Source organism: Papaver somniferum, chromosome 6, assembly GCF_003573695.1.
Source record: "Papaver somniferum cultivar HN1 chromosome 6, ASM357369v1, whole genome shotgun sequence".
In the NCBI taxonomy this organism is placed as follows: domain Eukaryota; kingdom Viridiplantae; phylum Streptophyta; class Magnoliopsida; order Ranunculales; family Papaveraceae; genus Papaver; species Papaver somniferum.
The window spans coordinates 136,342,590-136,414,678 of record NC_039363.1 but is presented as its reverse complement, the minus strand read 5'-3'; the positions used below and the strand labels follow the sequence as shown (position 1 = coordinate 136,414,678).

The 72,089-nt window shown below is 37.6% G+C and overlaps 4 protein-coding genes across 4 annotated transcripts; 2 read left to right on the top strand and 2 right to left on the bottom strand.

The window, feature by feature from the left end:
• Nucleotides 1-35,765: 35,765 nt before the first annotated feature.
• On the top strand, nucleotides 35,766-38,086 carry LOC113289447 (serine carboxypeptidase II-3-like). The gene is made up of 8 exons (XM_026538696.1): nucleotides 35,766-36,182; nucleotides 36,291-36,398; nucleotides 36,468-36,742; nucleotides 36,831-37,073; nucleotides 37,150-37,268; nucleotides 37,417-37,512; nucleotides 37,595-37,700; nucleotides 37,785-38,086. Exons 1-8 carry the CDS (start codon nucleotides 35,795-35,797, stop codon nucleotides 37,929-37,931), a joined length of 1,482 nt encoding a protein of 493 aa, XP_026394481.1. The 5' UTR covers nucleotides 35,766-35,794; the 3' UTR covers nucleotides 37,932-38,086.
• Nucleotides 38,087-38,493: 407 nt separating this feature from the next.
• On the top strand, nucleotides 38,494-40,971 carry LOC113289444 (serine carboxypeptidase II-3-like). Its single transcript, XM_026538694.1, has 8 exons — nucleotides 38,494-38,911; nucleotides 39,004-39,111; nucleotides 39,226-39,500; nucleotides 39,607-39,846; nucleotides 39,941-40,059; nucleotides 40,173-40,268; nucleotides 40,358-40,463; nucleotides 40,563-40,971. Exons 1-8 carry the CDS (start codon nucleotides 38,524-38,526, stop codon nucleotides 40,707-40,709), a joined length of 1,479 nt encoding a protein of 492 aa, XP_026394479.1. The 5' UTR covers nucleotides 38,494-38,523; the 3' UTR covers nucleotides 40,710-40,971.
• Nucleotides 40,972-41,233: 262 nt separating this feature from the next.
• On the bottom strand, nucleotides 41,234-42,759 carry LOC113289446 (IMPACT family member in pol 5'region-like). The gene is made up of 5 exons (XM_026538695.1): nucleotides 42,370-42,759; nucleotides 42,115-42,272; nucleotides 41,899-42,004; nucleotides 41,689-41,742; nucleotides 41,234-41,588 (listed from the first exon to the last, which is right to left on the bottom strand). Exons 1-5 carry the CDS (start codon nucleotides 42,616-42,618, stop codon nucleotides 41,418-41,420), a joined length of 738 nt encoding a protein of 245 aa, XP_026394480.1. The 5' UTR covers nucleotides 42,619-42,759; the 3' UTR covers nucleotides 41,234-41,417.
• A 90-nt stretch (nucleotides 42,760-42,849) lies between these two features.
• On the bottom strand, nucleotides 42,850-49,302 carry LOC113289443 (ubiquitin carboxyl-terminal hydrolase 17-like). Its single transcript, XM_026538693.1, has 11 exons — nucleotides 48,604-49,302; nucleotides 46,368-47,640; nucleotides 46,182-46,270; nucleotides 45,915-46,000; nucleotides 45,663-45,825; nucleotides 45,432-45,552; nucleotides 45,137-45,294; nucleotides 44,306-44,390; nucleotides 44,006-44,218; nucleotides 43,802-43,863; nucleotides 42,850-43,703 (listed from the first exon to the last, which is right to left on the bottom strand). The coding sequence occupies exons 1-11, from the start codon at nucleotides 48,963-48,965 to the stop codon at nucleotides 43,325-43,327; spliced, it is 2,991 nt and encodes a 996-aa protein (XP_026394478.1). The 5' UTR covers nucleotides 48,966-49,302; the 3' UTR covers nucleotides 42,850-43,324.
• Nucleotides 49,303-72,089: the final 22,787 nt, after the last annotated feature.

Sequence of the window (72,089 nt, the reverse complement as noted above, 5' to 3'; positions counted from 1 at the left end):
ATTTGAAACTTTTTATCCTTATTCTTAATTGATGATTCTTTACGATTTTTTATTTTTCTATGTCTAAGAGTTTTGTTCAACTGTTGTATAAACAATGACAGAGTACACTTAAGGATATTCTCATCTTTTTCATCAATCTGTTCAGGATTTAGAGATTTGTCCTTAGTATTTCTTTTCGAAATGTAATGACCGTCTCTTTTACTGAGTTCCAGATCAAATATTCTTAACTTTCCAACTAAAGTATTTCTGGAAAGAGTTTGAAGGTTATTTCCTTACATGATGGCATGTTTCTTAGATTCGTATCTTGCTGGTAAAGATCGAAGAATTTTCATTACAATGTCCATTTTGGGAATGGTCTTCCATAATGCAAAACAAGCATTAACAATTTCAGACACTTTTTGATTGAACTCATCAAACAATTCTTCACCAGACATACAAATATTTTCCCTATCAGAATTTATGTTTTGAATCCTAGCTTCTTTCTCTGAGGAATCTCATTCAAATATGGTTTCTAGGATATACCAAGCATCTTTAGACTTAGTGCATAAAATCACATGGTGCTGAAGATATGGGCTTATGGCGTGGATAATAGCGTTTAACCCGTCAGAATTATGCTTTGCAACATTTATCTCGGTTTCAATATATTGTCCTAATGGCTTTGCAATAGTGGTTCCGTCTACAACAACTGTTGGCGCATTGTATCCAATAACTACAATTTTCCATATCTCAAAGTTAGGGGCTTGTATAAAGGAACACATAACAATTTTCCACCATAACTAATTTGTGCCATCGAATGCTGGTGGTACGTTTATCGAGATTGCACTCTTGTCCATATAGTCATATTACTTCAAACACAAACTTGTTAGGTTTTAAACGTGTTTGCCTGCTCTGATACCAATTGAAAACGCAGGGGTACCAAAATACACCACCAACTTTTTCTTAGGAAACATGTATGGAAAAACTTAAATATAATTCCAAAAGTTCAACTTAATGAATCTCAATCAAAGAATAATATTCAGAGTTATATATCTTTCTCTCACAATCATAAAGTTTACAGAGACTAGTCCGTGAACCTGATTCTCGTGTGAGAGTACTTGGGTGATACCAAAGATCAATTTGCCAAGTAATAAATCAAGTCGTATCCAACAAACAAGGATGGATACATTTACTTTGATTGACTAACGCACAACATGTAGTATTTCAATTATAAAGATGAACAATATAATGCGGAAAAAGAAATAACACAGACACCAGAAATTTTTTAACGAGGAAACCGAAAATGTAGAAAAACCTCGGGACCTAGTCCAGATTGAATACCAAACTGTATTAAGCCGCTACAGACACTAGACTACTACCATATAACTTCAGACTAGAATGTAGTTGAGACCTAATTAAACCCTCAAAGCAATTCAGTTACAATCGCGCTCCTTACGCCTCTTGAATCCCAACAGGACTCCGCGCAAATGATTCCCTTAGCTGACATCACACCAACTAAGAGTTTCTTTAACTCAATTGAAGACTTTAAACCAATATTCCTCCCATAGATAAGCCTATATGTGTGATTTCCTTTTCGATCGTAGATCAAGGTGATTGGAAATCGATAGCAATAGACAAAGTCTAGCTAACCTCAACATTCAGACTTATGTTACTCGAAGTGCAGCCTAGATAATTATTCACCTCACAAGTATTAAACTTTTGGAATCAACAAAGTCTGAGATGAAGATAACTTTGATAATTTTTGTCTATCTTGATTGATGGAGCAAGCTCAACAATTGAATCAAGATCATGATACTCGATCTATCAAGATAAACAATAGCTAGACGTGGCTTCACGAATTCCTATGAAGTCTTTGTAGTCGCTAAACCCTAGAAGAGTTTTAGGAAGAGGACGACTCTAGTTTTGCAACTATGACACACCAATAAAAGTAATGTCGGGATTCAAAGATCCCAGTTTCTTTAGGTTCCTCTTTTATAGACATTCAAAGCATATGTTACTTTAGGTTTAAGCTAAGATAACTTTGGAACCAGGCAAACAATATCCACCGTTAGATGAATTTTTAAATATGATTTACATAACAAGATATACACTCTGGTTAGGATGAATCGTAACCGAACCATGTACAAGACCACGTTCATGAAACTATCCAATTGAACTATAAGCTTGCGCATATTCATATAAGACTTAAGACTTAACTCGAGTTACACTAATGTGATCAAATATGCCTATGGTGTTTTTAGAGATTATTCAAATGCTAATTATCTAGGAGACATAATTTATGTGCATATGAATTTAATCTACATGCTAAGTAGGTGTACACGGTACAAACACTTAACCTGTTCGTGAACAGTTATGTCATGGTACGTGTACTGGTATGTATACCTTAAGACATAACCGAGTTCTGGAGTTCACAAAGCTTTTTCGGTATACACACTGGTATGGATACCATTAAAACATAACCGAGTTCCAGAGTTCACAGAACTTTTCCGGTACGTGTACCGATATGAATACCAAACCGGTTCCGGGACCAACAAATCTTTTTTAGTACGCATACTGGTTTGCGTACCGATCAGGGTTTCACGAGTTCACAAACTTTTTAAGGTGTGCATACTAATATGCGTACCAAAAATATATTTGTCGACATAGCTACTCTATTACGTGTACTGAGTACATGTACTAAAGTTTCAGACTTGTAACAATTTTCCCAATTTATGAGATTGATATGTATATTGTCTTAAATCTGAAAATTAATAGTAGTTTTATATTTCTCTCTAAATCAATTCGAAACATTCCCAAATAACATCAATGACACATATCACTGTTCCAGGCTATTTTTGAAGGGCTATTTAATGTTGGTACCCTGTAAATGTCCAACGCATTGCTTTGGTACCCAACATTTAAAATATTAAGGGTTGGTACCTGGACCAACAACTGATTGTTAAGTCAAATCATTGACTTATAAAAATCATTGAAAACCTGATAACCTTTTCTCCCTTTCCCCCAGGTTTTTCCATCCTAGATCACCTTCACATCACTTCCTTCTCCGCTACATTAGGGTATCCTTTTTCGATGGTTTCTCTTATTCATGCAACAGTTGGAGACAGTTTTGTTTTGGGTTTGATATCTCCGATGCAAACAACTAGATCTTTATCAACCTCTCAAGTATCTTCATCCTCTGCCAGTGTGGGATCATCAAATGGAGACAGATATCAGTGCCCTTCTTTAACTTCGACGGATGCCTTAATGGTGTTGAAGGTAGAGGTTTCAGCAGAACCGGGCTTTTTAAGCATCTCACTGGCAGACATTACCCTAAAGATGATCGCAAAAAGGTCTGCAGGGAGAGGATTGGTACTAACTCCGCAGTTTATAAGGCCTGGGAAAGGGTACTTATGCATCTATAGATGTGTCTTTGTGTTCCTTGTATGCACTTGCAGACATGGAAACGACCTTGTCGCAATCATGGAGTGGAGGCCATTGCAAGGCCACTTGCATCCTTTAGTGAATAAGATTGCAGCAGAGTGCACATTTGACATGCACGCATGGTACTTAGACGATGGAACCATGGTTGGTGACATCCTCGAAGTTGCAAAAGCTCTCAGAATAATTCGCAAGGAAGGGCCAGCAAGAGGATTATTTTTAAACGTCAGTAAGACCGAAATATATTGGCATACTACTGACCCTAGATATACCGAACCTGACCTATTCCCCATGGAGATCAGCAGACCAATGGATGGTGTCAAACTACTCGGCGGACCAGAGATCCTTGACACATAATATTGCAGCAGTATGGTGGTAGGTCGAGTACATAAGACAATCCAACTTATGAACTCTGTTAAGCGACTACAAGATCGTAGTGTGAACTGCTCCTCCTTCGTAGTTGCACCGGCGTCTCAAGACTATACTTCACCCTACAAACGACTAGCCTTCACGCTTTACAAGAAGCAACCAATTTGTTCGATGCCCACCTACATCAGTTCCTGCGTCAACTTATAGTAGGTGATGGGGCAGGTTTTGGTGTTTTACAGCAGCGCATCGCAACTTTTCCTATTAGAGATGGAGGGTTAGGTGTCTACACAATGGCTGACACATATACTTACTGCTACCTAGCCTCATGTGCTCAAACTCAACACTTACAGGGACTTCTTCTGCCATCTACACCTAACCTTGGGAACATCAAGAACTACCATGATGCCCTTCAAACATTTATTGATGCTTGCGGTTTTTCTCCTTCGGAATTTGATATCAACAGTGCTGCCCCATATTTCATGAAGTCTTTGGAAGCTTAGTATTTTGATGTCATTACAAAGGAGCTACCCCGCAAGTATACTTTGACAGAACGAGATGCAATACTATGGCAGTCCAACAAGACCGCTCATGCTTTGGAATTTCTCAAGGCCATCTCCATCGATGGTCTACTGCAAACACTTGGGCCCTGTCAATTTTGCTCCGTTCTCAAATATCGGTTAGGCATACCCATGTTTCCCGAGGATAGTCTATGCTCTTGTTTCAACCATTTTATGGACGTTTATGGCGACCATGCTCTACATTGTGCCAAAGATATTGGCCTGAAGTTCCGCCATGACTTAGTTCGTGATATTTTTGCCGAAATTTATTGTAAAGCGGGTGTTGCATCATGTAAAGAGGTGTCTTTGGGATTACTATCCAACAATGGCGGTGGTTTAAAACCTGCAGACATCCTTGTTCCCAGTTGGGAAAAGGAAAAAGAAGTGTGCTTCGATGTCATTGGGGTCTCACCTTTCACAAGTGCTAGAACTTCCAACTTTACACCAGGCCGTGCCATTTCTTCTGCTATTGCCCGCAAGCGTGGTAAATATTTGGATCAATGCTTAACACATGGATACGGTTTTGGTGTTTTGGCCCTCACCATTTTAGGTGAATTACGGGAAGATACATGCGTTTTTCTGAAAAGGCTGAAGAACCTCCTAACTAGTCATTTTTAACAATATTATTATTTTTAAAAACCTAAATATGCCCTCTAATCTGACGGTCTAAAAAAGATCAAGATAAAACTTTTTTCTTTTTATTTAGTCTCCAGAATCTCCACCTCTCCTCGTCCCTCTTCCTCGTCTTTATCTCCGTCTTCTTCAAATTCTCTGGCTCTGCTAGTCATATTCTATGTTAGAACACTGCTCGGTCGAACTCGCATGCGTTGCTATCTCAAGCATGTTTGTCAATGTTAGTGATCAAAACTATAGTTCTTGATTTCTAGTCTACTATATCTAAGTCTCGGACTAGGATAAAAAGTGTAGTTGAGCTCCAGAACTCAATGGCGATCATCATACAAGAAGAAGAACTACTCAAGGAACTGGTGGAACTTCATCGACTAAAAGGTATGTGAAGACTTGAACTTATATATCACTCAAAAGTCTATCTACTCTATCTCCTATCTTGAGACAAGTCGTTTTGCTGTATAGACTTTGATTATACACATTTGTTATTTCGAGCCGAGTTTATCTCGCCTATCTATTTCTCGAAATATTTGTTGGAAAGATTTCGCTTTGGCCAAGTTCATCTTTACCTAGTGACGAAAGTCATGTTATGTTTCAATCACTTTGAAAATGGCTTTGACGAAAAATGGTTTGTGAATAACAACTATATAACGTCCTCTAAGAATGTTTCAATGATTTAAATGAGAGTTTAGAATATATAACCAATGTTGGATATAAGCATTGTGTGGCAACACATATATGTATAAGTCATTCTTCCTTGAACCAAAGTATGCGTACTTTGTTGATCATAAAAACCGGAACAAGATCTGTGAACTCAGTCTGCAAACCCAGTCCGCGAACTGGCGGAAGTTCTCATCCCGAGAAAATCTGCTGGAGTTTGTAAACTCCTTCCGAGAACTTAAGTCCGCGAACTCAGTCCGCGTACTTAGGTTGGTTATTATCTAAAAATGATCATTCATGAACTTATACTTATATCAACTAAGGAATGCAAGTTTGCAAACCGTGGCTATAAAGTTCATGAATCAATTAGAGTGAATCAAATCGTTTTTGCTTCGAGTGTGTCTTGTATACTTCTCTAAGATCTAAGCAATTGAAAAACTCTCTAACTAGTTCATTTGAGTCATTTGAACTAGTTATGGTGAAGAAGAATATGGTGGATATGAAAGTGCTCATATGGCTAACCATTTGGTTAACTACTGTTGAACCAACGAATGTACATGTTTGGGTACAGTTACACAAACCTAAAACGTGCATTTCATTTGTGTGTAAAAAGCTAAGTTTTCGATCTAACGGTTGAAAGATATTAGCTTGAATCTAATTAGGTTTTCATCTAACGGTGAATATTGAATGCTTTGTTACTAAGCTAACATTGATTGCAAACCCTTATTTGAAAGACTATATAAGGGAGAACTCTGGAAACTGGGAAACCTAATCCCCACACCTCCTGTGTGATACTAGTTGTATTAGCTAGAGTCGATTCTCCTTTAACCTTACGTTTCTTCTTGAAAGCCTTTTTAACGACTTAAAGACTTCATTGGGATTGTGAAGCCAGAGCGATACTACTTTCTCGTAGTTGTGTGATATGATCTTGCAGTTTCTATCGTACGAGTACAATTGCAAAGATTGGCTTGATATTGATATCTCCGATAGGCAAGATATAAAAGTAATCACAAACATCTTCGTCTCATCGTTTGTGATTCCACAATATCTTTTTTCGTCGCGTCGATTAAGATTATTGTGAGGTGATTGATAATACTGAGATGTTCTTCGGGAATATAAGCTTGGTTTATCAATTGGTTCCTGTTCACCTTGATTTATCAAAAGACGGAACAAAACTCGTAGGTATTTCTGTAGGAGACAGATTTATCTATTATCGTAGACTTTTCTATGTGATACATATTTGTTTATTAAAGTCTTCGAATTTGGGTCGTCGCAACTCTTAGTTGTGGGTGAGATCAGCTAAGGGAATCAAGTGCGTATTATCGTTTTGGTGTCAGAGAAGTAAGGAGCATAACTATACCTTGGATCAGTGTGAGATTGATTGGGGTTCAACTGCAGTCCAGATCGAAGTTATTTTGTAGTAGGCTAGTGTCTGTAGCGGCTTAATACAATGTGTGTTCAATCTGGACTAGGTCCCGGGGTTTTTCTGCATTTGCGGTTTCCTCGTTAACAAAACTTTTGGTGTCTGTGTTATTTCTATTCCGCATTATATTTTGTTATATAATTGAAATATTACAGGTTGTGCGTTAAGTTCAATCAATTAGAATATCAAACCTTTGGTTGTTGATTTACATTGGTTGACACTTGGATATTGGTCTTTGGTACCATCCAAGTTATCTCTCTTGTATTTGATTAAACTCGCAGACTTGTATTTGCTTGAGTAAGGATAAAATCGAGAAATCTAGATATTATAACTCTTTGATATACTTTATTAAGATTGAGTCTAGTTGATTCTCTTGAAAGTATATTGGAGTTAGTCCATACAGATTTCTAAGCGAAATATTGGGTGTGGTTGTTGCACCACCGTTTTTTCAATTGGTATCAGAGCAGGCAAACACGTTAAAGACCTTACAAGTCTGTGGTTATGGTGATCTGATTCTATGGACAAGAGTAGCATCTCTGATAGACGCGTCACCAGAAATAAAAGCTATGTCTCATCTAAAGATTCTTCAATCTCAAATATAGACGAACCTTGTGTTCAAACTAGACAGACAGGCTCCGACATGTGTTATTCCGATTACCCTTAAAAAGAGTCTATCTCTCTAAATGAATGGGAAACAACTGAAGAGAGTGAATTGATTCTAAATCTTGTTAGAATCCAAGCTGATATATTTAATCGGTTAAAACATCATGTCCATGTTCTCCTTGGTGTAGTAAGGGACTGCAATTTCAAAGAAAATACTGAAGATCATTCTTCACGTATATCTCTTGAGTCTAGCCTCAAAAAGAATTCTTTGGAAATTGAACATCGCTTGAGTAAACTCTCTATTCAAGGATGTTGTATGCAGTCCAATATACCAACTACTTCTGCTACAGCTGAAAATGCTCTAGCTCCAGAAGTAAAATCGGAATCCATTCTACTCAGAAAAGATGTGTTAGTCACCTCCTCTAAACAAGGATGTTCCACATCACATGGAAGGAAGAAATATCCAATCAAGGAGGTTAAGACTGTACTTTATAATCATGCTTGTGATCAGAAAGTATGTCTCTTTTGTGAGGCAAAAGGTTCTGTTAAACAAAATAAAAACTCCAGGTTGAATAAAAATTCCCTTGTTCGACTTCAACACACCTTAGACTTAATTCTCAAAGGTGTAACTGACATTCATATGTCTAAACCAATTGGTTTGTGTACTTACCCTGTGTATGCTATCAGGAAAGTCAGTTCTATGAGTTCCTCAAACGTTCAGAAGCAGAACAGACGCCTTAACAAAAATCGTCTAAGAAAAGATCAAGTCTTTTCTTCTGTTAAAAGAGGAGATAACAATACTTTTGATGTGAACAAAATTCCAGGAGAAAGGGGAAAAAATTATGATGTGAGAGATAACCTGAAGGAGATAATCAAAGGTTATAAAGAAATTGTCAACAGACTGTCTACCTCCTCAAGTCAAAATTCTGGAAGAACTCAAACTGTGTTTCGTATTTTGATGACAGTAAGTTTTATGATAATTTCTCACATCAAAACGGATTCCTTCCTAGATATGAAAGGAAAAAGAGACTTGATCGTAAATGAAATTCTTTTAATGAGCTCAGAGCTCATACTTGTGCTGATTAATCACAAGGGTTAAAGAACTTACTCATAAAAATCTTGTTGAGTAAGATGTGTTAATAATCAGGTATACTATTGGAAAAATTGCTTCTGTTTAGTTGAGCTATTTTCTTATCGTCCATAGTTAAACTATTGTTCGCAGACAAGTTTTGCTTAAGTATTGTTTATGTCTAAAGTTGTTCTCTTGTTTTTAAGAAGCTTTCTTTGCAAGTATGTTGCCTGCTACACTTGTGCTCTAAATTGCTTCTCAGACATAACTTTATTGAGCCATTTTTGAATTATCATGTAGCAAAAGTTTTTAGTTTTAGTTTTTTTTGGGGTCAAGTTGTACTCGCACGGATACCCGTGTTCTGGTACGAGTCAACTGTTTGAAACCCTAATAACTTCCTTCCCTAGAAAACTTTTTAAATACCAATCCCCTGAGTAATGTACGCATACACTGGGTGTTATTTTCTTTTTGTCAAGAATGTCATCCTCTCCACCTTCACGTTCCTATGGGTTTGCAAGAGGGTTTCTTGATAAAGGTATAAGTTTCAAGTCGAAAGGGAGGAAGAAAAGAACCCTTGTAGCAGATGATCATCCCAATTCCTCATGTTACTATGCTATCCCCATGAGGATGTTGAGAAGGAAGAGATGGTTTCTGCTGAAGTGGTTCATGATTTTCTTAAATACTTTGAGGAATCAAAACTGCAGCTTGTTAATACTTTGAAAAGTCTTGATGTGTTAAAAACTGAGTTGAAAAATGTTACCTCTGATCTTGGTCTCATAAAATCTCACATCAATGATCTTATCAAAGAGAATCTCTTCTCTGAAGATGCAAAGGATGTTGTCAATCAAAAGATCAAAGACCTAAAGACTCGTGAGGATCCCGAACCATCTCTTTGACCTAAGTTTGTGTTCGACTTTGGCATAAAAGTATGCTTTAGCTTGTAGCTCTTTTTATTTGCCTAGTAAATATTATTTTCTTGTGTTTTAGGAAGAATAACTAGAGTTTGGAATAGCCGTTATTGTGATTACACATAGCTATGTCCAACGTTTTCATCTTCATGTTTTTAGGTTTATTTGTTAAATTCTAAAAAAATTGTTTGGAAGATGATTTTTGTAGTATTAATCTTTATGGTTTTATATATTGCAATTTTTTATGGGATATGTGTGTTTGCGTCCATGAACTATGATTGTCCCATATATTGTCAAAAGTTAAGTCTTTCATATATCGATATGCATGTATTAATAAAAGAATGAATGAGCTTTTGACATGACAAAAGTTTGAAGCTTATTATGTCATTATGCAAATACTGATGAAATATAGGATGAACTTTTGATTACGAGGATTATGTCATTGTGAAAATAGTGATAGAAAATAGAATTAATCCTTGTTTATTCCGCAGTATTGATCTTCCCTGATCCATTTTTTATGTATATAATGTGAGGCTTCATAAATTCTCTTATGTCGAGCATGACCAATACTTTTTGTGGTTAATTTGGGTGTATATTTCCGATTAGATTAATTATGGGTTCTCTTGTGGTTAATCTAATTGAGTATTTATTGGATTCAAATTCATATTTGTATGTGATTTCTTATGTCCAAAGAAATCCTTATTTTTTTTTGAAATTAAGGTCGCTCTTGTTGTTCTTTCGGGAATGACATTTTATGGGGGAGAGTTCTTAATTGAACTTGTGCTTAATTGCCAAATCTTTGTGGGGAGTGCGGCTGTGGAATATTATAGGGGTTATCTTGTATCATTATAAACTTCTTGATGAAAGCGTTTAGCTTCGGATATATGATTTCATCTAAATAAGTTGATATGTGCTTACTTTTGGTCATGAAATGTCTCTATGGAAATTTTCATTAGGATCCCGTTCTTGTACCTATGCCAATTTTATTGACAAAAAGGGGGAGAATTGATATGTAGTTCACACTACAAATACATATGGTTTTTGGATCATTATATAAGGGGGAGTGGTTTCCATGTGAGATGGAGTATTGACGAAGGGGGAGTGATACATATCACCATAGTATTGTTGTCGAAGTTGTGATACAACTAAAATTTGATGCTGCATAATGATACTATGACACTGTATAACAATGATCGAGAATTCTGTTTTCTCATTGTTATAGCTACGGATTTTCAACAACGATAATGCTAAACTTACAACCTTTGGAATCATTGGAGTACTTATAAGTGACGAATATTTCGAGTAATGTTGAAGATTAGGCATGTGGAATAGGAACTACAAAAGTTTATTTATTTATTTTTGTATTCCATATGTATTAATGGTTATGCCACTAAAATTGACAAAGGGGGAAATTGTTAGAGCACTGCTCGGTCGAACTCGCATGCGGTTGCTATCTCAAGCATGTTTGTCAATGTTAGTGATCAAAACTATAAGTCTTGATTTCTAGTATTTTATAGCTAAGTCTCGGACTAGGATAGAAAGTGTAGTTGAGCTCAAGAACACCATGGCGATCATCATACAAGAAGAAGAACTACTCAAGGAACTGGTAGAAATTCATCGACTAAAAGGATTGTGGAGACTTGAACTTATCTATCACTCAAAAGTCTATATACTCTATCTCCTATCTTGAGACAAGTCGTTTTACTATATAGACTTTGATTATACACATTTGCTATTTCGAGCCGAGTTTATCACGCCTATCTATTTATCGAAATATTTGTTGGTAAGCTTTCGCTTTGTCCAAGTTCATCTTTACCTAGTGACGAAAGTCATGTTATGTTTCAATCACTTTGAAAATGGCTTTGACGAAAAATGGTTTGTGAATAACAACTAAATAAACGTCCTCTAAGAATGTTTCAATGATTGAAATGAGAGTTTAGAATATATAACCAATGTTGGATATAAACATTGTGTGGCAACACATATATGTATAACTCCTTCTTCCTTGAACCAAAGTATGCGTACTTTGTTGATCAGGAGAATCGGAACAAGAGATGTGAACTCAGTCTGCAAACCCAGTCCGCGAACTGGCGGAAGTTCTCATCTCGAGAAAATTTGTTGGAGTTTGTAAACTCCTTCTGGGAACTTAAGTCCGCGAACTCAGTCCGCGTACTTAGGTTGGTTATTATCTAAAAACGATTATTCGTGAACTTATACTTATATTAACTAAGGAATGCAAGTTTGCAAACCGTGGCTATAAAGCTCATGAATCGATTCGAGTGAATCAAATCGTTTTTGCTTCGATTATGTCTTGTATACTTCTCTAAGATCTAAGCAATTGAACGACTCTCTAACTAGTTCATTTGAGTCATTTGAACTGGTTATGGTAAAGAAGAATATGGTTGATACGAAAGTGCTCATATAGCTAACCATTTGGTTAACTACTGTTGAACTAACGAATGTACATGTTTGGGTACGGTTACACAAACCTAAAACGTGCATTTCATTTGTGTGTAACAAGCTAAGTTTTTGATCTAACAGTTGAAAGATATTAGCTTAAATCTAATCAGGTTTTCATCTAACGGTGAATATTGAATGCTTTGTCACTAAGCTAACATTGATTGCAAACCCTGATTTGAAAAACTATATAAGGGAGAACTCTAGTAACTGGGAAACCTAATCCCCACACCTTCTGTGTGATACTAGTTGTATTAGCTAGAGTCGATTCTCCTTTAACCATAGGTTTCTTCTTGAAAACCAGGTTAACGACTTAAAGGCTTCATTGGGATTGTGAAGCCAGACCGATACTACTTGCTCGTAGTTGTGTGATATGATCTTGCTGTATCTATCGTACGAGTACAATTGTAAAGATTGGCTTGAGATTGATATCTCCGATAGGAAAGATATAAAAGTAATCACAAACATCTTCGTCTCATCGTTTGTGATTCCAAAATATCTTTTTTCGCTGCATCGATTAAGATTATTGTGAGGTAATTGATAATACTGAGCTGTTCTTCGGGAAGTCTGGTTTATCAATTGGTTCCTGTTCACCTTGATTTATCAAAAGACGGAACAAAACTCGTAGGTATTTCTATAGGAGACAGATTTATCTATTATCATAGACTTTTCTATGTGATACATATTTGTTTATTAAAGTTTTCGACTTTGGGTCGTAACAACTCTTAGTTGTGGGTGAGATCAACTAAGGGAATCAAGTGCGTAGTATCCTGATGGGATCAGAGACGTAAGGAGCATAACTGTACCTTGGATCAGTGTGAGATTGATTGGGGTTCAACTACAGTCCAGTGCGAAGTTAGTTTGTAGTAGGATAGTGTCTGTAGCGGCTTAATATAATGTGTGTTCAATCTGGACTAGGTCCCGGGGTTTTTCTGCATTTGCGGTTTCCTCGTTAACAAAACTTTTGATGTCTGTCTTATTTCTATTCCGCATTATATTTTGTTATATAATTGAAATATCACAGGTTGTGCGTTAAGTTCAAACAATTAGAATATCCAACCTTTGGTTGTTGATTTACATTGATTGACACTTGGATATTGGTCTTTGGTACCATCCAAGTTATCTCTCTTGTATTTGATTAAACTCGCAGATTTGTATTTTCTTGAGTAAGGATTAAATCGAGAGATCGAGATATTTTAACTCTTTGATATACTTTATTAAGATTGAGTCTAGCTGATTCTCTTGAAAGTGTATTGGATTTAGTCCATACATATTGCTAAGAGAAATATTGGATGTGGTTGTTGTACCCCCGTTTTTCATTCTAATTAGTACATGTTACATAAGAAAATCTACGAAGTCCCATATCTATTCTTCTTCTTTTTGTTGTCTTTTTGTTTTTTGGTAAAACCCTAATAAAATCCATAATTTCAATTGATTTTATTGGTTAGGTTATGTTTTATGGCTGATTTGATTTTTCAATTGGAGCAGTTTCGTAAAGTGGGTCTGGTTCTAAATTGAAATTGATTTCATAATAGATTAACGGAAGAACCTAACTTTGAGATTGGAGATATTGTTGTTGATATCAATTAATTTGATTTTGGGGGTTTTGCAGTAATGATTCATGATATATTATGAAGCAACATCAGATGTGCTGGTGATTCATGGGGTTGTATTGGAAAGAAGTATCAGGTGGTTGTTTCATGGGTGAGTATGCGGCTGTAAAGAGGTAATGAAAGATTTCATGGTGTAGTAAGTGGTTGCTTTGGTGTAGAAGATCGGTGATGTTGGGATAATTAATGGTAACAATGTTTGTAGTTTTCGTTGCAACATTTTTAAAGCATACTGATGTTGTTCAGGATTGATTGGTAATGGCAGTGGTCACACTGGAAATACAGATGTATGGAGGCGGTGATGGTGGCATGAACGCTGAAACGTCATTGAATGAAAAAGACATTTTTTTCCACCAGGAAAAAATTGTAAAACCGAATAATAATTTAATAAAAATTAGGAAAAATAAAATAGAGTCTGGTCAAACGTTGACTTTGACGGTCAACGGCGGAGACATGTACCAACCTTAATATTTGAAATGTTGGGTATCAAAGCAACGTAGTTGACATTTGCTGGGTACCAAACATTAAATAGCCCATTTTTGAATGATAATCTTGAATCATGATTTTGATTGCGAACAATAAATTGTTATTAACCGAAATTCATCAAGTATGAAATGTTCATTAAGCTTAGTCATATTTCGAGAGCTAATTACAAGAAAAACTTGACTCGAAATTCTTAATATGGTTGCAATAGTCTAATTAGTTATGAGACATCGTCTCATAGATAGAAAGATGAATATAACTTGAGATATAGGTGGTTCAATATTCACTTACCTTTTGTTGGAGAAGTTCTCCAAAAGCTTCTGTTAATCTTCGCCTCCAAACGTTAGAACGCCATGATGACTGCTGTGATGCCCGTTTCTCAACTACATCTTCTCTCCTAATCGGAGACTTAACTAATTGTAGACTAGATAGAAATCAAGATATAGTTTTGATAACTAAATTTGAAAACAAGCTTGAGATAGCAACACTTGTGAGTTCGACCGATAAATGCTATAATAGACTTTACCTAGGGATTCGTGAAGCCATCTCCAACTATCTTTATCTTGATAGTTCGTGTATCCTGATCTTGGTTTGATTGTTGAACATTACTCAAACAGGCAATATAGATAGAAATCACAAAGCATCTTCGTCTCAGACTTTGTTATTCCACAAGTTTCAACTTGGTGAGGTGAATAATAATCTACGCTGCTCTTCGGGAGTCGCAAGACCGGTTTTTGAGGTTTGCTAGACTTTGTTTATTGCAATCTGAAAAAGCGGGGGTATAACAACCACACCCAATAATTCGTTTGGAAATTTGTATGGACTAACTCTGAAAAGACGAGGGTACCCAAATATACCTCAATCTAAAACTTCTCCACCTATAAGTCCTTTCTCCGAAAGTGATTGTCTATGGACTGAGTCGAGAAAATACAACTAATCGGTTCACACTTCCAGTGATCGTCTATGGATACGAGATCGAGACAATACGACAACAAGATAACTTGCGTAATTGACCATGGATACAAGATCGAAACAATACAACAACGAAGTATGATTACTTGATAATAGGTTCGGACTTAACCAAACACAATAGGATTGTTATCAAGTAAATAGGAATTAACATTTGTGTATTTTACTTCTAATTATAATAAAAACAATTATAATTGAAGAAATGGAAAAGTAAAAGACACAGCAAGATTTTGTTAACGAGGAAACCGTAAATGCAGAAAAACCCCGGGACCTTGTCCAGAATTGAATACTCTCAGAATTAAGCCGCTATACAAAATCTAAACCAACTTCGTATAGTTGAGACCAAGCAACTAAACCTATAGTTCACCTAGTTCCCTCAGTATCCCTGCATCTCCAACTTTTAATAAAGTCACGCACTTGGAACAATTCCTTTGGTTCGTGTTCCAAACAGTAAAGGAACAACAAATCCGTTCGGTAACAACTCTTTTCAAACAACGTGATATGAGTTTGACAAAAGGCTCTTCCGTTTATCCCAATAAACTCCTTTGTCAGGTTCTTAGATCTATCTATTCAAAAGTTACAAAAGTAATTGTTTAGACTATGCAATCAATACTATTAATCACAAAGAAATGTATTGATGATGACCTACTCAACTAATCAATCCAGGTTATCACAAAGATAAACAGATTGTAGTTGGATCCCCAGCCGATCAAGTTTTGTGCACACCAAAGATTATGAACTCAAATAAGATATCTTCTTTGTCTTCAAATCTTCTTAGATCTTCAATAAACACCTGCACACAAACAACTTGAATCTCTTGTGATCAATCACACACAGAACAGAGTCTGTTAACGATGAATTATCACAAGACGTCTTTAGATCTACAAACAGTTCTAAAGATCCCCGTCAATACTTCGATCTATTTTGGGTGAATCTTATATCAGAAGAGAAGATTCTCAAGCATAAACAAACTAGGTGCAATCAAAGTTCACAACCGTCAGTCAATCAAACCAATCGAAAATTGATAATAAACTGCAATTATCTAGTTTCCCACCAACGGTACTCGTAGAGCTTCCCAATCCCAAAGAAGTCTTTAAAACGAGCAGTCATAAGAGATTTCTCCTAATTAGGGTACTTTCCTCTCCGAATAGACGGCTCCACCAGTAACAACACAACTAGGTAGTTTTGCTGGCTCTGAGGATTAGTTTTCTAGAAATGTGAACTTCAATATTTATAGACCAAGGAAGTTTGGACACCAAGGAATTTCCAAAACCAAATATTCTCAAATATATGCAATAAAGCCAAAAAAGGTTTTCATAATTCCTGGAAATGCACTGTCCAAATATTGACCGAAATCTCAGTAGAAAATCTCCAATTAGTAAATCCACATTACCAATTTTTATTTTCTAAAGATGTGCATTTAATTGCTGGAAATTAAAAGCGTATAAAAACTAAAAACCTTAATTAAAAGATTCTCAATTTATTTCGATATGGGATTCTCCTTTAGTTATTAAGGAATATCTTTGAAAAATAAATATTAAGAATTACTGCACATGTTCAAAATATGTCGACATCTTTACTTTGTAAATCCTTTTTCATATTTACAATCTTGGAACCGATTTGCCACACTTCCAAACGAGTTTAGAATTGGTTAATCTGACTTCCAAGAACTATGTGATTGATTATCCTATCAAATCACCATTAATGGGTTTCACGGTTCTACCAAAACACAAAGCTTCGGTTCTACCTCCATGTGGGTACTAGGATCGGTCACACTAGCTTTCCAAAAATTGGTTGACTAGGTACTAGGTTCGGTACCACATAATTATGGTATTTTACTTGTGATCGGTTGCACAAGTCATAAGATCAGTTACCAATTACTAAGACTTGGTGTACCTCTTACAAGGATCGATTACACATACTTGTGATTGGTTGCACCTCTTACTAGGATCGGTTCCCCAATGTCTAGAGTTATCCATACCAATTACAATATATCGATCATACCATCTCAGGTGATTACTTAAGATCGGTTTCACTAATAAAAGTCATACCAATACAAAAGTCAGGCATTATGATTAGTTTTACCAAGATATATAAACAAGTTATGAGTGGTTATACTAAACACACATATTGGTAATCCAAAGATTTGAAATGAATAACAATACCAATAAGCCTAGCGATTTCCCTTTCGATTCACAAAACAAGTTTATGAATTGTACTTCCTTTAAAAGAATGTAAAACATTGTTTCCTAGGACAAATCTTCACCCATACCCATACATAATCACAATAGCATTCGTCGATGTCTTATATATGAAGTTCAAAATATAGACGTTATACTTCGTATTGTAATTCCTTAATACTATGTCTAACTAGAGTATAATCATTCACAGCTTCGCAGTTATGTTTTCAATATGCACGACTTGAAAGATAAGTTAGGAATGAAAAAGTCCAAGTCGAATATTACTAACCTCAAGAGGAAGGATTATGTCGTTGATGTAGCTCTTTACTTCTTCACATTCTTCAAGTCTTCGAGTAATACTTGTAAGTCTCATATCCTAGTAACTTTCTAGCTAACCTATACAAAGTTGACTCTAGTAAATAATCAAGCGACTCTTTAAATGAGTTTTGATTCACTAAAATATGACAACCAAACTTTACATACCAACGCTTGGTGGGTTCAAACGAGCAACGCTCTAACAAACTCCAATATAATTCCGAGAGAATCAACTAGAGAGTCAGACTCAATCAAAGAAAGATATCAAAGATTTATATCTCTTTCTCAAATCAATCAACAAATCAACATGAAGGAATCCGTGAACTGATCGATATGAGAATCACTTGAACGGTACCAAAAACCAATGTTCAAGTGTCAATCAATTTCTATCCAGTAAACAAGGTCGGATTTCTCAATTGATTGAATTACGCACAACCTGTAATATTTCAATTATAAAGATAAACAATATAATGCGAAAAAGAAATAAAACATACACCAAAATTTTTGTTAACAAGGAAACCGCAAATGCCGAAAAACCCCGGGACCTAGTCCAAGATAAACACACACTGATTATAAGTTGTTACACCAATTTTCTACTACCTATTCGGATTAGATGTAACTTTCTTCAGCTGTATTCAAGCCTTTGTAGAACTCCTAGCAGAAAACTGATTCTCTTTAGGAATTCTTCTCGTAAATCTTCTAGCAGAACACAAATTCTCTTTAGAAGTTATTCTCGAAAAACTTCTGGAAAAACATAGTTCTCTTCAGAAGTACTCTCAAAAATATTCTAGCAGAATGTTAGTTCTCTTAGAAGATGCAACAACAACTGATACTTTTCGATCTTTTGTTTTCACAAAATACCGGTTTGATTTCCCTTTAGATGTTTATCAAGGTTTTGGAAACCTTGTGTTTGTTTTGAGAAAAACAATTACTAGGCAAAAGTAATATCAAAACAAACTTGTAGATTAGGGTTTATTATACTCTTCATAAAGGAAGAAAAACCTAATTATTCTACAACAAGAGATATCTTGTTTAAAACTTCTTAAGGATTTTTACGAGATACCTTAATCGAAGTTTTCTTTCTAGTTCCGATTTCTACTTGTATATGGTGGATTTTCGACAAAGGCTAAAATCTTAAAACCATAATTGTAGTATTCCTGATCCAGCAATCAGATGAGTGTTGAGACTCATGTCTCTCGTCGAAAGCATGAAAGCTCATGCCACAAAATCTCCGACTGAGAATGCTGTCTCTCAGAGTATATGTAGATGTGTAGTCTCTCAGCTGAGGCAACGACACATCTCATGAATATTGAGCAATTTCGGTAATTACTTCTATATAGAATCGAAAGATTGGACGGCTCCTAGACAGCTTGCCTGCTAGTATAGAGAAATAACGTCTTCAGGATGCAACAAGGTTTTCCCTGACTATATAAAGGAGATATGACGTTTCAACAAGCTCATATTTCTCAATTCTCAGATAATTAATGCTCCTAGATAGCATGCCTGCTAGTAAAGATCCATCAATTAATTATCTCTAATCGTTAACTGGATATTCAGCAATATTCTACGATTCTTCGTAATATTTCCTCACTTCAATTTGTGGTTCTTCCCAGCAGAATTCCACGTGTTAGTGATAAATGTTCAATAAACGGGCATCTGAGCCGCTATCGAGTAAGCCCCGACCAAAATGGTGCTAGTGTACTCAGCAATAATGCACAAACGAGCACATGAATGAGCAAACGAGCATTCCAAAACACGAAGGAACGATGAACTTATGCAAAATAGGAAGGAAAATAATAATAATAAAATATTAGCAAAGGCGCTAGGGGACTGGGCCCACCAACCGGCCAGTCACGCCGTGGCCAGTCCCAGTCCCATTCCCAATTCTATATTTTATCATACTTTGTTATTTTTCCCTGATCTCATGAAAATCTCTTCATTCAAGCAAATATCCTTCGTTTCAAGGAAACTCCCCAGTCTCATGGTGTTTCCTCGCATCAAAGAAATTAAATAATTAGGAAAGGTGTCGTGGGACCGGGCTCACTAGCCGGCCGACCATGCCCTAGCCGTGGCCTATCCCACACCTCATGGTTCCTTATTATTTTGTTATTTCTCTCATCCCATGAAAATTCCTTGATTTCATGATATTTCCCTAAACTCATGAAAATTATGTGAAATTAAGGAGAAAATGCACGGGATCGGGCTCATTGGCTGGCCGGCCATGCCTTAGCCGTGGCTTGTCCCACACGCTCTTGTCTCATTCTTTTAATATTATTTGTTTCCCTCATCCCATGGAAACTCCTTCACTTTAAGGAAACTCCCTAGTTTCAGCAAACTCCTTGAATTCATGAAATTTCCCTCAAGTTATGAAAATAATATAAAATTAGGGAAACTCGTGGGACCGGGCCCTAGCAGTCCGGTCATGCCCTAACCGGTCCCACACGCCCTTTATTTTATTATTATTATTTTTTATGTTTCCTCCATCTCATGGAAACTCCTTGATTTCAACAAATTCCTTGGTTTCAACAAACTCCTTGATTTTATGATATTTCCCTAAAATCATGAAAAATATTATAAAATTAGGAAAAATGCCTTGGGACCGGGCTCTTTAGCCGGATGGACATGCCTTGGACATAGCTGGTCCCACACTTCATGATTCCTTTATTATTTTATTATTTATTCCTTCATCTCATGAAGTTTTCCTGGTTTCAGCAAAAATCCCCGATTTCTTCATATTTTCTCAAAATGTTGCTTAAACGTGCATAAGAAAATATTGAAACTCTCAGGACTGAGACAAGGACATTATGGTGACATGGGAATGTCTCCATGACCGACCAAGGCCGGCCCCGAGGCTTGCAAAAATCCGGTCCCACGTGTTTTAACAATTTTTACCTAATTGCTCAATCGCTCATATTGGGTCCAAACTCTTCTCAAACAACTTGGAGTTTTCTCAAACGACCATCAGCTGGTCCCATGATCACCATGGGCTGGTCTCATACCCCCTTGGTCGGTCCCTCATCTCTCCATAATCAGGTTTTACTACCTAACACTCACATGAGCATTATTTTAATAAATGATGAAACCAACATTTAATCATCCTTTCACCAGGTCTTCAAGAGACTTTGGTATTTTGCTCACTTGAGCATATGGGCGCTACATGGTCGATTCATCATCCCATGTAGCCGGTCCCTCCTTCATTTCATGAATGATTTTCAATAAATCATCAATTTATCATCAATTCAGCAGTTGATCAAAATTAGGGTTTCGAATCCAAGGTTCATAATTCCAGATTCAAACGTTAATAATTTTATGTTGATCCCGTGGTCAACACCCTAACTAATTATACTCGGTTTAGCTGCCAGTATTTTAAATTTATCTTGGTCATGTTACCAATGATTCCTCAAACGAGCAACATTTGTTCAAATGAGCAACATATGCTCACACCAAATAATATTGGTTCAACTATTAATATTCAATAATTCATCAAATGGGCAACATATGCTCAGATCAAGGGATATTGGTTCAACTATCAATATTCAACGACTCATAATAATATTTGTTCATTTTAGCTATCAACATTTATTCGACAATGCATTTTTGTCTCAGCAGACTTGTTCACTTCATGAGTCTCAGAACATCTGCAAATCACGTTCGACTCAGCAATACAAGGACTCATCGTCCCATAAAGTCAGCAACTGACTCCACGAGATGTCAATCATGTCACATGGGGGGATATTAACTAGGGTTTTGGTATGGCTGTCTACGACACGTGTGTTCATGAACACGATGAGAATGTGAGAAAGTCGTGCAATCAGTTGAAGGAGTTAGCAAAGTAGTGGATGGAAAATCAACCAAGTCTCCGCACGATGAGCAACTGGTTTTGACACGATTTCCCACTTCCCCACTCTTTGATTTCAACAACTGTCACACTTCATGGGATCAAGGTGTTTACATATCTAGCAATATAAATAAGTCTCTGAATCCTGATTGAAACGAACAAGAATTTCTCGACAAGTTCATATAGAAAGTCTTTCGTCTACACGAACTCATCGTCTGAGCAATCACTCTCAACTGAGTAAATTCGATCATTCAGAACTTTCTTACGCAGAAAACACAACCCACCTACAATTTCGATCACCATTGATCTCACACATTTCTCAACTTCCCTCCTACAGATCGACCCATCCTCTCTTGTGACCGAATTGACTCTGGACATTGTCTTGGTTTAGGCAGGAGTCCTACATATTGATCTCTCGAACTTAAAGCACTACCTTCTTGTAGTGCATCTCTGTGAGTGTTTTCTCGGTTCAAGGAGTCTCCTCCGCACGGTCATATCCTCGATTCCGTAAAAACCAGCAAATCGTTTTTCCCCATCTACACTACTAATAAGTGTTGGTGTACGACCGAGAACTGAAATCTATCAAAACCTAGGGTTTATGATCAAAAACTCTTGAATGGTCTTATATTAGAAGAGAAGACCTTAGAATAGACAAGAGGTGAAAAACCTAGATTACAAGTCATGCAACAATCACGAAGATTATTATCAACTCGGCTTTGCGATCCCCAAGGAAAGACTTTTACCTCACACTTGTTCACGAAGAACAGAAGACATGAAAAACAACCTTATGAACCTTACACCAATTTTCTAAGGGATGAAAAATTGTGGTATTCACGAACCTTTATTTGTAGTGAACAAGGTAACTTGAAAGCTAAGCAAAGATATTTTCCCTTTTCAAGACTCTCCTAATTTTGGGAGTCTTTCCTAAGTTACAACTCTTATCAAAATAATTAAATAAACTACTAATTTATCAAATATTGTATTTATTTGAATAAATCACAATTTATCTTAGGAAGGAATTACAAGATATCACAAACACTTTAATATGGTAATCAAATATGTTTGGAGTAATACCTATCTTGCCTAGATAAGGAAACATCAAAAACTTGACTAAAAAAGGCTTCTAGTCACGTAATTGGGCTCAAGTCCGTGAAGGGTTACAAACAGTTCATAGAGTGTTTCCTACTAACGAACTGTAACAGTTACAACAACACTTATAACTGTTAGCTTAATAAATCACTCATAACTTCATCGTTATAACTCAGAATTTAGTGATCCTTGGGTCGTTGAATTCGTAAGCACATTCACTATATCATGAGAACCTTTCCAGGGATAAATTACTGTCATAAAAGTCTTGGATCAAATAACCTCGATTAGATATACAAAAATGCACATTTACCGTCATAGGAATTGTTCCATAGAGTGAGCATTTGTTTCGATATATTAGAAAGGTAGAATTGAAAAAGAATCCAAATGAAATCAATCACCACATACCTTTTTTGATGAAGTTTTGATGTCTTCTTGTAGTCTTCAATCTTCATCCTTCAAGGATAGCTTCGATTCTACTTCTTAGACCTAATCTAGTCTGAAACTAACTTTAGTATACTAAATCAAGAATGTGTTTTGGCAACTAAATTTGACAACTAACTTGACATACCAACGCTAGTGAGTCCAACCGAGCAATGCTATAACAATCTCCCCCTTTGTCAATTTTAGTGATAAAACTATTTTACATATGGATTAAAAAATAAAAGCATTACAGCTCCAAAATCCATCATGTTTGATATCCTTGGTTCTTCAACTTCTTGAATTATGCGTGTGTCCATCCTATACTTATTGAAGATCCCTAGCATAGTATTATTACACATAATCAAAGTCCAATTGCATCACAACTTTGACAATAATACTATAGTGATATGTATCACTCCCCCTTAGTCAATACTTCCATCTCACAATGAAAACCATTCCCCCTTACATAATGATCCGTAAACCATATGTATATAGTGTGAACTACCAAATAATTCTCCCCTTTTTGTCAATATAAATTGGCAAAGGTACGAAAATTGCGAGATCATAATGAAATTCTCAAAGAGATTATTCATGACTAAAAGAGAACATATCAACTTTGTTTAGATGCAATCATATAGTCGAAACTAAATGAATTCATCAAGGAGTTAATAAAGATACAAGATAACTCATATAATATTCCACAACCGCACTCCCCACAAAGGTTTGGCAATTAAGCACAATTTCAGTTGAGAACTCTCCCACATATGATGTCATTCCCAAAAGAAAAATACGAGTGACCTTACTCCAGGGAGAAGGATTTATATAAATTGGATTTTAGAAATCCCACAAGGAGATATGAGCTAAGAACCAATCATTGAAAGTCTCTCGTGAGATCGTGTTACTAAAAAAATTAGAACTATCTCATGGTAAACAAATAATACACAATATGTAATCATGAGAATCAAATATTGTGATCATCTTTTCTAAGATACAAACTTGTATATACAAGAATTGATATTCTTAGAAGGAAGAACAACCTTTTCCACAAGGATATATACCAAGAATGGCTACCATAAGTGTATCAAAAAGTTTCCTTGACAGTAAAAACCAAAAGCCATTGACTTTGATTATTTCTTCTAACCCGTTATACTTAAGAATTTCAACACAATTCAAGTTAGGTAAAATCATACACGTGGTATATAGTTAATCTAGCCATATTCATCTAACACTTCTAGATCAAATGATAATCAAATGAATCTAATTGTGTTACTCATAGAGTTGTTCAATTGTTTATATTCTCATAGAAGTATACAAGACACAATTGAAACAAAATCAGATTTGATCCAAGAGAATCAATTCATGAACATTTAGCCACGGTTTACAAAGATTGCATTCCGTAATTTATAAATATATTTGTTCATGAGTATGTAAACATACTAAACCGATTTTAGAACTTGAACCACTTAAGTTTGCAAACGGGTACGCAAACTTAAGTTCCAGACATTGGCCTTATACCAACAGTTTGCAAATGGGTACGCAAACTTCGGCTCCGGACCGAACTCAATTGAAACCGTTTGCGAACGGGTACGCAAACTTGGTTCCCGGACTTCAACAGTTAAATCAGTTTGCGAACAGGTATGTAAACTTAAGTACCCTGACTTAAACAGTTGAATCAGTTTGCGAACGGGTACGCAAACTTAACTTCCGGTCCTGAATTCTATAAAATTAGTTCGCACACTTAGTACACAAACCGTAATGTATCTAGACATGGGTTAATTGTTCTAAACTCCCATTTCAATCATTGAAACATTCTTAGAAGACGGCAATAGCTGTCTCACACAAACTATTAGCTTATAAGCAATTTTCAAGTGATCAAATGATCAATACGAAACATTCCGAGTCTACATCAAATGACCGTCTCACACAAATCATGTAAGATGTTACAAGGCGATTCTTACATGATCATATTTTGACTCATTGTTTAGTTTCCAACAAATAAATTGTTTCCAACTAAACTCATCAAGAATATGATGAATGTAGCAAAAGCAAAAAGCTTCCAACACATGTTCAAAAATTTACCCAACATAGTATGTGCGCCCCAATTCTTTTGCTTTCCTCACCGCATTCACTAGTGCTTCTTGGTGAGGATGCACTTCTAACACAATCAAGTTGTGTTGAGGTGAATAAAATCTTGCTCACCACAGGCAATCGAAACAAAATCATGCATAGACTCTAGGAATTTAACAACTTCTTTGAAAATTTCAATAATTGTTACATACCTCATTAAGATGTTTTTCCTTGTCGTACTCTTGTCTGGGAGATCCTTCTTAATGGCACTCGTTGCTTTATTGATCATCTTTGGTACCCATTTCTAAGTAGCTTTTGGAGCATCGTATTTATTTTTCTCCCCAAAATTATTACGAAACTTCTTGGGGGGAATAATGGAAGAACTCATATTATGTGACTCAGTTTTTCTCCAGTTTGGAACATCAGATCTTGTCATCTTAACAGAATCATATCTGGTTTTATCTCGTTTAAGAAATCTGCAATTCCTTTGCAAGTGACCTGCTGGTTTTCCACAATAAAAGCAATGTTTAGTAGAATGGAAAAAGTCATGTTTAGTATTACCTGAATGTGTATGTGCTTTCTTTGGAGCTTGACGGAATTTCCTCTTTTTATCATCAGCAGTTAGTGGAGATAATTCACTTTTGTCATCCGTGAAGGATTTTGGTTGAGAAGAATCTTTAGCTTTGACAAATATAACCTCTTTGCAAATACCAGGAGCGCCCATTCCTTCAACCCAATCCTCGTGTATCACGATAAATTCTACATGCTCCCAATATCGAGGTTAATTTATCTGAGGTATTATTCTAGACAAGCTCTCTTTTAAGCTCGAGTTTTCTTCTTCCAACCTTTTGACCTTTTCAAGTGAAATAACTAGATCATTCTTAGATGATTCACATTGAACTTTGAGATCTTCCCGCTCCAAATAAAATAACAAGTTCATCTCAATGTTCTCCAAGTTATCTAGCTTTGCTTGAAGAATAATTTTCTGATCACGACCTCCCGCAATTTCTTCTTTAGGCATTCGTATTTCGTTGAGATATTCTCTTTCACCAATAGAATCAAGTTGGTCTTGCAAGTCTTTATTCCGACTATGAAGTCTGTCATATTTAAATTTCTTAATAAATATGGTGCTTTCAGCTTTCGAGAGTTTCTGATGACATTCCTTAAGAATTTTATTAGCCACTGGATCTACATGGAACACTTCTTCATCAGAACCAGCATCATTATCCGAAAGACTTTTTCCAGCAGCTAATGCAAACTCGCCTACGTACTCTTGATAATCATAAGATTCGGGTCCATCATCAAGAGTAGGCATAGAATTTGTATATGCCAGTTGTCTACAACACCAGCTAGGGCATGCCGAAGAAAAGTGCCCGAAACCACAACAGTTAAAGCATTGTACATCATTATTAGGAGATGTTGCACCTTTAGAAAAACTCTTTTACTGTTTCTCAAGATTTTTCTAAATTGTTGTGGAGTACCATCCTTAGCATCTGGTGAACCAGATTTATCCATAGAGGATTCATAATTTTCTGCAGCTTTAAGAGAAATCACCTCTTTTTCAGACTGGTGTTCATTATCAAAGATCTTTAACTTTCCAAAGAGAGTATTTCTGGAGAGTATAGAAAGATCGTTTGCTTCTTCAATGGCATGTTTCTTAGACTCGTATCTTGATGGTAGAGACCTAAGAATTTTGCACACAATAACTTTCTCCGGAATAGTTCTTCCTAACGAATATAAGGAGTTAACTATTTGAGAAAGTCTTTGGTTAAACTCAACAAAGTTTTCATAATTAGGCATCCGAAGGTTTTCCCAGTCAGAAGCTAGGTTTTGAAGCCTTGCTTCTTTCTCTGCGACATTCCCTTCAAATACGGTTTCTAAGATATCCCAAGCATCTTCAGACTTATTGCACATAGTCAGTGGGGCTGAAGATGTAGGGTAATGTCATGGATGATAACATTTAATCCGTCAAAATTTTGCTTTGCAGCAAGAATCTCAAGATCATCATAATCACCAATATCTTTTGTAACAGTTACACTGTCTACTATAACTAATGGAGGATTATATCCATTAATAATACGAACCCATGATTGAAAATATCGCGCTTGTATAAAGGCACCCATAGTAATTTTCCACCATAAATAGTTCGTGCCATTGAAGGCTGGCGGTACGTTTATAGAGATATCACTTCTGTCCATAATAATCAGATTGCTTCAAACACATACTTATAAGGTCTTAGCGTGTTTGCCTTCTCTGATACCAATTGAAAAAACGGGGGTATAACAACCACACCCAATAATTCGTTTTGCAATCTGTACGGACTAACTCCAATATAATTCCGAGAGAATCAACTAGACAGTCAGACTCAATCAAGGAAAGATACCAAAGAGTTATATCTCTTTATCAAATCAATCAACAAGAAGGAATCCGTGAATTGATTGATATGGGAATCACTTGAATGGTACCAAAGACCAACGTCCAAGTGTCAATCAATTTATATCCAACAAACAAGGTCGGATTCTCAATTGAATGAATTACGCAGAAGCTGTGATATTTCAATTATAAAGATAAACAATATAATATGGAAAATAAATAACACAGACACCAGAAATTTTGTTAACGAGGAAACCACAAATGCAGAAAAACCCCGGGACCTAGTCTAGAATAAACACACACTGATTATAAGTTGTTACACCAGTTTCCTACTACCTATTCGAACTAGATGTAATACCCGCTTCAACTGTATTCAAGCACTTTTAGAACTCCTAGCAGAACACCGATTCTCCTTAGGAATTCTTATCGTAAATATTCTGGCAGAACACAAATTCTCTTTTAAAGTTATTCTCGAAAAACTTCTGGTGGAACAAAGTTCTCTTCAGAAGTACTCTCAAAAATCTTCTAGCAGAATGTTATTTCTCTTTAGAAGATGCAACAACAACTGATACTTTTCGATCTTTTGTTTTCACAAAATTACCGGTTTGATTTCCCTTTAGATGTGAATCAAGGTTTTGTAAATCTTGTGTTTGTTTTGAGAAAAACCATTACTAGGTAAAAGTAATATCAAAATAAACTTGTAGACTAGGGTTTATTATACTTTTCAAAAAGGAAAAGAAACCTAATTATTCTACAACAAGAACAACTAGAATAAATCTAGATATATCTTATTTAAAACTTCTTAAGAATTTTTACGAGATACCTTAATCGAAGTTTTCTTTCGAGTATCGATTTCGATTAACAAGTGTTGGTATACGATCGAGAATTGAAATCTATCAAAACCTAGGGTTTATGCTCAACATCTCTTGAATGGTCTTATATTAGAAGAGAAGACCTTAGAATAGACAAGAGGTGAAAAACCTAGATTACAAGTTGTGCAACAATCACGGAGATTATTATCAACCCAGCTTTGCGATCCCTAAGGAAAAGAATTTTATCTTACTCTTATTCACAAAGAATAGAAGACATGGAAAACAACCTTATCAACCTTACACCAATTTTCCAAGGGATGAAAAATTGTGGTATTCACGAACCCTTTATTTATAGTGAACAAGGTAGCTTGAAAGCTAAGTGTTCGTACCCAAAATAAATTGTAGGCACAAAACACTGTGATTTGATTATGATTAAATAAATTAGGGTTATGAAACAAATCGAAAAAATATAAAGAGACACAAGAATTTAACGTGGTTCGGCAAGTGTTGCCTACATCCAGGGAGAACAGAGAAATAGTTTATTGATGGTAGGATACAATAATTTTCCCTGGGTTAGCTAACCTAATATTCCATGTCTCTTAGGGTTTAGAATACATATATTTATAGTGTTATGTAACCCTAATTTTGATGTAAACTTGATATGCATGCAACTTGGGCAACAAGACTTCTGGAAACTTATAGAATCTTCTTTACGGGCTTGATTAATGGAGCTTCTGTGTATTTTATACACGGTACAAACATCCCCCTCTGTTAAACTCCAACTTGTTGGGGGTTAAGAAATTACTTTATCCTTCTGTGTCGACCGTTGATTACGTAACTCGCCCCCAAGCGTGAGTAGAGATATTAAAAAGACGCCCCCAACTGTAATCACCTGCAAAAACTTTGCTCACGTGCTAGACGAGACTTTTTGCCACGTGGTGGACTTGTGATGCTCGAGAGCTAGTCGAGTCTTGAGTAAAATGTAATGTCCGTGCCTGAGTCTTAAGTTAAGAAGATTAAGGATACATGCGTCGAAGGCATGTATATAACTGCACAAATGAATCATGGCACACTGTTGTACATATCCGACATGGTTTTCCCTACAAAATAAGCTCATGTTAGTTTACCATTCTTAAAAAACGTGATACATACCTGAAATTTTCCTTCCTAAATACACAGCTTCCCAAGTCCATATTTTTCCTCGTTGGACTTTATGGGGCAAGGCTTTTTGCTCGCAACGTAACAAGGCTGAAGAGCTCGCTGCTCGGGCAGGATGGATATTGCTTGTGTTGAGTACGAGTCTTTGTACCAATATTGGGCATTGGGCTCGTTGTTCGACAAGACTTTGGACCAACATTGGGCGTTGGGCTCGTGTTTGAGACGAGACTTTGTGCTTTCCAAGGTGCAAGTCTTTGTACTCGTGTGCAAGGCGAGATTTTATACTTTCGATAAAAGCAAGACTTATGTGCTCACGTGCAAGGTGAGGCTTTAGGTGCTTGCGATGTGATGCAAGGCTAAATATTGAAGGGTCTAAGCAATCCTCATCTCGTACTCACCTCGAACCTCAAACTTGATCATGTCGCTATCCACGAACCTCGAACTCGATCATGTTATTGCTCCAAGTGCACATAAAAGTTTATTGAATACTGGATTTTTTTTCTTCTATGTCGTAGTGAATTGAAAGACGATCCCAACGAGCCAAATATCACTCAATTCGGACTTAAAACGAAGAAGTTATTGACGAAACAAGATTTGAATGAAGCGCGCGTGTTGGCAGTGCTGATCGTGCACAGTTTGCTGACATGGCAGATAAGAGCTGACGTGGCATTGATGACTGGATGTAGAATGATGACATGGCACTTACTGACCGGCCTAAGTTGCTGATGTGGCGTGACGACGTGGCATCGTGTTTGCTGACGTGGAAGGTTTCTTCGCTGACATGGAAAGTGCTGACTGTACCGTATCAGCTGACGTGTCATATGGTTTGCAACAGAAATCTTTGCTAAATTCATCTTATTTGCCTCTTTGAAACCTAACCCTCCCATACTTATTGGTTTGCAACAGAATTCCATGCTATTGTAAATAGCCCTTTTGAACTTTTATTTCAGTATTAGAGTATCACTTAGGTATTAGTTGTGAGCAAACAATCAAAGTATGATGACAAACGATCCATCCATCTCAATTCCCACTTAGTATACAAAAATGATGCAACATTTCTGGGGTCGGTGGACCTCCACCCTAATCTTATACTTTTTTTTTGTTATAGTGTGACTAAGCTATCATCTATTGTGTTTCTCCTTGCAGCTGGCAATATTTTTGGGTTCACTCTAACCTTTGCAGGTCTTCTCAGTTGCATTTTTTTCTTCAGATTTTAGTCACTCTTCAGATCGCTTATAATAGTTTCTAGATTACTTAGGATTTTTAAGTTTGTATGCTTTTAACCTCTCTGTTTCTACAAAGTGCATTTGTTATCAAGGTTGGTCAGTATTAAGTCTGTAGAAATAAGTCGAGTCCTCTCTGGTGATACATAGTTCTTTTGGGTGTGTATAAGTAAGATAAGTGTTGTATTTTCTACTCTCTGTCATATAGAGTGCTTTTTGGTTGTGATGAACTCTCCATTCTATAGTCTGAATTTTAACTAGTCTGCTATATAGAGCGTCTTAATATCATTTCTCTAACTATAGTGTTGGATAAAAAGCACTAGTCAGTATTTTCCCTTTGATAGTTCTGCTCTTATACTGGCTGCTTTTTTCACGTTTCTCAACTAGTAGCATTTAAAATTCCTTTTTACAGCGGTATTAAAGAATAAGTGTATTCCAGCATTTTATCAAACTCACTTCACAACACAGACAATTCACAAAATCTGATCAAATCAAAACCAATTTCTTCCCACCAGAACTCAATCCATCACTTCACCACTGATCTCCCCCCCTCAAAGATTCATAATTGCACATTTTCTTTAAAGCCCAATAAAACCCAACTCAGTTCCATAATATCTCTTCATTTCCCTAGTCTTATTAAGCCAAATCCCAAAGCGTTTTACTGAATCGGATAAACCTTTCTCTATACAAAACTTCATTCCCACTCAAACCCAAATTCCACCCCTTAATAGCAAGCCAAAAATGAATATTTATCTTGGAACTGTCAAGGAATAAATAACCCAACCACAATTCAACATATGAAAGGAATCATCTCCTTACACAAACCTAATATTTTATTCCTTTCTGAAACTCTTGCAAATGAAAGACATATGTCGGGATTGACGCAAACCCTTCAATACCAAAACCTTTACACAGTATCCAAAACTGGAAGACGAGGAGGACTCTGCCTAATGTGGAAAAACAACATAAACATTAGAATTCTAATCCAATGAAAAAGTTACATCCATGCTCCAGTAACTCCATCTAATCAAGGGAAACCATAGCTTTGCACAGGTATATACGGCACTTCACACGCAGAAGAGATAATCAATTTGTGGCAAGATTTCCCATCCATCCTCAGACTTGCTTCTGATCACGCGCCCATCCTCTTGCACACCAAAATTATGGACTGGCAAGGACAGAAAAATTACAAGTTTGAACATATGTGGCTATCTCACCCGTAGCTCAAGAAAATAGTCGAATCCGCATGGACCCAGCAAAATGATTCAGAGCAAGCACTAAACCTTCAACTGCAATTAATCACCACTGGACAAATACTCATGGATTGGAATAAAGAAACATTTGGTCACCTCCCAAACCTGATAAAGAAATCAACTGCTCAAATCCAATGGGCACAACATCAGTGTGCTACTACACATGGAGTTGACATGGAGTACTGGATATCACAGGAGAAAGAACTTAGAAATCAACATTTAAATCTGCATTAATGTCATGCAACCTATTGGAAGCAAAGATCCAGAATACAATGGCTTCAATCAGGAGACAATAATAAGACATTCTTCCACACAAAAGAAACGATCCACCGCAGCCACAATAGTATTCAACAACTGCAAGATTCAAAAAACAATTGGGTCAGTGAAAAATCTCAGGTAATCCAGATCATCCTCGATCACTTCACGAACCAGTACACAGCGCCCGACACAATAATAGATGTGGAACTATTGCGGAAATCACCTCAAGGTTGACTCAGGCACAATGCGAAAAACTATCAGCAGAGGTAACTACAACAGAAATCAAGCTAGCGTTATTCTCTATAAATTCAGAAAGTGCTCCCGGTCCAGATGTCTATACCAGTAAGTTTTTTTAAGGTTTTCTGGGAAACTACACAAATTCAGCTAGTTGACATGGTTCAAAGTTTTTTTGGATCCTAAATATTCACCCAATGAGCCACACTAACATTACTATTATTTCAAAAATGGACTCACCAACAAAACCGTCACATTTCAGACCTATTAGTCTATGTAATGTCACCTAGAAAATCATATCAAAAATCCTGTCAACCGTATAAGACCTCTCCTTCCATTCTTAATCAGTCCGTATCAATGTGCTTTCGTGCCTCAAAGATCAATTCATGATAACATAGCAATTGCAGGAGAACTATTCCATTACATAAGAACTTTGGCGATCACCGAATATCCAAAAATAGCTTTGAAATTAGACATTAAGAAAGCTTATGATATCCTTGATTGGGAATTCATCAGAAGAACTTTCACTAAACTAGGATTTCCGTACATTTTTGTGGATTATATCATGTTATGTATCTCTTCAGTTACCTACTCAGTCAACATCAATTGAACACCACATGGTTTCATCACCCCAACGAGAGGCATCATACAAGGAGATCCAATATCGTCCTATATATTCATTATATGTGCAGAAATCTTATCAACAAACCTAGGAAACCTGGAGGCCAATAAGTTAGTAAGAGGACTCCGAATATTATAAAAGGATCCACCGATCTTACATCTTATATATGCAGACGATCTACTCATCTCTTATAAGGAATCTCATGAAAGTAACAACCACTTGCAGAAAATACTTCATGCCTACAGCTCTTCTGCAGGTCAACACATCAATACCACAAAATCAACAATCATACACCACCCGAGGCTACAACCACATCTTATACAACCCTTCACCAATTTTTCAACATGACGACTACACCGACACCACCGATATATTTGGGAGTTCAATTTAAATATGGACGAACTTCTCTACATATATTTGAACCACTACTTCAAAGGCTGGCGCACAAAGCTCAAGGATGGATGGAAAAATGTCTTACACCTACCGGAAGGTTAGTACTTATTAAAACCTCCTTAACTCCTACATCCAACCATCTTATGCAAACAAAGCTTTCCCAATACATATCCACAAACAGATTGATAGAATAACAAGGAATTTTTTCTAGGGCCATGATTCCTCTGTTAATAAACTACATCCTATGGGATGGAATAAGCTATACAAACCGATTGCCCAAGAAAGACTCGGTATTAGGAAGGGTAGTCATCATAATAAAGCCTTTTTCATGAAAAAAAATCTGGAATATCCACGACAAGCCTCAGTCCATCTGCACCAAACTCTATAGAGAGAAATACCTTAAACATCAACCTATATTCCAGGGTGCTATCCAAATACCTACTACTGCCAGCCCACAATGGAAACAAATGACATCTCTCATACCTTTTTTTAAGCAGATTATTTTCAACCACATAAGAAACGGTATAAACACACCTATACAAGCTAATTGGATACCTCATTTCCAAAACCTTGATCCTGCCCAATGTTATCCTATCTAAACAGTGGTCGATATCATTGACCCTACCACTCATAACTAGAAACATGATCAACTCTTTAACCTCCCGCCTACAACAATCCAACATATAATCAATATCCACCTTCTAATTGACAATCCCCCAGATAAAATCATTTGGCCTCTATCTAAATCAGTAAAGTACACTACCGTTTCTGGATATAATAGTCTAATTCAACACGATAATCTTACAACAAAACCCACTTCCACTTCCACTCACCAAATACCATGTCCACCTAAAATTCAGCTTTTCTTGTGGAACGCTATCAACGAGGGTCTTCTTACATTCTCTCTCTTACACCACATCAACCTCACCAATTTCAACCTTTGCCCAAAATGCAGAACCGTTCAAGAAACAGCAAAACACATGCTTATCCATTGCCAAGTATCTTTGGACACTTGGATTAGGTTGTCCAATTACATAACAACAAATCAACTCAATGAAAATAACCAGCCACTTAACTTAACAAATCAAACCACAATATCTCAAAATCTACAAATTCCGACCACTACTTATATTATTACTTCATATTGTTATCTCCTCTGGTCCCTTTGGACAACCAGAAACGAGCTTGTATTCAGAAGCACCGACTCTCAGCATGCGGACATTTTAACAAGAGCTATACAACAACAACAAGAATTTGAATGGGCAAAAAGTATTACCCCACCAATTCTGTCGGGCGAACCACCTTCTAGAAGTACAACAAACAACATCAGAACAACAACAACAATTAATGTCGGATGGACCAGATCAAAACCAGATTGGATAAAAATAAACACAGATGGAGCTGTTAGAGGACACCCAGGATTAGCGGGAGCAGATTTCATTTGCAGGGATTCCAATGCTTAAACTGTACTGGCAGTTGCTCAACCTTTGGAACAACAGACGCCACCACCGCCGAGACATGGGCAACGGTGCTAGCAACTAGAATGGCGACAAAAAGACAATGGAATAAAGTGTTGTTTGAAACAGACTCAGAAAATCGAATGCCCCTAATCAAGACTCCAATGGATGCTCCTTGGTATATCTCAGCAATGGTTGCAGAAATAAAACATCGAATGAGACAAATCCCATGCTACGACATCCAACACACCTATCGAGAAGGAAACCAAGCAGCAGACGTCCTAGCAAACTACACAGCGGATGGAAGCCAAACAGGAAATTACTCCACCACAATTTGGGATAGGACAATCCCACCTTACATCAATCAAATTCTTTTAAATGACTTTAGGGACATTAAATACGCGTGTAATTTCTCTTTAGTTGCTTTTTTAATATGCATGCTTCAGAAGAAAAAATGAAAGGTAGTAGTTGAGTGTGTGTCAAGTGTATGCTTGTGTAACTATCAAATATAACAGACGGCTATAACTTTTCATTTCTGTTCCATTGCATCTTATAGTCGGCTCTTTCTTTGACTGTTACTTGTAATAACAACTTCTGTCTAGTATATGAAGGCAGTGTGATCTTCTAATAAAAATTTGATACTCCTTTAGCCGTGAGTTTCAGTCGAACACACACATAAGTTAATCTGTACAGCATACGCTCGGTAATAACTAGGTTTGAGTCCAAGAAAAGACACTGAAACTCTTATTAACGACAATCATATCAGGTTAACAATTTTTTTTTACTTTGGAAATACTAATAACTTGATCCGGCTTAAAATTTGTATGAATTAATCGTTACCGCATATGTAAAAGCAACTTCACTAAAATTTCTTAGAAAAAATCGCCATGTTTTTCTATATAAATTCAAAAATTATGGGCAAGCGATTAAGCACCACAGACTACAAATTAGCAATGGAAAATAACAAGGTGTTTATGTTCTTATTAATCTCTTCATTGACAGTATCCACTGTTGTTGAATGTTTTGGAGCTGGAAAAGCAAATGATCCATTAGGTAAAATCATCAAGGCACAGTTGGCGTCTTCAAAGTCTGTACTAGTTGAAGGATACGCGACCAAATCGACTGCAGAATACTCGCCAGTTTACATGGGCACACAAGATGGGTTGAAAGAAGCCGATAAAATCGATGCCTTGCCTGGGCAACCTGAACAAGAAGTGAGTTTTGACCAGTACTCAGGTTATGTGACAGTTGATGCTGGACATGGAAGAGCACTCTTTTACTATTTTGCTGAGTCTCCTCAAAATTCTTCAACTAATCCTCCAGTGTTGTGGCTTAATGGAGGTAAAAAAAATAGTGACCAATTAATCTTGTTAATTTTACATGAATAATGCTGAATGCATAGCGAATAATAAATGTTATGAAATTCGGATATTGCTGTGGTGCATTCAGGACCTGGATGTTCTTCATTTGGTAATGGTGCAATGATGGAACTTGGACCATTTAGAGTCAATAGTGATGGAGAAACTCTCTCCCTAAATGAATATTCATGGAACAATGGTGAGTCACTCCATCTCTCCACTGTCTCTCTGCGAACGTTCTGTTAATTTTTTTCTCTGCCATATGCAGCGGCAAATGTAATCTTCCTCGAATCACCGGCTGGTGTTGGATTTTCATATTCGAATATAACATCAGACTACACCTTGAGTGGAGACACCAGAACAGCTGAAGATTCATACACATTTTTGGTTAACTGGTTAGAGAGGTTTCCAGAATACAAGACTAGAGATTTCTATCTAGCAGGAGAGAGTTACGCTGGACATTACGTACCTCAGCTTGCTCAACTCATCCTTCAAAATAACAAGATTACCAACCAAACTGTCATTAATCTCCAAGGAGTCGCCGTGAGTATTTATAAACATGAAATTATTCTGATAAAACTTGTTAATTAGCTCTTTATAAGTTTTATGATTTATCTATCTGTCTGCTTAGATTGGAAATGCTTGGGTCGATTTTGAAACGGGCGTCAAAGGAATGTATGACTTCTTCTGGACTCACGCCTTGATCTCCGACGAAGTCAATCAAGGAATTCAACTGAACTGCAATTTTTCTACCCCAAATACTGTAACCGAGAAATGTGAGGATTACCTTGACGAGGCAGATGATTTAGTGGAAGATATCTTCATCTTTGACATCTACGCTCCATTGTGCTTTTCTTCTTCAACCACTCCCCCTGTACGTAATTCTTTCCAATACAAGTACATTAATATAATTGGCAATAACTCTAATGAGTCTGTTCTTACTTGAACAGATTGCAGCCTTTGATCCATGTTCTGACAACTACATTTCCAATTACTTAAACATTCCTCAAGTACAGAAAGCTCTTCATGCCAATGTCACTGCTCTTCCATATCCATGGGAGTCTTGCAGGCAAGACAACAACACATTTCCATGACATCATTCACTTTTCTTCTTCTTTTCATTTAAATTAAATTTATTTCTTACAGAAATTCCAAAAAACGTTAGAGAAAGAATAATTACTCATTTTCTCTTTTTTGTAATTTTCTTGAAAGAACAGCGATATGGTAGAAAAGCTTTATCATGATTCTCCATTAACAGTACTTCCGGTGATTAAAGAGCTCATGAACAGTGGGATTTCTGTCTGGATGTATAGGTAATAGGCACTATAGTATTTCTCTCTAGAACTGGGGTTCTAAATGACTTGGCACAAGTCCTGATAGTTCTTTAATGTGCAGTGGAGATACAGATGGTAGAGTACCAGTAACATCTACTAGATACTCTATTAACAAACTGACAACTTCCGTGAAGACCAAATGGTACCCATGGTACAACAAGGAACAGGTAATCTTGGAATTATTGTTATAAACCTATTCGCACTTGATCAGTTTAAATTAAAGATTATTAATTAATCTGATCATCATGAAGGTTGGTGGGTACGCGATCGAATATGAGAACCTGACATTCGTGACAATAAGAGGCGCTGGACATTTTGTTCCTAGTTACCAACCAGCTAGAGGTTTTGCTTTCTTCAAGTCCTTCCTTGAAGGGAAACTTCCACCTTCATCTCTTTAACCAGCATGAATAGACGGTGCACATTTCAGCGGCCGAAGTACTTTGCAAATCTCTATAGCTAATCTGTATTTTCATAATCCAATAACTTTGTCGTGTGTAAGGTTTGTGGGTACACAAAATCCTGTCTTTTTACCTATTTATACCAGATTCCAATGTACCCCATATTCTCGTTGAATGAAGAAATTTGAAAATGATCTTTCGATTCTTGTTGAAACAAAGACATACACCCTACTTGCAGATACTGACATGTTTACTAGAGAGAGTGAATTGAACAACTAACATATATAGCAATTTAAACTTTAATTGGGAGAGTACGAGCAATTTAAACTCTTTAATTGAGAGTGTACGAGTCATGGACAACCGTTCCTTGCAAGGCACATTCCAAAGAGAGTTGGACCCATGCGATTTGACGAATTTATATGCTAATAAGGTATACTAATCCAAGAGAAACCTGACACTAATTGATGATAACAGGGACAGTTATCTGTAAATCTGGCCACATGAAACCAAACTTATTTACCTTTGAAACTTCTCCATTTCTTAAGGTCTATAAATTGATAGCAAATATGATGGGATCCATAAGAAATCAACAATGATTAAGTTAACAATGAGCTTCTTTATACTGTCAGTACTCGTCTTTTCTTTTGTACTTACAGTTCAAGGTTATGGAAGCAGTGGATATGATCCATTAGGTAAAATCTTAAATCGGCAATTATCATCGTTCAAATCATCTGAACTGGTGGTTGAGACGACAAAGTTTCCAAATGAGTATTCACCAGTGTACATGAGCTCACAAGAAGGACTGAAGGAAGCTGATAAGATCGATAGCTTACCTGGACAACCTAAACAGGGGGTGAATTTTGATCAATACTCAGGATATGTAACGGTAGATGGCGGAAAAGGAAGGGCGCTGTTTTACTATTTTGTGGAATCTCCTCAAAATTCTTCAACTAATCCTTTAGTTTTATGGCTTAATGGGGGTACTTAGAAATAGCCTTAAATAATGCTTACTGTTGCACAGATAACAACTGAGCGTTACTGATCCAACTTTTCTTATTGCTATGGGGTGCAGGACCTGGTTGTTCATCATTTGGAAATGGAGCAATGATGGAACTTGGACCATTCAGAGTCAAACGTGATAGAATGACTCTCGACCTTAATGAATATTCATGGAACAATGGTGAGTTACCTTCTCCTTCCCTCCCTCTTGTTTTTCTTGTTTTTGTTTTTGAATGATGGTGGGTTGTTACTTCGCAAGAATGGACACTATTGTGCTAATTCTGTGTAAATACAGCTGCAAATGTCATCTTCCTAGAATCACCAGCTGGTGTTGGATTTTCATATTCTAATACAACATCAGACTACAATTTAAGTGGAGACAAGAGAACAGCCGAAGATTCGTACACATTTTTGGTTAACTGGTTAGAGAGGTTTCCTGAATACAAGACCAGGGATTTCTTTCTAGCAGGGGAGAGCTATGCAGGGCACTACGTACCTCAGCTTGCTCAACTTATGCTTCATAACAACAAGATTACCAACCAAACCATCATTAACTTGAAAGGAATAGCTGTAAGTACATGCATATTTACAGTTAATTATGTATGTATTAGTGTACTATAAATTCTTCATATCGATTAATCGATCTGTCCTTGATTTAACTTGTATGATGTTATAGATTGGGAATGCCTATGTCGACTTTGAAACTACTTATAAGGGAATGTACAATTTCTTCTGGACACACTCCCTCATTTCTGACGAAGCCAATAAGGGTATTGGCTTATACTGCAATTTTTCTTCACCATACACTATTGGAGATATCTGCATAGAGTTTCTTGGACAAGCAGACACGGGCGACATCTTCATTTATGATATTTACGCTCCTTTATGCCCTTCTTCTCCCAGCAGTGCACCTCCTGTATGAACCTTGAAGCTTCTTTTGTCCATTAGCTAAGTAATAATACCACTAAGAAAACCATTCAATTAATTGAGAATATTAATGTTTTAAGCAGGCTGGAATATTTGATCCTTGCTCTGACCAGTACATCAACTATTATCTAAATATCCCCGAAGTGCAGAAGGCTCTTCATGCAAACGTTACAGGTCTTCCCTACCAGTGGGAGTCTTGCAGGTAACAAATTCTCCACATTTGGACAATCCTTTGTATCTATTCCTGAGGACTTATCAAAGAACAAGGAATTCATTTATCCAATTTTCTTGTTGATTCTTGAAAAAACAACACAGCCAAGAGATACTTGGACTATGGGATGATGAGCCATTGACAGTATTGCCAGTAATTGAAGAGCTCATGACCAGTGGCATTGCGGTGTGGGTATATAGGTAAATAAGTTAATTGCTGAGAAAGTACGTGTATTATGAATTTCTACTTGATAAGTATCTGAATTTACAAAGTAATTTGTCATGTGCAGTGGAGATACAGATGGTAGAGTACCAGTAACAAGTAGCAGATACTCCATTAACAAAATTGCAGCTACCACTAAGACTACGTGGTACCCATGGTATACCCAAAATCAGGTAATAAGAATTATTATTGTTATAAGCCATTATAATTGGTTGATGAAATGTGCTAATGTCTATTAACTTTTTCCAATACCACCTCTTTGGTCTATGAAGGTTGGTGGGTATGCTGTGGAATACGAAAACCTAACATTTGTGACAATAAGGGGTGCTGGACATTTCGTTCCAAGTTATCAACCAGCTAGGGCTCTCACCTTCTTCAAATCTTTTCTACAAGGAAAACTCCCACCTTCATATTTTTGATCAATACGATCGAAATTCGAAGATTTAACTCCGACAGAGAAGGATTTGGACCATAAGTCGCACTATTTATCTGTAGTTCATAAATTTGCAATAAAAGATTGTGTTGCTATATCTGCTAAAAGATCCAAGTAAAAATATCAAACACAACGATATTTTCAGACCTTCGTTTCTATCTGAATGACATATTTCTGCATCTAACGTCAGTTATTCTATTAGTTTTGGTTTTCAATGGTGGTGATAATCCTACAGACAGGGACATTCACAGTTTCTCTGTTCTGTTCAGAACATGTATCAGCTCTTGCAGTTCTATCAGAAGATAGCTATGACAGCAAAACCCTAAAATTCCATGAAATGAATTTTGCTGTTACAGTATGAGAAGCATATGTTCAAGTACAATTGAATTACTAAACTACTATAATGTTTGGTTGTGAAAAGTGTCATAATTATATGCAAACAATTTAAACAAGTATAGAGTCTATAGACCTTAATCATCTGTGCTAGGCTCGAAGAAAGTGAATAGAAACTTTACGATGATTCAAACCTGAGATAAATCTATACTAATCAGCAGATATCAATTTCATTGAGAGCACATAAGTGTATGTACAACATATACATATCTAACAAAAGGTAGTTTTGCAATAGTAACAAATTATATAGTAGAGCATCAAATCTTTTAAGGAAAAAAAATCTTGGGAGTATGGAATCATACTAGTTTTGCTGTAGTGTTTTTAGGAAGACAATATTCCTGCTGCAATTGTCTTTGACTGCATTCTCCAAGCTCTCCACTTTGTCATAATCAACCATGAAACTAACAACGGTGATACCGTCATTTCCAGTATCATAGTCCTGCTTGATATTTTCAACTTGAAAATGTTGAAGCTGTTAACCACCAAACGACAAGTGATGAATCATCCATAGAAATAAACATCTAATAGTTGCTTATACATATACATATATAATGATGTCCTAGCGGTCTCACCTGATGGTATACAAGTCCTAATAGATCGTAAGGAACTTCCATATCAATTTGAACCTGAATGATGAGAAACCAGAAACCACAAACAACAGTATCAGTAACTTGAAAGCAAATTTCTATATCCACAAGAAACTGCTACACTAGATTGTCACTAAACAAATTCTATGGATATTACAAAGATGCTATTCATATTATATGAGACAACTTCATTACTTTGGATTTTACAAGACAAGTTGGGGCATTTTTCAAGCATTCGGAAGTGACTCCTCCATAAGCCCTTACCAATCCTCCTGTTCCCAATTTTATACCTCCAAAGTACCTGTATAACGTTTACCACCTCCATATCAGGGATCAATACTGCTTCCAGAATCGAGAGTGAAACGAATTCAAATACTCAAAATATCGCCAAACAAAAAGATATTAATTTACCTGATAACAACAACCATGACCCTATCAATTCCTGATGAATCAATCGCTGAATATATTGGTTTCCCAGCTGTACCTGAGGGTTCACCATCGTCATTACTTCGATATTGATCTCCTATCTTATACGCCCAACAATTATGATTGGCGCGTGAATCTTTAACCTACAATAGAAATTTCATGATTCAAAAACCTTACCACATAGTTCTCTCAAATACAATCAAAATTGATAAAACCCTAATAATAACTGAGCAATTTCACCTCGGATAGAAATGAATGAGCTGATTGTTCGTCTGAGACGGGAGCAGCAATGGCAATGAATCTGCTTTTCTTGATTTCTTTTTCTACAGAGATTCTCTCACTGATTGTTGTGTAAGAATCTGCTGTATTCGAAGTGGTGGTAACCATAGTTCTCTTAGATGCTGCTCCAGTGATTATGAACAGAGATGATACTGCTTTGATACGAAGGTTTAGTTTCAGGGAGTAATATGGTGTTATACTCGCTGTCATTTGGTTTCGTCTGGGAATTCTCTTTTGCGAATCTGGCTAGGTCATAAGCTCCTAGCCGTAAATGCAAGAAAGGGTTGATAAATTTGGTGGCTGTCGAGAGGGAGACGAAATCCCCCTGGCTGGGGTCTGCAAACGAATGTCAGATGGTTGAACTTTTCCCTCTAGGTCCTAGCAAAGGGGTGCAAATTATAAGTGAATCCCACTTGGCCATCCAAACAATAGCAGAAAGTATGAACAATAATAAAATGGACAGACATTTTAATTAGATTAAATAGCTCATCAAAAAAGACCCTTTACTTATAACTTAGTAAAGTGGTTGAGTTTTTCTTTCTTTAGTTGATCTTCTCAACAAGGATACACCAGAATTACCCCACCTTTTTGGGTCAGTCTCCCTAGAGTTACTGTTACTACTGCTATGGCTAATACTATTACTACCCGTTAACTTTGTACAGTGATTAGTTGTGTCAGAATATACAAAGGGACTATTATCTCCCTTGTCTCGCAAACTCTTGATACTGATTCCATTGGGTTTTATCCTCGTACCCGGCTCACCGTGATCACCACCTCCGCTGTATATAGGGTATGTACTGGTTTCAGGGTAACACGATCTATGTCTGTCTCCGTCTGAGATTGTGGAAGAAGGAGAAGGTGAAGATGAACTATTGGAGTCATCTGACGTACTCAATGGGCTGTTATAACCACGCCGTCATCCGAATAAATGATCACACACTTCATCAGCACTGATAGAGTCCCTGGTGCTATCTGTAGTCCAGGAGCCTTCATCTGAACCACTGAGGAGAGAGGAGTTGTCGCTCGAGGAGTCAGCTATCCGTATCCTGTGCACTGGAGGCAACCTTTTGTGTAACGAATCATCCATATTTCCCCAGTATGGATATTCATCGTGACTCCTGCAGGTTGCTGTAGAAGCACCTCCGGACACCACAGAGATCGACTTTGCTTTGGTAGCAGTACTGCTGTTTCCACTATGGCTGGACGAAATAGGTTCCACACATTTGGTACATTTCATCTTGTTATCACTTAGTAGCATTGTCTTCTGTATCAAACCTGGTAACCGTGGCGAACACCTGAGAATATAAAGACCATCAATTTCTGTTCAAGCGCCAGCACTCAGTTTACTGAAAAAGTTCGAAAAAATGGACCATGGGATCGACAAATATTTTACCTTGCGTAAAGTAGCATGTATGCTCCTTTCGACAAGACCCTCTCAAGCTCCACAGGTTTCACCTACAAACCAAGACCAACAACAAAGGCATCAAAGTCTTGAAATCTGTAACTCCACGAAAATTTCATCGAAGGAACACTGGTCACATAAAAGAATAAACTAATAAGACCATGCTTGAATGACGATGAAAGACATGGAACCTACGGTGCTGTCATCCATCTTGAACCACTTCCCCTGGCTATTCTTGACATAACAGACATAATGTCCGGAAAATGCAGCATTAGTGACATCCAAGTGAACTACCACTGCATAAAGACTATATATAGGAGACTTGTCACTTGTCCCACTCATATATGGAGCCAAGTTCAGCACTTCAGGGAACCGCACAGCTTTATTGAGCTTCCCAAATTTGCCAGACTGAAAATAGCACAAAACAAAGAAGGCAACATGTCAAGAAAGTTAATAGAAGTTTTCAAGTATCACTCTCTGTTACTAAAGAATTACCTGAAACCGCTTTAGAGCAATCGTAAGGACGTTAGGGGCATGCAGCACCGTTAACCTCTTTTTGGCTTTCTCATAAGATTTGCATCTGCAGATACAAGAGGTTGCAGCAGTGTACAGAAAGTGAGTGAACAAGCACTAATATTCTTAGTGCTCAAAAGAACCAATAGTAAATATATAACTACGCCTGGAAACTCGTAACAGTTAGTGTACTTAAAATTCGAGTCCCACACTTGTTAGCGAAATTAAATAACCGCATAGTCATCTATACTAACAAATTATATACTTACAAAGTTAACAAACTAACACTTCGATATCCTATTCTCATTAAACTTGAAGCTTCATAAATCTCTAACTTATAAGACTTTGGCGAAGGACATGAAATATAAATTGAAATCTTATGCTGGAAGGAATAAACAGAAATGAACAGGATGTTAAAAAGTCGCGACCAGGAACTCTGTGACCAAACCGAAAAGTGATTACACTTGATGCTTCATAAATCTCTAACTTATAAGGCTTTGGTGAAGGACTTGAAATGTGAATCGAAATCTTATGCTAGAAGGAGTAAACAGAAATGAACAGGATATTAAAAAGCCACGACCAGGAATCCCATGACCAAACAGAAAACCGATTATGCTTGAAGCTTCGCGAATCACCAGCTTATAAGACTTTGGTAAAGGATCTAAATCTTATACTAGGAGTAAACAGAAATGAACAGGGGGTCAAAAAGTCGCGACCAGGAACTCCATAACCAAACACAAAACCGATTAACCTGCTAGAGATGTTACAAAGATGCAACCAGGAACTTCATGACAAAACAGAAAACCGACTAACCTGCTACAATGGTACTTGTTCTCCCCATCCAAGATTTCTGTAGCAGTAAATTGTCCAAGCGCCTCTTCTAAAGTACTGATATCCCCTTGTATTTCAACTGTAAGATCCATCATCCGTTCTTCGCGCTCAAACTTTTCATGACACTTCATGCACCTTATCTGTGTTGCGCCAGTTATCAATTTTACATACCAGACGACTCAGGAAAAGATTAAAAAAGGCCACTCCTAATACATAAGATACGGATAATCAGCTTTCTAACAATATTTAATAAGATCTTCCAGAGAATCTAAAGTACCTTAGATCGGAGATAGCCCCCAAAAATAAGGCCTATCAGAGTTGTTTCTTCTGCACGAGGGCGACCAGCTTTTTCCCCAGCTTCCTTCAGACAAATAGATTGCATTTTATCGATAGAAAACCTGAAAAGCTCGTACATAAGCAAATAATAAACAAACTGCAAAAATAAAGCCAAATTATAAAACCGTGTCAGTCATTTAATTGGTTCAAACTGCTGAAAGTTATGGCTTACCTTAAAAATTCATGGGCATCTTCTTGTTTTCCGTGAACTAGATGGCTACCTATTTTGTGTAGATGGGAGACAATACCATTTGGAGAGAGTGTCCACTTTCCTTCCTTGACCTTCTGAATCAGAGACTCAAACTCACAAATAAAACACCACTCCTGTTTTGTGCCTGAGGTTTACAGAACAGGTTAGCAAATATACAGATCAATGATACAAGAAAACAAGATATCCATAAAGGAGAATATGAAAGGAACTTGCATGCTTTCGAGTGAAGTCCTTGCAGAAGATACGCTGTAAGAGGCCGAGTATAAGCGAGGCACTGAAGGACAGCATTAGCATAACAGCTGTGCAAAAAGTCAAACTCGATATTAGAAACACCATGTGAGCTAATGAACAAATCAGGTACCAAAGAACAAAGTAAAATACCAGTGCTAATAACATGATGCTACATCTCCATGAACTCTGGTGACATTGGAAGAGTATGACAGAACACCATGCAGTGTGAAGACAAATTTATTACTTTACCTGTTTCCCAAGTTTGTAAGGCCGAACGGGTGAAGTTCCGCCTTGTCCTTGTTGTAAAGCTTGATGAACACTTCATAAGAAAAGAGCATCTGAAAAGACAGCCAAAACACAACAAACATCAAAATTAGATTGAACAAAAGGAACATACAAAGTTCGAGAAATATTGGGTGAGCTGTATAAACAAACCTTGTCATCATGTTTTCCAATAACATCACTTCCAGAAGGACTATGTAGGGAAAGTTTAGGCAGTTTCGAATGCTGAACAGCTTTCTGCGCTAACATTTTCAAGCCATTGCTAACATTATGAGAAGACACTGAAACATCATTCGATCTCATAGCAACTACTTGTACTTTTTCCCCTTTTGACGACTTCTCACTCAATGAAGAATATTCTCCATTAACAGAAGTTGGGTGATTCTCAGAACCACTTGATGCTAGAGATCTGATAACTTTAGGCTTTCGTGATTCAGATTTATTAATTTGGTTGGTAATCACAGAAGCTGACCTTTCAGAACCAAAAACTGGTGAATGCCGCGCGAAAGCCACTGGTGCTTTCTTCTCGGCTCCACTGGCAGGTATTTTATTTTCCAAGGCAACAGGGTTGGCAACATCAGATGCGTGAATCCTGGACTCTGAACGTGAGCTGGGGACAGTTTGTTGAAAGGAATTGGGAGACAAATGTGACAAGTTACCATTACCACCTTCCCTAATACCCGACTTAGTTAAATCACCGTGGAGATCATTTCCGGACCCGTTTGAATCAAGACTTTCCTCCAGTAAACCAGACTTCGCTTTAGACATCTGAGTAGTTAATGAAACCTCAGATCTCTTGAGACTAGATCCCCCGGAAGAACTAATCGATCTTGACTTTCCATTACCAGAAGAACTAGGTACACTTTGCTGCCGGTAATCTGCACAAGAAAGATCATTTAAAGAAGCATCTAAACTACTAATTTTTTGAGGTAATGATCTGGTAGGCTCCATGTCACTAACATCAACTTTTTTCTCAAGTCCATTACATCCAGAATTATCAAATGTAGACTCTTTCAAACTCTCCGAACTACTTAATATAGGAAAACTGTTAGCAGAAGCATCAACCAGCCAAATAGTGGTGGTCGGTTTAGCAATGCCAACAAGCTTACTGGAGGATTCAGAAATGGCACCTGCTCTTTTGCCATCCTCCACAGATCCAGCTTTTTCAACATTCTTACTACTTGGAAACTCAGGCAATCGACTGGATTCAACTGATCTGGGTTCTTCAGGAAATGTTTCAAGTGGTTCCGCAACCAAGCCGCTTCCCAGTTCAGAACCATTACCAACAGATTCATGCTTTTCTCTTTCCAAGCCTGTCTTCCCATCAGAATCGCTTTTTGGACCACTAAACTGAATATTGGGGCTTGGAGGATGACATTCATCTTTGTGACCTTTTCTCCAATGAATAATTTGACATTTACCAGAGCTGCAAAGTGGAAGTTCAAAAGCGATTTCTGTAAATAGGCAGGTAAATGTTGGGAGACTTTAATTATGCTATTTGCAGGCTAGTTCCACAAGTACTAATCAATGAGTCAATGGAAGTTCAAATGATGAGTTGGTGACACACTACTAGCACAATAGTAAGTTGTGGTAGTTCCTAACGGACATTGCTACTGAGATAAAAAAGACAATGAATTGTAACAGAAAATGAAGAGAATATAAATATCACTAGTGCAGACTATAAACATGAGATGACATAAATACCACAACTGAACATTTGAACAGATAAACTCAACAAAATCAGCTTATCCATCCAACACTAATCAGTTCCTGCAACCCATTTATGTAGCATCCAACGACAATTAGACAATCACACTTCTGATTATTGATGTGTTCATTTCTAAAAGAACAGCCTGAAATTCTACTTCTGCTTATACTAAATCAACCTAATCCTTTGCTTGTCATTTTAAAACTACTTGAACCAACCAATAACATTTGGACATGCTAATTAAAAGAAATTTTCAAAGGAGTGTAGTAAGCATATCTGGACATCCTGTAACAAAGCTCAAATTCCCCCCAAAACAGCATTTACCAAATTCAGTTAAGAGTAAAATTTCAGAAGGCTACTACTACTCGTGTTATCTAGATACAAAAGGGGAAATTTCTCAAATTATTATTTTTTGGTAGCAAATTCTCAATCTTCAATACAGATTTCAACAAATTCGCAGTGAAAACCTAAAAATCACCGTTATCATCTCTACATTAGATTTCATTTTCTAGCTCAATTTACATCCAAAGCGAACAAAAAATCAAATCTCCCTTTGAAAGACAACACAACAGATACAACATATCAAATTTCAATACTTAAGCAAAAGTTGTAGAACAAACAAAAATCCAAACCCTAGAAATGAAACCAGCAAAAATTAAATCGGGGGAAAGTGAAAATTACCAGTAACGAACAGATTTACACCGAGAACATCGAGTCGTGGTAGGGGCATAACACACAGCACACTGATACTGAGGAGGAGGAGCTGGAAGAGGAGAATTAACAGAAGCGGCAGAAGACCACGAAGAAGAAGTAGCAGCAGGAGGAGAAACAACACTGCTGTAACCACCGTACTCTAAAGAAGCTTCAAATTCAACCCTTCTGTCTTCTTCTGCAGCCAGAGCCATAAGTCTCAAAATCTCCATGTTCCTCTCTTCTGCAATTCTCCATTTTCTTCTAATAATCAATACAGAAATCAAACAGAACAAACTAAAAAATCCCCAAATTAAACCCGGAGGAAACCCTAGATCCCCGGGAACCAGCATTTAACCTGCACCAAGCATTCAAATTTCTTCTTCTTATCTTCTTCAGAAAAACACATTGAGTAATTTGTACATACAAAACTTTTCTACAAAATTTGCCCCCTCCCCTCCCAGATACCACTGTTTTGTTCAACCAAATTGAAAATTTCAAGATGGGTTTTGATTGGTGAGTTTGTATGTAAGAAGAGAAGTATGATTTTGATGATATGATTGCCGTTTGGAGAAGCAAAAAGGGCAGAGTTTTTGTGAGGTGTTGACGGGGTAGAGAAAATCCAAGCACAAAGAAAATAAATTTAGATCGAGAAGAAGAATAGAGAAAGAGAGGTGGTGGAGTCAGAGAGAATGGGTTTCGTTCAAGTCAGTCAGAGTCAGACAAAAAGAAATAGAAAGTTATTACCTATTATGGTAAGAAAAGATAATTTAAGAAACTGAGGTAATTAATCAATTAAAATATTACATGCAGGTATTTTGTGGACTGCTGTTATTTACTATACTGATATTCTCTGAGATATATATGTTTGTGCTAAAGAGATGCCCGCCTACCCGGAGCTGATTTTTTTGTCCGAAATGCCGGGTATCCCAGGGATTTATTGAAGGAAATTCCGAGAGCGAGAAAAGGACCGGGACAATTTTACCCAGTGCAGTGGTGCCTATCTCAATATCATCTGAGGGGTTTTTTTTCGGATCTTTTCACGGAATAAATTTGGAAGAAATCAGTATGAATGTAGAACATTGTTTTTTGTGTGTCTTCTGAGTAGTTGATTTTGCTGAATTTGTTTTAAGATTCATAATTACGTGATAGTATTCTAGTTAGTTATGTGTACAAGTAATATACCATTTATTTTTCAAACTTAAAATTTTATACACAAAATTTGCTGCCTAATAGATGCGTGTTTAGAGTGTCGATCAGCATGTGTGGTCGAGGAAATAGCGGTGGCTCTCCTCTCTAGTGTCTGAATGCAGGATATTATAACTTAGGGGCGGTGCAGGATGTCCCCATAAATAATTTGGGGTAGCGAATAACAAGAAATTTTTTCGGGCAGGAGAGAGAATAGGAACGAGGGGTTGGATGAGAAGAAAGGTATGAATTCTTTGATGAAACAAAATATTATTCGAAACCCGTTTTCATATATTTATCCGAATAAAGTAGGACCATCGGAAATTTAGGTCCTGCTGGACCCACCTCCACCTTTCTTTGTACCCTACGTGGATTCTTTCACTTTTGAGTGCATTACAGTCCAGCCAATTGGATGATGGAGTGCACCATGCAATAGGATCATTACATCACTCCTTTTGATTCGAGCATTGGGGTCCAATTCAATGATCTTTGATTGATTATATGTAAAATCAAATGGCTTTGTCCTTTGAAACACTTGAGTCGGCAGGTCTGCCGAAGTTGCGAGTTCAGATTGGAGTTTGAATCAGACGAGTATTATACGCGTTCATAATAGTTAAAAAAAGAATCGGCTTCAAGATACGGTATTACGGTGGAATCATTGTCTTTTAATCTTAAACTAAGTTTTTATCTGAAGGATCTTTGAGTCATATATCCCTTTATTCTCCCAAGGGCTGAGGGCAATACGTAATTGATTTCTACATGCAAGCAAAGCTATCTTGTTTTCATTAGTTCCCTTTTAGGTAACTGGCGCAATACAAACTCGTATACAAAGCTGGTAATTGATAGAGAAATTGACATTTGTTCCTGTAATACTAAAAGACAACCGTAGACTTAAAAGGTTGGTGGTCATGATTATTTCATGATCCTGACAAAATATATAATGTTCCAGCCTAGGTGGTCCTAGAACTCATGCACAGTCCTAGCTATTTCCCCAAGATTGCCTCGAGATATTATATACGCATTGGAAGGAATCTTATCTGTGGTACCAACAAGACTTGCACGGTTGCAACATCCATGCACTCGAAATCTTAAATCAATCATTTTGACGATGAATAGTATTAGGATCGTGTGCCATGCACACTGGAATTACCAACTACGTGCAAGCACAAGCAGGGTTCTTTCTAAACAAGAACAGTAAAAGTATGAAAACAACATCGTTATTAATAAGTGGTTAATGGTTTTGGACCTTAAAACATCACTTCTCTCGCTTATCACCACCAACTAGGAAAGAAAAATTAAAGTTAGCCGGCAGAAAAAAGCACTAATACGAGATAACTTTCCTCTATTTGAATGGCCTTTTCATATAATTTGCATTTACTGGTTAAAAGGATAAATAGTCCACGAACTGCTTTTCATTCAAAAAACCTTTTACCAAAAATTGAAGCAGTACCAGTTTCATCTGTTTGTAAATTTTTTCCCTAAAAAATCTTCAAAGCTTTTTGGCAGTACTTTCTAGTAGGGGTGTAAATTGGGCCGGGCCGGACAGCCCAGCCTATTTATTAAATGGGACGGTATAGGACGGGCCGGAACATCTCTTATCCATGAAATTAAAAGGACCGGGCGGGCAGGGTTATTTATCTACAGTTAGTACCCATGGCCTATCCAAGCCTGTTTTGTAATTTTGGGCTTGGGCGGGTAGGGCCTTGAATATTACAAACAAATATATATTATACATATATTGTTAAAAATAAAAAGAATGTAGTAATAATACACAAATTTTACTTAAAATTAATAATCAAATACGAGAATTGAGATGGGAATAAGATAAACCAAACTTCCTATAATTTTTCCTGAATTGAATCATCATAAAAGGAAACTGCCTTAAATTTTGCTCAATATTTTCTCTATATGGTTAACAAAATTAGACTCCTATGGAATAAAAGTTAAGAAATACATATGAAAACTATGAGGGTTGACTGTATTAAGTATATGTACCAAGTATATTCTAGGATAAAACAAATGAGAACAGTCACTTAGACTAAGTAAATGGATAACACTGGCGGGCTAACATGGCGGGTAGCATTGACGGGATAATAGGGAGGGTATTGGGCCGGGCAAGAAAATTTGAATTGTGGCCTGTGTCCGCCCTCTTATTTAAATGGGATAGGTCGGGCCAGCCAGTAAAGGGCCACGGTCATCCATGGACTATCATGGGACAGGGCGGACGGTACTGGGCCTCGGATTGCGGGGCAAAATTTACACCCCTACTTTCTAGTTCTAGTACATTTGTCTAGAATGATGATGACAAACCTTATGAAGTCATACTACACGACCAAATCCCATGTGCTATACACGCCAAAGAAAGCATACTCATGGTCCCTGCTGTTATATCATCATTCACAACCTAAATATGTTGAGCAGTTGCTTACATTGCATCAACTAATATTTTCCCATCTTACAAATTAATTGTAAGCAAGGAACAACAAGCATTTATAAGGGGCAGATATATATGCATGTCGACTAATTAAAGATCTTACGAGTTGAATACGTTGAACAGAATGAATCCGGTGTTTGCCAAGTTTTGTGCGTTTTGACTATCATCTTTGTGTGTACATATTTCATCATCAAACACGTGTATGTAGGAAGACACGTGGAGAGCATGCGGACCAAGTCATCAAAACATGATGACACACGCCCACAGCCAAGAAACCCATCTCGTCGACGTCGGATCTTTGCCCGAACAAATCCAAGGGCAGAAATTAAAATATGTACCAAGAACACGATGTACTGCGGAGCACTAAATAACTCCCGAAGAGTTACTTTATCTCATCCCCAAAAGAATCCAAGATCAACGGTGAAGAGAAGGTTGACTGACATGGACGTGACAGGGGAAGAAGACACTTGTCTGACATGAGCATGCGTCTCAACTACCCGCATTAAACACTCTGAGCAATATACGTGTCGATCAACCCGTGGAACGAACGAAGATGACTCTGCGTGATCAAGCAATGAACGAAAACCTCCGCGTGATGGACACAAAGCACGAGAAGATAAGGTTCCAACGGCCCACAGAAACGGGTCCCACACTCTAACCCTATAAAAACCCCCTCTCCACCAAGAGAGAGGGGATCGGAAAACAGAGAGAGGAGGAGAGAGATAAGGATTGTGAGTGTAATTTTATCTTTGTACAATTCACTGACCTATGGAAACTCCAAAGTCATTCGACTACCTCTGTAATCATCTAATGCATAGTGAAACGACAACCCCGTGGATGTAGGCCTTAGTGCTGAACCACGTAAATCCCAGTCTTATTTACATTTCAGCACTTTACGTTCATTTGATACTCCACGAGTTTTACTTTTATACTACGTTTTCTTTATCTTCCTCTATGTGAACGCCTCTAGTGATGATATTAGATGAGGCTATGATAAACCCGAATATTTTGAGCCAAGGAATCAATGCAATCATCTCATCAGTACGAGTATGTATATAGAGTGCGAACATTGTTTGTGAACATATAGATGCCTTCGTGATTTACATGTTCACAATCTTCTTTGTGGTCCTCAGAAGTCAGATCCATGAATTTATTTGGAGCTAGTTATGAGGTAGAGGTAGAGATAGAGTGTAAAAGTCTTGAAATGGGTGCTTCATTATCAAGAGTCTCTGCTGCCTTTCGATTCCATTTTACAAGGTGATGAGCACGTCAAAAGGAGATAATATCTCAAATCTCTTCTCTCCATCTCCCTCTGCAACCAAAAGTTAACCAAAATGAAGTAATAGGTCCATATTCAATTCTTGTTTGTTACCGTATTACTTACTCACTTTTGCCTGGCGCGGAACGAAAAGACATCGTTTAAATTGCCAAACCTAGGTGAGGCTATGTGGTGCACAAAAACACAACATACAGATAAGGAAACCTATTTTAAGGCATACCGTGATTTTTTGAGGCATATGATAGACGCATTTATGTGTCTAATTTTTCCTCAATGTTTCGTATTGTTAGTACTTGTTTTCGTTCTTATTATGGTGTTTTGTGTGTTTGTAGGTATTTTTGGAAAATAATTATTGTTGGAAAATTCGGCTCGAAAAGTTGCACGGAGCACCCCCGGAGGACATTTGTTATTCGGACTCTCATCATTGGTTAAGGGGCACTCAATTACTAAGGGGAAACCCAGGTCACCCCAAAAGGGCAGATGCTATTCGCACCCCAAGATCGGATAGGGGGACACCATCTTCAAAATTTTGAATTTTCATTTTGGCGGGTTATTTTCTTCTTCAACTGGCAGATGTTTCGATCGATTTTTGGACGTGATTTTGTGCGATTCAATCGCTGAAACTTTGTGGAAAGATGTGATATAACCATATTAAGCTATTTCAGGTGTTATCTCGGGCCAGAATTGGCTGAATCAAATTGTGGAGCAAAACAGGGAGCACGTCATTGTATGGAGACTGTCATGGGATTTGCATGAGTTGGAATGAGTTTGCGTATGCTGGGATGACTCTAACAACCATCTGGAGTGTGAAGGAGATAAATATAGTAATTTGGCATCTTCAGAACTCGTGGAGAAATCAAATATCTAAATTATTTCCTAAACAGACAGTGAAGAATAATGGAAGATTATATGAAGTTATGGCGAGATATTTTGGCCCTGTGGAGTATATATAGGGTGTTGGGAACTCATAGAGGGTCTGTCGAGACATAGGGAGGTTTAGGGAAGCTGAGAAACAAAAAAAAAAAATTACAGAGAAACTGCCGAGTTGCAGTCGGGGAAGAAGGTGAATAGTGAACTCGATAGTTGAAAACAGTCGCAGAAACCGTGGCCTAAACTTTCAAAACCAAACTCTTTGTAACAGTTTTGTAACAATTATTCCAGCAATTAATAAAGTTTGCAACAGTACACTTTCGTTCTTCCGTTACAGCGAGTTTTGTAATAATTATAACTGTTACAAACTCACAGTTACATACCTTTTCACTCTTTTGATCATCTTTTGAGCCATAGACCAATCTTTTGAGACCATGATTGATATGAGGAGCTAAACCCATCCTCTGGGGCGACGGAGGAAGCTATTCTGACAATGAAAAAGTGGTAATTTCTATTTTAAATAATTTATACAATTTAAATTATGATTTTTTGCCTAGAACAAAAGAGTTTTTCCAATGATTTTTATTAAGCAATTATTATTTTAATTGATGGTATATGCTTAACTTTGAGTTCTTGATATTCCATGCTTTCAACTTACAATTGCTCTTTTATAAAATCTATTTTTGCAATAATTAGAATCACTTAAATGGGAAATTGGATAATAATAATAATAATAATAATAATAATAATAATATCACTTTGGAATTGATAGAATAGTGGAACCCTTAGCCCCAGTTTCTCCAAAATCTTGACATCACTTTTTGAATCAAATTTGCAATATTTATTTAAATCTAAAAATTCTTTCCTTCACAAGTCTGAAAAGAACCTATTATTTACCACTATTACAACAACTTTTGGAAAACCATCAATTTTTGGCGCCGCCGACGCGGACCCTGTGTTTAGGTAGCATTTTTAGATTTTTTTTATTATTTTTATTTGTTCCTCTTTACGGTTCTTTGGGTGTGTCTTTGATTTGCAGGTTTGAAGTTGGATACTAAAGACTTAGAGTAAAAGGCAAAGCGAAAGGAGCGAAAGAAAAAGATATTTTTTTATATATATAAAAAGAGAGAAAAAAAAAAGAAAGAGTGAGACATTTTCATTTATTTTTTTTATTTTTAGCTTTTATAATTTTTTTATATTTTCCTTTTCTTTTGCATTTTATTTTGGACTTTGGACATTTTGACATTTGGACAATTTTTTTTTAAACCCTACAGAAGGGTACCCTTAAATACAAATTGTTTGCAGGGAAGGAAGACGATTACAATATCGTCTCGGCCCCTCGGGTTCGTACATGACATAGGAGTCGTGGCCCGAGTCGACTTCAGCGGTTCTTCGCCCGTCTGGTACGGGAGGTAAGTCTTTCGAAACACCCGCGAATCTCCTGCAAGCGGGTTTACTGTATGCCTTAAGGTGATTATATATGAGGACTGAACCAGTTGCTTTAAATTCCTAGTAAAGGGAAAGGACTGGCCATACAAGATAAGGGTTCGGATTTCATCACCGTTCTCTTCTTGCCCGCCTTAGGAAAACGAAACCAAACGCGAACCTAAGCCTAAAATTTTGAATAGAACGAGACATATAGGGTAAAGAGATTAATAGGACAATATTCGAAAAATATTGGTTACTCTTTTGAGCATACTTCGAAGTTCAGGATGGTTTCTGTGAGTTGAATGCGTGACTGCGCCGCCTTGAATACCGATGAGGCCTTGGGTATCAAAGCTCTACTGAGCTTCCCTCGCCTCTATTCAACTCACTTTGACTCGTGCTGATTCCAGAGAATTTGCTCAGATTGTAACGAATTCCTTTTCGAAGGATTAGAAGCTGGTCTAGAAACAATCTAAGTGGAGCCATCATGCTTTTTGTTTGCTAGAAATCAGTAGGTTTGTTGTGGTGAAGTCAGCCTTGTTTGTGTTTGCATAGAACCTCCCTTCCGTTTAGGACTTTTTTTTTTAGTGTATGCCAGAAAGGGCTTGGAAAAGAAATACTTTTGGCCGTTTGATTAGTGACGAGCCTAGAAGTTCTTCTTGTGAAAGTGGGGAGCTCGAAGACTCTTCTTTTGAGAGCCCTATTTTTGGAAACTTCAGTTTTGAGAATCTGTCTCTTCGTGAGGAAATTACCCCTAGTACTTCTGTTGTGCCAGCAATGACAACTTTGAAAGATTACATGTTCCCAACTAGGTCTACCCGAGCCTCTTGCATTAAATTGCTAGCCACTACGGCTAATTTCGAGATAAAACCTAGTATTCTCCAGATGATCCCTATATTCTTAGGAAAGGATGATGAGAACCCTTATTTTCATATTAGGGACTTTGAGGAAATTTGTGGAACAATTAGGATAAAGGACCTTACCGATGAAGTCTTGAAACTTAAGATGTTTCCCTTTTCTTTGAGAGACAAAGCCAAGACCTGGCTGAACAACCTACCGTCTGAATCCATAAAAACATGGCAGGAACTTATCACTGCCTTCTATATGAAGTTCTACCCTAAGCATAAAACTGCAGCTGTTAGGCAGAACATTAGTACTAGTGTGCAACAAGAGGGAGAGTCTCTTTATAGATTTTTAGAGAGATTCAATGATCTTCTATCCCAGTGTCCTCACCATTGATTTGATAAGATGAAACTTGTAGAGATTATTTATAATGGTTTGGACTATTCGACCAAAGCTATGGTCGAATCTATGTACGCTGGTGAGTTCACTAGTAAAAATGCTGAAGATGCTTTTACCTTCTTAGGAGCTAACGCTGAAAAATCCCAACAGTGGGAGTCTTGTGTTGAACCCCCTAAAAGACTCTTGGTCAATAGAAGTAGCACCAATGTGGTAGATACAAGTTTTGGTTCAGATGCTAAGTTTGCTGCTTTATCTAGAAGGTTAAAAGCTTTGGAATTGAATCAGCCTAAAAATAGGTCCCTTGTTGAACCTAGTAGAGCCGCCCAAGTCTCTAGTTGTGGAATAGAGCCCGATAACTCATTTTGGGAAGGTCAGATTAGTGAGGAGAAAGCTCATGCTATTTATAACAATGCTAGGTTTGAGAACCGTGAGAAGTTTGATCCTTATTCAGAGACCTACAACCCTGGTTGGAGAAACCATCCTAATTTTTCTTGGTCTAAAGGCCAGAAACAAGGCCAGTCTAGTAATTCTCAGCCTCCCCCAGGTTTTGGCTATACTAAGAATCCTTCAGATCCAGCACAGTTTCAGAACCCTTCAGATCAGAAGATTATGAATTTAGAAGAGTCTCTTGCTTTGTTGACTCGTAACACTGTGCAGTTTCAGCAATCTGTTGCTCAAGGTTTAGAAGAGAATAAGAGAATAGGTCAGGCTAACTTTCAGGCTATTTCCGATTTGAAAACCCAGGTTAGTCAGATAAATGAGTCTTTAAGAGAAAGAGGTAAGTTTCCTAGTCAGACTCAACCCAACCCTAGAGGAATTAATGAAATAGGTGAAAGACCATCTGATCATGTGAATGCTATTAAAACCCTTAGGAGTGGTAGAGTGATAGACAACAAGGTTTCCATGCCTGATAGTGAACATGATGTAGTTCACCCTTGTGAACCAGAAAATGAGGAGACTGATAGAGTCTCCAAAGAGACCAATGTGGGTCCTGATGAGCCCGGCTTTGTTCCCAGAGCCCCGTTCCCCCAGCTGCTAGTTCCGACTAAGAGGGAGTCCAACTTTAATCATATATTGGAGGTTTTTAAGCAGGTAACTATCAACCTTCCACTACTAGATACAATTAGGCAGATTCCCTCTTATGCCAAGTTCCTTAAGGACTTGTGTACGCGAAAGCGTAAGCTCAATGTCCAGAAGAAAGCCTTCATAGCTAGTCATGTGAGTTCTATTATTCAGAATACCACTACTCCTAAGTATAAAGACCCAGGGTCCCCTACCATTGCTTGTACAATAGGTAAATACCGTGTTGAGAAAGCGTTGCTTGACTTAGGAGCCAGTGTGAACTTACTTCCGTACCATGTGTACCTTAAGCTAGGACTTGGTGAGATGAAACCTACCCAGATAACACTACAGTTAGCTGATAGGTCCGTTAAAGTTCCTCGTGGTGTGATCGAGGATGTTCTCATAGAGGTTGACAAGTTTATTTATCCAGTGGATTTTATTATCCTAGATACCCAACCTATCTCTGACCCAGAGAACCAAATACCAGTGATTTTAGGTCGCTCGTTTTTAGCCACGTCTAATGCGATCATAAACTGTCGAAATGGTATTATGAATCTATCTTTTGGTAATATGACTATTGAGTTGAATATTTTTAATGTCAATAAGCTACATTCTGAGCTAGATGACACGTGCATTGAAGAGGTCAACATGATAGGAACCTTAGTTCCGAAGTCTGTACCAAACACCGAACCGGAAGATCCATTAGAGAGTTTTCTAGCCCGTTTTAGCATGGATTTCGACGATGATAGCAACATTGAACAAGTAAATTCTCTGTTGGATTCCATTTCTATGTTAGATACCGATAGATGGAAATCTAGGTTTGAACCATTACTAGCTACCGAATCTACCTTAAGCCCTTATTTCGAAGAGCCTAAAGATTCTCCTAAGTTGGACCCCAATTATGCATTTGTAGGCCCATCTGAGATTTTGCCTATAACTTCCGATTTGGATAGTGATCATGAGATTAGGCCAGTAACCGTGCTTCAACACAATAAGGAAACTCTAGGGATGACCATAGAGGATATGAAACATATAAGTCCTATAGATAGTATACCTCAAAAGAATTTAGAGGATGAACCACCTGATTATAACTCATAGAAAGCAATTGACCTTTTTCAGGAACCGGATGGTCTAGAAATTAGGAATATTGCGACTAGTTTATCTAGAGACACCCAAAACTCTAAGTTTGGGGGTAGTGAACTAAAAGAAGCTCTAGAGTATTTTAAATACTCTCCGGATCTGGAAATTCAAGCCATAGTTAAAGGTCTTACGGAGAATAGTGATTACCCTAAATTTGGGGGTAGAGATTGTCAATTATCCCCAGTAGAAGTCCCTAACTTGGGACTCAAGCCTAGTGCATCTGAGGTATCGCTTGAGTCTATTCAGACTCCACAACCTGATCCGCCTGATACTGTTCAGGAGGAAATCCATATATTAGAAACCCGTTTTTCGGATGAATCTATTTTTCAAGACACTCTTATGAAGCCCAACTGGAGGTTCTGGATAGATCCGGTTGTCTTGCAAGAAACCTTAGATGAAGATGTGCTCCTTCTGTTCATTTTTCTTAACCAGTGCAGTTGTCTCATATTGGGGTTAGCTCTATTTGGTATTATGGACCCACAACTTTTTCGGCTATTGGTATATGACTTTGGAAGGTGAAGATCCTTTTTGAGGTATTTGATGTCTGGCTGAAGACTTTAAACGTAGCACTTCTTGGGAGGTAACCCAATCTCACGCAACACGGTAATATCTTTCCTCAACCCTTTTTTCTTCAAGTGGTAACAATTTCTCCTCGTTCATGCTGTTAATTTTATCATTGGAAACATTGAGGACAATGTTAGATTTAAGTTTCGGGGTATGGGAAAATCTTTTAGTTGCATTAAATAAATACGCTCCAGAGCCTAGAGATTTATGCGTATTCAGGATGGCACTAACTAATCTAAGTGGATGGAAGCATCTTGGTTGTAGGAGTTGAGAAACCAATCTGATTAGATGGAAACATCTATAGAGTCTATTCATAAAAGCACAGATCTCAGGTGTTAGAAATAACATGATAGTTGCACCATATCTCGTTGATTCCTTTTCATTTCTTTTTTTATTTTATTTTTTCATTTTAAACTATGTTTCTCTAAATGATTAGGTGGGGCACACGATTCAAGTTGTTACCACTGCTAGGGTGAATTAGAGTGACTGAGTTACTAAAAAAAAAAAAGACCGGACCAGTTAGACCAATCGGAATAAGTATTAACACTTGGATAGCAATATGCGTGTGTTCTCCATGTTTCCGTCGCCTAAGAAAGCGTGGAATGCAGGACCCGTGGGAACTATCGTGTAATCTGCTGACAAGAAGCATGCGCTTGGATCAAAAATATCTATTCATGTCGTTAAGTTAAAAAAAAAAAAGGTTATTGTTCTGTGTAGTCAACTTCTGGTTCCCTTGTATTTGCCAGTTTGTTGATCTAGATTTAAGTTACTGACCACTGGTTCCCTTGTATATGCCAGTTGTGTTGATATTAGTTAGACCGGTATCTCAGTCCATTAGGATAGGTTCATTCTGGCAGTGGCCTTCAGACAGATATGTGAAACATCGATCATTTGGTTAACATCAAAACCATCTACATTTTTCTATTTCCATCTCCTTTTTCTATCCATATGATTAGTTTGACTCCGAATATGATGTCCATAGTGCAACTATCTGAGTAGAGCTCTGTCACTTTATATGAATTTTAGTATGCTTGAGTGTAAACTCGTGTACAACAATTGGAATTTCGCATCAAGGTACTTCCTCCTGTAGTCAGTGATTGTAAGCCAACCAAGGAGATTCTTTAGTGCCTTCCAAGGTTCGACATAGATAGCTAGGGTCTGGAGTAATGGTTTTGTGGGTACACCTCTGGTAAACCCTCCCGAGATTAACTCGGTTTTATTTTTTATTTTTGCTCGAGGACTAGCAAATAATAAGTTTGGGGGTATTTGATAGACGCATTTATGTGTCTAATTTGTCCGCAATGTTTCGTATTGTTAGTACTTGTTTTCGTCCTTATTATGGTGTTTTGTGTGTTTGTAGGTATTTTTGGAAAATAATTATTGTTGGAAAATTCGGCTCGAAAAGTTGCACGGAGCACCCCCGGAGGACATTTGTTATTCGGACTCTCATCATTGGTTAAGGGGCACTCAATTACTAAGGGGCAACCCAGGTCACCCCAAAAGGGAAGATGCTATTCGCACCCCAAGATCGGATAGGGGGACACCATCTTCAAAATTTTGAATTTTCATTTTGGCGGGAAATTTTCTTCTTCAACTGGCAGATGTTTCGATCGATTTTTGGACGTGATTTTGTGCGATTCAATCGCTGAAACTTTGTGGAAAGATGTGATATAACCATATTAAGATAGGTACCATCCAACATATAATGATTCATAACAATTTGCGACACTAAAATTTACTCCAACTGCGTCCCATATTCTCATATCATCAAAATCAGCCTCTCTCATAATGTTGAAAGGGTGTAACTGCAGTTACATGATTACTTCCCCTAATTCTTGCTCATTCAAATTTCTATGGAAACCGAAGTTTCAAGCACAATTATCTAAAATGCACACTCTTTAATCTTTTTTCCTCGATAACTTATAAGCCTACTGAAAGAACTTTATTTCCACTTTTAATATGAAACTTAGAGTTTTGGGAGATGTGATCTAGCCTATAGGATACCGACCCACAAACTTAGACCAATAGATTTTGAGGAAGAATTAGGCAAGAAAGCATTAGAATTACCTCCAAATTTGTGGTGTATTATTTGCCTCCATAGAGCCTTTGTTTTCATCATTATATCATTACCATATTTCCAAATTTCCTTCCAATGAAGATCTTTGTTGAAAAATTTTATCCTCTTGATACCAATTCCACCTCTCTTTTTTGGGAGACAAGTTTTTAACCTATTTAACCCAATTTGCCTTCTTAGAGTTCAAAGTGGATCTTCACAAGAAATCCTTCATACTCTTTTCCATATCTTTCATTATTGTTGTCGGCATCTGAAACATTGACAGATAATAAATTGGTAGGCTGGCCAGTACACTAGAAATCGTTATCAATCTCTGTTCTTTTGACAAATAAAAGCCAAAAAGAACAATCCTTAAGTCATTAACTTTCTCTATGGAATCATCCAACAACACAATAACATCATTTGTAGATTGGAATGACCATCCCATTTGGTGTCACTCTAAATCCAGAAATTATACCCATAGAAACATCTCTTTTCAACATCAAAGAAAGAATTTCAGCGACAATGATAAATAGAAAAGGTGAGATGGGTCACCTTGTCTAATTTTTTCCTGAGATTTGAACATGCTAGTGGATTCCTCGTTAAAAAGAACAGAAAATATTGCGTTTGAAACACACCACTTGATCCAGCTCCTCCAAACATGACCAAATCCAAACGTTTCCATAGCAATATCAATACTGAAAAGACGAGGGTATCCAAATACACCACAATGTTTTTGTTTCAACCTATTAGTTTGATACCAAGTGTGATTGTCTATGGACAAAGTAGAGACAATACAACAACTTGAATATTCACTTGACAATAGTTACGGTACAAGACCGATTGACTATATGATCAAATTCAAGTGATTAGGATTAACGTACAAGCGTATTTACTTTTAATTATAATTAACAATTATAATTGCGAAAAATAAAAGTAAATAACACACACAAGCTTTTGTTAACGAAAAAACCGAAAATGCAGAAAAACTCCGGGACCTAGTCCAGTTTGAATACTCTCAAAATTAAGCCGCTACACAAAGTACAATGCCAACTTCATATATATAGTTGAGACCAAGTAATCTACCCCTAGTTACTTAGTTCCTTCAGTATCCTTGCGTCTACGACCAAACGATCACACACGTGAATCCCATAACAGAAAATCAATCTTGAGTTACTTTATTGATATAAAGTCTTAATCACCCAACTCATTCTGATCGTCTTCCAAACAGTGAAGGAACAAAGTTATTTGGTATCTACTCCAACAATCTTTTAGAAAAAGATTCTCTGAGCTATGACAAAGGCTCTTCCATTTAAACAAGTAAACTCTTTTTTCGGGTAAGATCAATCCAAATCAATAAATAAGATTCGGATTCACAACTATCAAATCCAGATGTTGAAGAATACCACAAAATGATAGTTGTCGATCTAAATGACTTTATGATAACATAAATCTAATCTAAGTTGGATCCCAGTCGATCAAGATGTGTTCACAAATCATGATATACGAAAACCAATAAGAAAAATCTTCTTCTTCTTTGAATATTCAATTGCCTTATTAAGTACCTACACAACTCAAAATTGAATCCATTTATGATCGATCACACATAGAACGATATCTGTTAACAATGGATGATCAAAAGTTGTCTTTAGTTCTAACAAAAGTTCGAAAGATCTTATCAATACTTTAATCTAGTTTGAGTGACCCATATTGAAAATGCAGGGGTACCAAAATACACCACCAACGTTTTCTTTGGCAACCTCTATGGACTGAACTCAAATACAATTCCGAGAGTTACAACTTAATAAATCTCAATCAGGAATTGTATTAAGAGTTTATATCTCTTTCTCTCACAATCAATATGTAAACGGAAACAAGTCTGTGAACCTGATTGTACCGTGAGAGTATTTGGACGATTCCAAAGATCAATATCCAAGATCAATCAAGTCGTATCCAACAATTACGATGTATCTACTTGATTGATTTACGTACAACCTGTGATATTTAAATTATAAAGATAAAAAAAAATGCGGAAAGAGAAATAACACAGACACCAGAAATTTTGTTAACGAGGAAACTGCAAGTTGCAGAAAACCCCGGGACCTTGTCCAGATTTGAACACCAAACTGTGTTAAGCCACTACATACTCTAGCATACTGTCAATACTTTGGACTGGAATGTAGTTGAGACCGAATCCAACGTCATAGTAATTCTATTACAGTCACGCTCCTGACGCCTCTTAAATCTCGCAATACTCTGCGCAATTGATTCTCTTAGATGACTTCCTTTACAGCCTAAGAGTTGCTTCAACTCAATTAAAGACTTTAAACCAATCTGCCTCCCACATATAAGCCTATATATGATTTTCGTTTTGATCAAAATGTCAAGGTGAGATAGGAAATCGTTTGCAATATAGTAAGTCTAGCAAACCTCAAAATCCGGTACTTATGACTCCCGAAGAGCATCCTAGATTATTATTCACCTCACAAGTAAAAACTACTCCGATTTCAACAAAGAATCGTTATAGAGGAATATACTTGTGGAATCACAAAGTTTGAGACGAATAAACTTTGTTATTTTTACATATCTTACCTAATCGGAGTGAGACTCAACAATCAGTAGCAAGATCGGGATACACGAACTATCAAGATGAAGATAGTCGGACCTGGATTCACGAATCCCTAATGAAGCCTTTTTAGTCACTAAACCTACAAAAGTTTAAAGGAAAGGACGACTGTAGTTTACAACTAGGACACACAAGAAAAGTGTCAGGGATTCAAAAGATCCCAGTTGCTTGAGCTTCTCCTTATATAGACTTTCAAAATCAAAGGTTGCTTTAGATTTAAGCTAAGGTAGCTTTGTAATCAAGCAATCAATAGACACCGTTAGATGAATCTTTGATTTGAGTTTAACATAACAAAATATACACTCTGGTTAGGATGAACCGTTACTGAACCGTGTATAATGACTTGTTCATGAAAGGTTTGTCGAAACTATCCAGACGAACTATAATCTTAACCATTTTCATATAAAACTTTAAGACTTTAATCTTGAGTGAAAACCATAGGATATAATGTGATCAAATTTGTCTAGATGTATTTTTTAAAGAGTTGTTCAAACGTCGATTATCTCATAGAAATAATTCTGATGCATCTGAAAATATTCGACTATGTAAGTACATGTACTTGGTACGTGGACTTACTTTCCAATTTGTGAGTTATTTTGTCACGGTACGTGTACCGGGTTTTATACCCTTAAGAAAAAACAAGTTCAGGAGTCTACAGATTTTTTTCGGTATGCATACTATGTATTGTACCAACATGAGTTCACGAGTCAACAGAAATTTTTGGGTTTGCATCATTGGTGTGTGTACCAAAAGTCATGGTCGAACTATAGCTACGCTGGTACGTGTACTGGGTACATGTACTACGGCTTCGGCCTATAATAGTTGTGCCAGTATGTAAGATGGTACGTGTATGTTCGTGTATCCAGATTTATAGTAGTTGTTTGCACCCAGAAATATTTCCAGGCACTAAACACGATGATTTTGGTGTTGTTGATAAAAAACATGGCTAATAACAGGAAATAATCAGAAATGATAGACACACAGATTTAACGTGGTTCGACATGGTTTGCCTACGTCCACTGACGAATCCCTTTGGAGAGTAATATTTTATTGATATTTGTATTACAGTGTATCTTTTTCTCTATTAGCTACCTCTCCCTCACCCTTTTTCTTCCCCCCTTTTCAGAATTATCTTCCCTCTATTTATACAATCCTGAATATAAATGGTATTTATTTCCCTTGCATTAATTCTGCATGAAACTGCTCATTCATGCCTCCATGTTTAATTCTGCAACTGCTCATTCATGCCTCCATGTTTAATTCTGCATGAAACTGCTCATTTATGCCTCCTGAATTAATTCGCATGAAACTTCCTTTGCATGCCTCCTGAATTAATTCGCATGAAACTGCCTTTGCATGCTTCCTGAATTAATTCTGCATGCTGGCAGACTGGATTGATGGTTGACAGGCATAATGGCTGGCAGTATGGATGGATGCTGGCTAGCAGACTGGATTGAATGACTGACATGCATAATTGCTAGCATCATGGATGGAGGTTGCCTGGCAACACAGCTGACAGCACGGGTAGAGACTGGCTGGCAGTGCGATAGGGTACTTAGCTGGGAATTGGTTGGCAGCACCGCTGGCAACATGAGTGGAAAATGCATGGCAGCACCATTGGCAACATGGATGGAAACTGCATGGCAGCACCATCGGCAACACGGCCTTGACATTGACTGATGGTTGACTTTTACTATTGACCTTAACCATTGACCGGGCGTTGACTTTGACCATTGACCGGGTGTTGACTTTGACCATTGACGGTCATTGAATTTATGTAATACAGGGAAGAATGGTGGGCTGCTTCGGTTGACTGGTTAGCGGGCTTGGATGAGGGCCAAAAGATGATTCAAGTATCAATTTGGCCCATTATGTGGCATTTTTACTTATGGTACAAACATCACCCCCTCTTAACCTCCAACTTGTTGGGGGTTAAGAAATTTTCGTTTTCCTTAGTCAATGACAAAACTCGCCCCCAAGTGTGGATTATTGATTCTGAGGTGATTTGCAAGCTTCCCTTGTTGTTTGTGGAAATCACAATCAAGATGCCCCCAAGTGGGGCTATTGTGACTGGGAGATCGGCGGGCAACAGTTGGGCATGAATCGTTGTTGTATGCAAAAAATGGACTGAAGGCTGAACTGAACTACAACGGAAGCGTGATGCTGGAGCGGAGTGGTGTTGAAAGTGAGTTGTAACTATTGATGTAAAACTGGATTGTGGTAGTTGCGAGCGAGAGGGTGTGACCCTTTAGTAGTTGAGATGGTAACAGACTTTGTGTGTTGTTGGACCTCCAATGGTCTTGGTTGTGCTACTGGATGTGACATCGATCTTTATATGTCTTCAATAGTTATATGAATCAGGATAGCAGTAGTGATTTCGACTAGATCACAATAGTTGTTGCGGAACTGGATTGTAGTTATTGCGGTAAACTGGACTGCGAAGGCCACAAAAAAAACTGCCCTCTGCAGTAATAAGAAAAACTGGGTAGTAACAGTATTGAGAAAAGCTGGTCTGCAGCAGCTGTGATCAGCTGGCCTGCAGGAGCTGCGAACAGAGCTGGACTGCAGCAGCTTCGATCAGCTGGAATGCAGCAGCGACGGGCAAAGTTGCACTGCAGCAGCTGCGATCAGCTGGACTGCAGGAACTGCGAACATAGCTGGACTGCAGCATCTTCGATTAGATGGACTGCAGTAGCGACGAGCAAAGCTGCACTGCAGCATCTGCGGTCAGCTGGACTGCAGGAGCTGCGAACATAACTGGACTGCAGCAGCTTCGATCAGATGGACTGCAGTAGCGACGAGCAAAGCTGCACTGCAGTAGCTGCGAACATAGCTGGACTGCAACAGCTTCGATCAGCTAGAATGCAGCAGCGACGAGCAAAGCTGCACTACAACAGCTGCGATCAGCTGGACTGCAGAAGCTACGATCAGCTGGAATGCAGCAGCGACGATCAAGACCGCACTGCGGTAGCTGCGGTCAGCTGGACTGCAGGAACTGCAAACATAGCTGGACTGCAGTAGATTCGATCAGTTGAACTGCAGTAGCGACGAGCAAGACTGCACTGCAGAAGCTGCGGTCAGCTGGACTGCATGAGGAGTGAGCAACGCTGCACTGCAGCAGCTGCGATAAGCTGGACTGTAGAAGCGACAAGCAGAGCTGGACTGCAGCAGCTGCTGAGGGATTAGACTTTAAACAGTTCGATAAACCTGAGTGTAACAGTTATAAATAAGACCAGACTGCATCAGTTGCGTCCAACTGGGTACAGAATGGATAAGCAAAACTGGACTGCATCAGTTGCGTCCAACTGAGTTCAGCAGTTGTTTAGGAACTGGATTACAACAGTTCAATCAACTTAAGCTGTAGCAGTTTAACATTACTGATTGCAATAATTGCGTCAAAATATTAGGGTGTATGCTCGCCCCCTCTTAATCCTGTAACTCGTTGGAGGATTAAGAAATTCGGGTTACCTTTTGTTTCGATTTCCAGCAGCAGAATTTCACATTGTATTCAGGTGCCACGTAACTCGCCCACAAGCGTGTGGAGTGTTACACAGCTCGCCCAAAAAAGTTACTTTAGACCATGAAGTGTTACATATCTCGCCCCCAAGTGTTGGTCACCCACGTTGAAGTGATATGCAACTCGCCTCCAGAATTTTCATGTTGTTCAATGCTCGCACAAGGGTGCACTTCCTTACTGCATCTTGCTCGCGCATGGAATGAGGTTGAAAGTTTTTCTGCTATCTGGAATTCACGCAGGTGGGCAATCCCACTATTCCAGATGCGCGCATAATTGAAATGTGTGCATCTCCTTGTGAAAAAAATGCTCGCCACGTTGTAGGTGTCCCAATGAACAAAAGTATGCATTATTATATGAAATGATGCAAAAATATTTAATTGTATTAGTACCTTATGAGATGTGGTATTGCGACTCTGTGTATATGATGTTATGCTAAAGAAGACGGTTCGAGCATTTCGGCTCTGTAATAGTGGCTATGCCAGTTGAACCAAATTGTAGACGGTTCGAGCACCCGGTTGAAGGCGCGGTATTAACATGTTGATGACGTGATCCATTTTTCAATGACTTTGCTTGGTGATCGCCTTGCTCCAAAAATGTAGATGATGTGGTTGGTCCAAAAATATTCTCCTCGAATTATAGAAATTTTACCTTCAGGATGTAGGATATTGAGATATGATCGCAACGAGCCAAAAACATCTAATTCAGACGTCGTATGAAGGAGATATCAAAAAAACAAGATTGATGAACAAGCCCAAAAATGGGTGTAGTTGGCTAATCCCACGAAGTGGGGCCGAAAAATCCTCAAGGCTTAAAGCATGAGGCTGAAACAAGCGGCGAGCCATAGTCTTGACTCGGCTGTCTGAGCCAACTTGGCTTGGCTCGGCGGGGTGTAAACATCCCATGTGTAACTCAAACGAGCGTATAAATCCAAGGGCTATGGAATTAAACTACACCGTGATATGTTGAATCAGGGATACGGGATTATGTTGTTTCGTGATACACGGGAGAAGAACCAAATGGCCGGCCGGGTTGTCCGCCGGCAGAGGCCGCCGAGGTAGGTCGTCGGCAATGGTCGGACTGATCCCATCGTTGCCGGAGGAGAAGATGCGAGGTGACGTGGCACCTTTGATGATGTGGCACATTGACACGTGGGTGAACGAAACCGAGGGTGAAAATAAGCTACTGACGTGGGTGAAAAGAATAGTTGACGTGGGTGAATTGCACCTTTGATATGGGTGAACGTTATTGGTTGCCCGATTTTTCCGCCGGGCCTTTTTTTTTGAAACCTTCCGCGACGCTTTCTTACAACTGTGATATTTGCCTTCCGACCTTTTGTGACAGATTTTCTGAACTGTTGTCTTTTCCTTCAAAGCTTCTTGCAACGGTTTTTTTTTTTTGAATTTTCAACAACAGTTTTCTGTAACTGTTACTGTTTCTCACGAACTTTTCTGCAATAGTTTTTCGTTTTCTTCTTTTTCTTGGACTTTTAGCAACGGTTCTGGGGACTGTTGTCGTTTCATATGGACTTTCCAGCACCGTTTTGCTACACTTTTGTAGCCTTTTCTGGAACGCTTTGAGATACTTTGAACATGTTGTGGATTAAACATCCCGCCAACTGTTTTAGCGACCTTTGTAGCGAGTCAGTTTTGGTGGCTTCCGACTGTGAAGCTAGACAGCAGCAGTTGCGATCAACTGGACTGCAGTAGCTGCGATTAACTGGACTTCAGCAGCTTCGAGCAGCTGGACTGCATCGATTGAAATCAAAACTGAACTGCAGCAACTGTGATTATCTGGTATGCAGCAGCTGCGATTTGCTGACTGCAACAATTGCGATCAAACTGGACTGCAGCTGTTACGATCAAATGGACTACAGCTGTGGTTTCTAACGGCGTCCAAACTGATTTCTCACGGACAGGATTTTGAAGCTTTCTGTACTACTCTTCTCAGAGAGAAAACATGATTCTTCTTCTCGTAGTCCCCTTGGTCGGCGCCAATGTTTGCACCCAGAAATATTTCCGGGCACTAAACACGATGATTTTGGTGTTGTTGATAAAAACATGGCTATTAACAGGAAATAATCAGAAATGACAGACACACGGATTTAACGTGGTTCATCATGGTTTTCCTACGTCCACGGACGAATCCCCTTGGGGAGTAATATTTTATTGATATTTGTATTACAGTGTATCTTTTTCTTTATTAGCTACCTCTCCCTCACCCTTTTTCTTCCCCCCTTTCAGAATTACCTTCCCTCTATTTATACAATCCTGAATATAAATGGTATTTACTTCCCTTGCATTAATTTTGCATGAAACTGCTCATTCATGCCTCCATGTTTAATTCTGCATGAAACTGCTCATTCATGCCTCCATGTTTAATTCTGCATGAAACTGTTTATTTATGCCTCCATGTTTAATTCTGTATGAAACTGCTCATTTATGCCTCCTGAATTAATTCGCATGAAACTGCCTTTCCATGCCTCCTGAATTAATTCGCATGAAACTGCCTTTGCATGCTTCCTGAATTAATTCTGCATGCTGGCAGACTGGATTGATGGTTGACATGCATAATGACTGGAAGTATGGATGGATGCTGGCTGGCAGATTGGATTGACTGGCTGACATGCATAATGGCTGCCAGCATGGATAGAGGCTGGCTGGCAGCACAGCTGATAGCACGGGTAGAGACTGGATGGCAGTGCGATAGAGTACTTAGCTGGGAATTGGTTGGCAGCACCGCTGGCAACATGAGTGGAAAATGAATGGAAGCACCATTGGCAACATGGATGGAAACTTCATGGCAGCACCATCGGCAACACAACCTTGACATTGACTGATGGTTGACTTTCACCATTGACCTTGACCATTGACCAGGCATTGACTTTGACCATTGACCGATCATTGAATTTATGTAATACTGGGAAGGCTGGTGGGATGCTTCGGTTGACTGGTTAGCGGGATTGGATGAGGGCCAAAAGATGATTCAAGTATCAATTTGGCCCATTATGTGGCATTTTTACTTATGGTACAAACAGTAGTTTTATATCTATTTAATAATCAATTTGAAACATTCCCGAATAACATCAGTGACACATATCACTGTTCCAGGCTATTTTCAAATGATTAACTTGAATCATGATTTAGGTCATAAACAATAAAAAAAATTAACCAAATTCACCAAATATGAATAAAAGTTGTTAAGCTTTGTCATATATATTTCGAGCATAATTAACAAGATAAAACTGACTCGAAATTTCTATTATGCATGTAAAGTCCACTTTAGTCATGCGACTTGGTATCATAGACTGAAAGGTGAAAACATTAGTAATAGGAGGTTCGGTCTTCACTTACCTTTTGTTGATAAAGTTCTCCGAAAGCTTCGATTGATCTTCGCCTTCAAATGATATAATGCAGTGATGTCTGGTACTCAACTACACACTTTTATCGTAATCTGAGACTTGACTAAATGTAGACTAGAAATCAAGATATAGTTTTGATCGACTAAATTTGACAAAAAGCTTGAGATAACAACAGTTGTGAGTTCGACCGAGCAATGCTCTAACAATCCCCTTATTTATCAATTTTAGTGACAAAAATATCAATACATATGGATTAAAAATAAATCTATAAAAACTCCTCGAATCCATCATGCTTGATTTCCTTGGTTTCTTCAACTTCTTGAATTCTTCGTTACTTCAAGTTGCAATAATTCTGAACGTGTTCAACTCAGCATCGTTGTTGTTGAAGATCCGTATCCATAGCGATAACAATTTTTGAAAAAAAAAAAACATTCTCAATCGTCGTTATACAGAAGTATATTATTATTATCTTCTCCAAAGTTCAATTGTCACACAACTTTGAAGTAATACTATGATGATATGTTTCTCCCCCTTAATCAATACTTACATCTTTAGAATAATAGGTGAAACCTATAGATTATTGACTCACTCCCCCTTACATAATGATCCGTAAACCTTATGTATGTAGCGCGAAACTGCTAATTAATTTTCCCCATTTTTATCAATAAAAATTGGCAAAGGTACGAAAACAATGAGATCATAATGAATTCTAACAAAAT

Bases quoted from the DNA above. Each gene is read 5' to 3' on its own strand.
- LOC113289447 (XM_026538696.1), top strand. From the start codon at position 35,795: ATGGAAAATAACAAGGTGTTTATGTTCTTATTAATCTCTTCATTGACA. The intron at 37,269-37,416 runs GCAAGACAACAA...TTGAAAGAACAG, and splicing joins TATCCATGGGAGTCTTGCAG to CGATATGGTAGAAAAGCTTT. The intron at 37,701-37,784 runs GTAATCTTGGAA...ATCATCATGAAG, and splicing joins CATGGTACAACAAGGAACAG to GTTGGTGGGTACGCGATCGA.
- LOC113289444 (XM_026538694.1), top strand. From the start codon at position 38,524: ATGATTAAGTTAACAATGAGCTTCTTTATACTGTCAGTACTCGTCTTT. The intron at 39,112-39,225 runs GTGAGTTACCTT...GTGTAAATACAG, and splicing joins TGAATATTCATGGAACAATG to CTGCAAATGTCATCTTCCTA. The intron at 39,501-39,606 runs GTAAGTACATGC...ATGATGTTATAG, and splicing joins TTAACTTGAAAGGAATAGCT to ATTGGGAATGCCTATGTCGA.
- LOC113289446 (XM_026538695.1), bottom strand. From the start codon at position 42,618: ATGACAGCGAGTATAACACCATATTACTCCCTGAAACTAAACCTTCGT. The intron at 42,273-42,369 runs GTGAAATTGCTC...TTTCTATTGTAG, and splicing joins CTCATTCATTTCTATCCGAG to GTTAAAGATTCACGCGCCAA. The intron at 41,589-41,688 runs GTGAGACCGCTA...GGTGGTTAACAG, and splicing joins TAGGACTTGTATACCATCAG to CTTCAACATTTTCAAGTTGA.
- LOC113289443 (XM_026538693.1), bottom strand. From the start codon at position 48,965: ATGCTGGTTCCCGGGGATCTAGGGTTTCCTCCGGGTTTAATTTGGGGA. The intron at 46,001-46,181 runs GTAAAGTAATAA...CTTTTTGCACAG, and splicing joins CTTACAAACTTGGGAAACAG to CTGTTATGCTAATGCTGTCC. The intron at 43,864-44,005 runs GTAGGTTCCATG...CTTGGTTTGTAG, and splicing joins TCAAGATGGATGACAGCACC to GTGAAACCTGTGGAGCTTGA.